Below are 72089 nucleotides of genomic sequence, written 5' to 3'. Positions count from 1 at the left end.
CAACACATCAATAGGAACAAGGAAAAGAACCATGTGATCATCTCAATAGATCCAGAAAAATCATTTGACAAGATCCAATACCCCTTTATGATAAAAGTCTGGAGAAGCTAGGAATCCATGGAACATTGCTGAATACAATAAAGGCTGTATATGACAAAATTACATCTAGCCTTATACTTAATGGTGAAAAGTTAAAACCATTTCCTCTAAAATCAAGAATGAGACAATGATGCCCATTCTCCCCACTCCTCTTCAATATAATATTGTAATTCCTAGCCAGAGTAATAAGGCAACAAGCAAACAAAAAGGAGATCCAAATAGGGAATGAAGAAGTAAAACTCTCCCTCTTTGCCTATGACATGATTCTATATTTAAAGAAACCCATACTCTCCTCTCCTAAGTTACTTGAACTGATTCAAAACTTTGGCAAAGTAGCAGAGTATCAAATTAACCCCCCAAAATCAGTAGCTTTTCTATATGCCAACAAAAAGAAGAGAGAGGATGAAATCAGGAAAGCAACTCCATTTGCAATAGTCTAAAAAAACCCATTGTAACAATGAGATGTACAAGACGCTATGTTGAAAATGAAATTTACAACTTTGGCAGAGCAGGGGTGGTGGGAGGGTAGTTGGGGAGGTTGGGAAGGAAGGGATGGTAGGGGAAAAACAAAGAAGGAGGCAACAATGCTCGATAACAAATTGTACTCTTTACCTTACTCATGCAAATGTAACTCCTCCATATAGTATTTTTACAATAAAAAAGTGTGAAAAATAAGACCACTAAGAAATAAATATGTGAAATTGTCCACAAAAAAGAAAGAAATGAACGTAACCAAAGAGGTGAATGCCCTCTATAATGAAAACTTTAAAAACCTGAAAAAGAAAATTAAACCAGACTTAAGGAAGTAGAAAAATGTCCCATGCTCCCAGATTGGGAGAAGTAACATCGTGAAAATGGCAATACTGCCAAAAGCTATCTACAAATGCAATGCAATACCCATGAAAATCCCAGAAAAATCCTGTAAAGAAATGAAAGAAGCAATTCAAAAATTCATGTGCAATACTAGAAGATACCCTGATAGTGAAAACAATCCTTAGCAGGAAAAACAGTGCTCGAGGAATATCAATACCAAACTTCAAACTTTACACACACACACATGCACGCACACGCGCGCACGCACACACACACACACACACACGAACAGCTTGATACTGGCACAGGAATAGGCCTGAGGAGCAATGGAATAGAACTGAAGACCCAGAAATGAACCCACAGACTTATAGCCACCTAATCTTTGATAAGGGAGTCAAAAACACAGGCTGGAAGAAAGACAGCCTTTTCAACAAATGGTGCTGGCAGAATTGGCTATACACATGTGGAAAATGAAATTGGGTCCTTATTTATCACCCTGCATCAAAATCAGCTCCAAATGGATCAAAGACTTCAAGGTAAGATCAGATACCCTGCAAATATTAAAGGAAGGGATAGGAGAAACTACAGGCCTTCATGGCACAGGTCGAAATAAAGATCCAGAAACAAAACAAATCAAAGAAATACTGGATAAATGGGATTACATTAAACTGCAGTCTCTGCATGGCAAAGGACATAGTTAGGGAGTAAATAGAAAGCCCACAGATTGGGAGAAGATCTTTCCTAGCTATACAATAAATAAGGGTCTCAAACCTAGAATATACTTAGAGCTCAAAAAATTACACCCCCCCAAACAAATCCTCAAAGAAACAATAACCCCATTAATAAGTGGGCTAAAGACGTGAAGACAGAGTTCTCTGAAGAAGAAATAAGAATGGCCAATATAAACCCATGAAGAAAGGCCCAACATCTCTGGCCATAAAAGAAATGCATATCAAAACAATATTGAGATTCCAGCTCACCTCAGTTAGAAAGGCCATTATCAAGATAATTAACAATAACAAGCTGATAAGTATGTGACCAAAAGGAATGCTACTACACTGTTGGTGGGAATATAAACTTGTTCAGCCACTCTGGAAAATAGTATGGAGGTTTCTCAAAAGACATAACATAGAGCTCCCCTGTGACCCAGCAATCACAATCCTGGGCATTTACCCAAATGACCACAATCAAGACCATACTAAAACTACCAGGACATCTATGTTCATTGCAGCATTATTTACCGTAGCTAAGATATGGAACCAACCCAGATGCCCCTCAGTAGATGAATGGAACAAGAAAATGTGGTATGTATACAAAATAGAATTTTATGCTGCCATCAGAAAGAATGGCATTGCCCCATTTCATAAGGAAATGGAAAGACTTGGAAAAAATTATATTAAGCAGAGCAAAACACATCCAAAGAAACACACAGGCTGCATGGTTTTCCTCACTTATAATAACTAGAATATCTATGATATTCTTAGCAGAGAATCCCAACAGCTCAATAGCCAAATAGCATATGACCATGTAAAATGGAGCTTCTCAAAATGAACTTCAAAGCTGGGAGTTGGTGGTTTATACCAGTAATTCTGGCTACTCAGAAAGCTGAGATCTGAGGATTGTGGTTCAAAGCCAGCCCAGGCAGGAAACTCTATGAGACTCTTATCTCCAGTAAACTATTCAGACAAGCCAGAAGTGGTGATGTGGCTTAAATGGTAGAGCATCTGCCTTGAGTAAAAGAAGCCCAGGGACACTGCTCAGGCCCAGAGTTCAAACCCCAGGACTGGCAAAATAAAAAAACAAAAACAAAAACAAACTCCAATGTTGTTTTGATTTGAATTTCTTTTATAGCTACAGATGTTGACATTTCTTCATGTGTCTATTTGCCATTCTTATTTCTTCTTCAGATAAGTTTCTCTTTAAGTCTTTAGCCCACTTTTTAAAGGGGATATTGTTTCTTTGAGGGTTTTTTGGGGGGCATTTAATTTTTTGAGTTCTAAATATATTTTAGATATGAGGCCCTTGTTTGTTGTATGGCTTGTGAAGATCTTCTCCCATTCCATGGGCTTTCTATTGATCTTGCTAGCTATGTCCTTTGCCATGCAAAGCTCTGCAGTTTAATGCAATCCTATTTGTCCAACCTTTCTTTGATTTGTTTTGTTTCTGGGTCTTTATTAAGAAAATTTCACTCTGTGCCAAGGAGCCCTAGAGTTTCTCCTATTCCTTCCAGTAATGTTTTCAGGGTGGCTGCTTTTACTTTGAAGTCTTTGAGATTCTGCTTCATCCCAGTTAGAATGGCTATAATCAAGAAATTTATTAACAACATGCTGGAGGGGATGGGGCCAAAAGGGAATGCTACTGCACTGGTAGTGGGAGTATAAACTTGTTCAACCACTCTGAAAAGAAATATGGAGGTTCCTCAAAAGACTACACATAAAGCTTCCCTATGACGCAGCAATCTCACTTCTGGGCATTTACTCAAATGATCACAAACAAGGCCATCCTAAAGCTACCAGCACAACTATGTTTATTGTAGCATAATTTACCATAGCTAAGATATGGAACCAACCTAGATGCCCCTCAGTAGATGAATGGATTAAGAAAATATGACACACACACACACACACACACACACACACACACACACACACACACACACACTGGAATTCTATGCTTTCATCAGAAAGAATGGCACTGCCTCATTTGTAAGGAAATGGAAAGACCTGGGGAAAAAACATATTAAGTGAAGTAAACCAGACCCAAAGAAACATGGGTCCTATGGTTTTCCTTATTTGCAATGATTAGTATATGTTTAGGATAATCTTAGCAGACCAGCAGAATAGCTCAATAGCTATGTATACATATGACCATATAAGATGATGCTAAGCGAAGTGAACTCGAAGACATGGACACAAGAGGTTTTTCTTTGTTGTTGTTGCTTTGTTGTTGGCCATAGGGCCTGGTTGCTGTCCCTGTGCTCCTCAGCTCAAGGCAAGCACTGTTTTTTTTTTTTTTAACGTACTATGTGATTTTTTGTTTCCTTTGTATGTTCTTCTCCCTATGGTATATCCACTGTTGTCACTGTATTTGAATTTGGTACCCTGGTGTTGTATATACATTTATTGGAATTAGGGAAGGGAAGGTGAATAACAGAATGATGAGACAAGGGACAAGGGAGGAACCAATGCAACAGTAATTTACACAAGACAATATGTTGGAAACAATCTGTGCACCTTGGGAGTAGGGGTGGAGGAGGGAAAGTTGGAGAAAAATGAGGGAGGGGTAACAAGTTTGACAAGAAATGTACTTATTACCTTACTTACGTGATTGTAACCCCTCAGTACATTACTTTGACAATAAAAAAAACCCCATCAAACTCCAAGAAATGGAAACAAGAGTTTTTTTTATTGTATTGTTTAGTTATTTCTTTTTCCTTTCTTCCTTCTCCTCTGATTTATGCTCTGTGGTCACAGTTTTTGATTTCTAAACCCTTTGTCTTATATATAAGTTTACCTGACTTAGAGAAAGAAAGGAGAATCACAGAAACAACTAACAGTGAACCAATGCAATATTGATACTCATTAGACATAATGTTGGAAATGAACTTTGCAACTTGCGGTGGGGGAAGTGAGAGAGGTGGGTAAAACGGTTCAAAAAGAAATTTATTCATTACCTTTATTCAGGGGTACCCCTTTGTACATCACCTTTACAATAAAATAAAGATTCTCTCCTGTCTCTGTGTCTCTCTGTCTCTTTGTCTTTCTATCTCTGTGCCTCTGTGTCTCTGTGTCTCTGTCTCCATCCCTCTCTCTGTGTATGTCTCTCCATTCTCCTGTAGAAGGAATGCTGTAAAGAATATGAACCAACAATTATAAGAAGAATTTCAAATTGTAGAAGTTTGGAAAAGGGCAACCTCTAGTTCTGTCTGTGAACAGACATAAGTCCTATTGTCACTCCTAAGCTATGTATGTATGAATGGACCAAAGGCATATCACAAAATGTCTGAGAAGCAAACTCTTTTGAAACTACTTCCTGAGGGCCAAATTCACTCTTGCTTGAAGCACATGTTTACACAGTGTGGGTCACAAAAGTTTTAAAAACTGAATTGATATTGGTTAAAGAAGGTACACTAAAACTTTTCAGTTTGACTTAAATAGAATATTTTTAAAAGAAAAACAAGTAAATACTACTACTACTACTACTACTACTACTATTCAGACATTAATAGTGAATAACTAAGTACTCTTGTGCCTCAGGTTAAGAGTAAGTAAAAATAATTAGTACATTTCTTCTGGTACCTTACTTATGTAACTGTAACTCCTCTGTACATCACCTTTATAATAACAAAATAAATTTAAAAAGTAAGGAAAGGATGCTGTGCCTCATAACTTTTATTCACATAATTTGGAAAGCCCAAGCCAGTGCAATAAAGCAAGAAAATTAAAAGCATAGTAGGTTGGAAAAGAAGAAACAGAACATGACATTTTCATGTCATGAATATGATATAATTATCTACAAAGGGCTGAGATCAGTCAAAGAGAAAGTCAGGATTGGCGTGAGCAGGCTGAGAACACTCAAAGAGAACTACAGGAACTGTGTGAATGTGAAGAAGCTAATCAAAGAGTAATACAGGAATTGAGAGAGTGGGATGAGAATACAGAAAAATCACTAAAGGCATTCATGGAATCCATAAACAGAGAGCTGAAAGAAGTCAGGGAGACCACAAAGGGAATGCTGAATGGAACCCAACAGAAGGAATGGGAGTCCAAGGAAACTATAACCAATCAACTAAGTGATATGAGAATAAACACTAAACACCAAATTAAGGAAGTAAAGAAGTTCATACAAGATCTAAAACAAAACTCCAACAAAGAATTTAAAGCCATCAAAGCCGAACAACTAGAAGGAAAAGAAATAAAAACAAAGTAGAAAGTCTTGATAGTAGGTTAGACCATGCAGAAGATCAAATTTCAGGGATTCAAGACAGCCTAGATATTATAGAAAAAGAACATACAACCATCCAAGACAAGTCCAAGAAATATGATAGATCTATCCAACACTTGGAAGACACCATCAGAAGGCCTAATAAGGATAATGGGTGTAGAGGAGCACCTAGAAACAGAAGTTAATGGTCTAGGAAATTTGTTTAACAGGATCCAAGCAGAGAACTTCCCAAACATGCAAAAAGATAGGCCTATTCAGATACAAGAAGCTTTTAGAACTCCAAATAGACCAGATCAGATTAGGACATCCCACCGTCACATTATAATCCATACAGGATCAATTCAGACCAAGGAAAAGATCCTTAAAGCTGTCAAGGAGAAAAGATCAATCACCTATAAAGGGAAACCAATTAGAATCACCTCAGATTTCTCAGCAGAGACAATCAAAGCAAGAAGAGCCTGGAATGATGTATGCCATGCCCTAAAGACAAACAACAATCAACCAAGAATTCTGTACCCAGCTAAACTCTCCTTCATAACTGAAGGTCAAAATAAAACCTTCCATAGCAAAGAAAAATTGAAACAATATATCTCCACCAAACCAGCCCTACAAAAGATTCTTAAAGATGTCCTGCACATAGAAAACCAACAAGACCACAATAAAGGCCAAGAAACTGCACCCAAACTGAGAGTCCAAGAACCATAGGAAGAACCCAGTTGCCACAGCCCCAAAGAAGGTGGATAAAATGGCAGGAACTCCCAAATACCTCTCAGATCTATCTCTCAACATTAACAGACTGAACTCTCCAATTAAGCGACATAGACTGTCTAGTTGGATTAAAAAGCAAGATCCTTCTATCTGCTGCCTTCAGGAGTCACATCTTGCCCATAAAAACAAACACATTTTCAATGTGAAAGCCTGGAACAAAATCTACCAAGCAAATGGCCCCCATAAACAGGCGGGAGTTGCAATCCTAATATCAGATAAAATAGACTTCAAATTAAAATTAGTGAGAAGAGCTAAAGAAGGTCACTACATACTATTTAAGGGCTCTCTCTTTCAGGAGGACATTACAATTCTAAATATCTATTCGCCAAACAATGGAGCACCCAAATTTATCCAAGAAACACTACTTTCCCTCAAATCCCACATAGATCAAAAGACATTAATTGTTGGGGACTTTAACAAACCACTTTCCCCACTAAATAGATCAACTCAGCAAAAACTCAACAGAGAAACCACAGATCTAAACAACTGCATACATCAACTAGATTTAACAGACATCTACCGAATATTTCACCCAGCAGCATCAGAATACACATTTTTCTCAGCAGCACATGGAATGTTTTCCAAAATAGACTACATTTTAGGCCACAAAGCAAACTTGTCCAAATTCAGAAACATTGAAGTTATACCTTGCATTTTCTCTGACCACAAGGGAATAAAATTTGAACTCAACACCAAAAGCCACCAAAGAAAATCCTATAACACATGGAGGCTGAACAACACACTGCTGAATCACTAGTGGGGCATGGAAGAGATTAGAAAGGAAATTCAAATGTTCATGCTATTTAACAAAAATGAACACACAAATTACCAGATCCTCTGGGACACAGCAAAGGCAGCACTCAGAGGCAAGTTTATAGCTCTGAGTTCCTACATCAACAAATTGGAGAGATCTGAAACCAACAATTTAATGAGACATCTGAGCCTCCTTGAAAAAGAGCAGCAAGATAAACCCCAATCCAGTAGACGGAAAGAAATAATTAAAATTAAATCAGAATTAAATGAATTAGAATCCAAAAAAAAACCATAGAAAGAATCAACAAAACAAAGAGTTGGTTCTTTGAAAAAATTAACAAAATTGACAGACCTTTAGCAAATCTTATCAGAAAAAGAAGAGAACACATCCAAATAAATAAACTCAGAGATGAGAATGGAAACATCACCACAGAAGCAACCAAGATTCAGAACATTATAAGGGAATATTTCTCAAAACTTTATGCTAATAAGTTAGAGAACTTGGCAGAAATGGACCTTTTCCTAGCAAATATTGACATGCTGAAACCAAACCAAGATGAGTTAAACCATCTTAACAGGCACATATCAAGCATTAAAATAGAAACAGCAATAAGAGACTCCCATCTAAGAAAAGCCCAGGACCAGATGGCTTAACAGAGGAATTCTACAAGGACTTCAAAGCAGAGCTCACACCAATACTCCTCCAACTCTTCAATGAAATTAATAGAGAAAGTTCACTACCAAACACATTCTATGAAGCCATCATAACCCTCATCCACAAACCAGGCAGGGACTCATCAAAGAAAGAGAACTATAGACCCATTTCTTTGATGAACATTGATGCAAAACTTCTCAACAAAATTTTGGACAATTGACTTCAACAATTCATCCAAAAAATCATACAACACGATCAAACAGGATTCATTTCAGGGATGCAAAGCTTTTTCAATATACCCAAATCAATTCATATAATTCATCACATCAACAGGAGCAAGGATAAAAATCACATGGTTATCTCAATAGATGCAGAAAAAGCATTTGACAAGATCCAACACTCCTTTATGATGAAGCTTTTGGAAAAATTAGGAATCTATGGAACATTCCTCAATACAATAAAGGCTGTATATGACAAACCTACAGCCAGCATTATACTTAATGGTGAAAAACTAACGCTATTTCCTCTTAACTCAGGAACAAGACAAGGATGTCCACTCTCTCCACTTCTCTTCAATCTAGTATTAGAATGCCTAGCTACAGCAATAAGACAAGATGCAAACATAAAGGGGATCCAAATAGGGAAAGAAGAAGTAAAACTCTCCCTCTTTGCAGATGACATGATCTTGTATTTATAGAATTCCATAGACTCCACTCTCAAATTACTCAAGCTGATTTGAAACTTTGGCAAAGTAGCAGGTTATAAAATTAACCCCCAAAAATCAATGGCTTTTCTGTATGTCAACAATGAGAAAAGTGTGGCTGAAATTAGGAAAGCAACTCCATTTGTAATAGCCCCACAAAAAATAAAATACCTAGGAATTAACTTAACCAAAGAAGTGAAGGACCTCTATGATGAAAACTTTAAAAACTTGAAAAAGGAAATCAAAACAGAATTTAGAAAGTGGCAAAAACTCCCATGCTCCTGGATTGGAAGGATCAAAATCATGAAAATGGCAATACTTCCCAAGGCTATCTAAAATTCAATGTGATACCTATCAATATTCGGACCTCTTTCTTTAAGGAAATAGAAGAGGCAATCCAAAAATTCATATGGAACAATAAAAGACCCCGAATAGCAAAAACGATCCTCAACAGAAAGAACAGTGCTGGAAGAATATTAATACCAAATTTCAAACTCTACTAGAAAGCCATAGTAAACAAAACAGCTTGGTACTGGCACAAGAACAGACCTCAGGACCAATGGAATAGAATTGAAAACCCAGAAATGAACCTACAGACCTATAGCCATCTAATCTTTGATAAGGGAGCTAAAAACATAGAATGGAAGAAAGATAGCCTCTTCAGTAAATGGTGCTGGCAAAATTGGTTAACTACTTGTAGAAAAGTAAAGCTAGATCCTTATATATCATCCTACACCAGAAGCAACTCCAAATGGATCAAAGACCTCCGGGTCAAAGCAGGCACTCTGAAAACATTACAGGATGGAACAGGAGAAACCCTAGGTCTCCTTGGCACAGGCCCAAATTTTCTTAATAAAGACCCAGAAACACAACAAATCAAAGAAAGGTTGGACAAGTGGGATTGCATGAAATTGAAGAGCTTCTGGATGGCAAAGGACATAGCTAGCAAGATTAATAGAAAGCCCACGGATTGGGAGAAGATCTTCACTAGCCATACAACAGACAAGGGTCTCATATCTAAAGTATACCTGGAACTCAAAAAATTAAATGCCCCAACAACAAATCTTCAAAGAAACAACTGCCCAATAAATAAGTGGGCTAAAGACTTAAAGAGAAACTTTTCTGAAGAGGAAAGAAGGATGGCCAATAGACACATGAAGAAATGCTGAGCCTCTTTAGCCATATATGAAATGCAAATCAAAACAACATTGAGATACCACCTCACTCCAGTTAGAATGGCAAAAATCAAGAACTCTAATAATAACAGATGCTGGAGGGGATGTGGACAGAATGGAACCTTACTGCATTGTTGGTGGGAGTGTAAACTTGTTCAACCATTTTGGAAAGTAGTATGGAGGTTCCTCAAAAGACTCCACATAGATATCCCCTATGATCCAGCAATCCCACTTTTGGGCATTTACCCAAATGTTCACAAATAAGACTATACTAAAGCTACCAGCACGACTATGTTTATTGCAGCCTTATTTACCATAGTTAAGATATGGAACCAACCCAGATGACCCTCAGTATATAAATGGATTAAGAAAATGTGGTATATATACACAATGGAATTCCATCAGGAAGAATGCCATTGCCCCATTTGTTAGGAAATGGAAAGATTTGGAAAAAATTATTATAAGTGAAGTAAGCCAGGCCCAAAGGAACATAGGTCCCATGGTTTCCCTTATTTGCAATATCTAGTATATGTCTGAGTCAAGCAGAAAAGATCAGATAAGTTGATGTTAGCGTTATGAACCCTAAGATATGTATTCAAATGTTTTTTTTCTTTCATGCGATTGTTTCTAACACATTTATAAGATTATTTCTTTGTTTCTTTGTATGTCCCTCCCCCATGGTATAACCCCTGCTTTCACTGTATTTGATGTTGTTATAATTTGTGGAGGGGAAGGGAAAAAACAAATCGTTTAAATAGGGATACAGGTAGACCCATTGCAACAACGAGATGTACAAGTCGTTATGTCAAAAACGAAGTTTACAGCTTTGTGGGGGGAAGGTTGGGTGGGGGGGTTGGGGGAGGATGAGATGGGAAGGGGAAACAAAGGAGTAGGCTACAATGCTTGATAAAAATGTAGTCATTATATTGCCCATGTAATTGTAACCCTTCTGGACAGTATTTTCACAAAAAAAAATTTTAAAAATTATCTACAAAGTAAAACTGTAATAATGACTAAACTATCCAAGTACCAATGACTCATACCTGTAACCATAGCTACTCAGGAGACTAGGATTTGAGGATCCTGATTTGATTGAAGATCCCTTGCAGGAAACTCCATGAGGCTTATCTATAATTATCCCATAGAAAGCTGGAAATGGAACTTTGGCTCAGGAAGTAGAGCAATAGTCTTGAGAAGAAAAACAACAACAAAGGAATAGCCCCCAGGCCTTGAGTTTAAGCCCTATTTCCAGCACAAAACAAGACAACTTCTAGCGCTAATAATTGAGTTTAGCAGACCAAAATTATAAAGATATTGCAGAATAACAATAAATTTTAATTCTGTATAGTAGACTAAAACTTAACATTGAAAAATCAGTATTATTTATAAGACCAAAGAAGAAAGTACTTATGAATAAATCTAACATTTTTATATTGAAATTACAAAGCCCAATAAATGGAAACAAATAAAAAAATTATAGATGAATGAGAAGATATGAAATAAGGTGCTCATGTATTAAAAGAAACTATCACTTAGCTTGTCAATTCTCCCAAATGATCTACACAGATTCAGTGTAATTTCAACCTAAATATCAGGATTTCTTATTCATATATACAAAGGTAAGTCTAAAATTTATTCAGAGATCTAAAGGTATTATAGCAGTCAAAATAATTGTAATAAACAACTACTAAGTTGAAAGACTCCCTCTGACTTATTTGTAGACTTACTCTAAAGCACAGTGTTTGAAACAATGTGGTTTGGTGAAAAGCACACACACACATACACACACACATACACACACACACACACACAATCTATCTATCTATCTATCTATCTATCTATCTATCTATCTTTCTAAATAGAACAGAATAAAGAATGCAGGAATATATCACAGAAATATGGGTGACTGATTTTTTTTCTCTAATATTGGGACTTGAATCCAGAATCCCACACTCTCAGCTTGTTTGCTCACAGCTTGCAGTTTACTGCTTGAGCCATGTCTCCAGCTAGCTTTCTCTTGGTTAATTGAAGATGTAATTATGAGATCCTTTCTGCCTTATCTAGTTTTAAACTGAGATTCTCTGGATCTCAGCCTCATGAGCAGCTAGTATTACAAATGTGAGCCATCTTGCACCTCTCTTGGATAATTGATTTTTACAAAATGTTTTATTGGAGAGATAGGTTTTCCAGCAAAGTGTACCAAAGCCATTGGAACTCAGTATGCATAAAAATAAACCTGGGGCTGTGACAAAGCCTCGTGATCTAGAGCTTCATGCCATTTGTGGGAAAAGGAATGGAACTTGAAGATCATCAGAGTAAGAAAAGTAAGCCAGCTTCAGAAATATAAATGGTGTTTTGTCCTAGATGTGTAATCTAGATTTTTTTTTAAACACGTGGAATGAGAAAGGAGACTTTGAGTAAAGAAAGAAGATCGAGTAGAAGGAGTAGATATATAGAGAGAACACTGGAGGGCTGATATGATAAAAAGATCATATACATGAATGAAAATGCCATGAAACCCATTATTTTGTATAAACACATCATAACTTAAACAAAACCCTAAACCTGGGATTATACAAAGACCTGGTGTTTAAAAGAAATTAGTTCAAAATGGGTCATAGACTTAAGTGCAAAATGGAAAGCTATGTAAGTGTTTGAAAAATGGATGGGGACCTTGAGACAGGCAGTATTCCTGTAGACCTGTACTAGGTATGACTGTACGACAAGAGACACATATGATAGCCTGGCCACTGTCCAGATGAAGGTCCTTGGCTCTGTGAAACTGTGTTCTTTCCCCTCAGTAGTACAAGCACACCAGAAGATGTAAAGGAATCACGTATCTGACAAAGTTTGGGTATCCAGAAAACATAAAAGACTTTCAAAGCACCAACATGATTTCAACAGACATTTCCACCCGGAAAGTAAGTGGTAAGCACATACAAATAATCTCTTTTTAAAATTTTATTTTATTGTGAAGATACTATACAGAGGGGTTACAGCTACATGAGTAAAGTAACGAGTAGATTTCTTTTTGTACATTGTTACCCCCTCCTTCGTTTTTCTTCTACTATCCCTTCCCTCTCCCACCTCCCCCACTCCTCCCCCTCAGAAGTTGTGAAGTTCATTTCCAACTTAGTGTCTGTATCATTGTTGCAATAGGTCATCCTGTGTCCTTGTTTCAGCATTTTGTACTTCCCCTTCCCTCCCCAAATTAGACAAATGTATATACAAGATGCAGAGTACCAAAATTAAATACAGTGACAACAGGGGATATACCATGGGGGAAGAATATACAAAAGATACAAAAAATAACCACATAGTACATTAAAAACAACAACAACAAAAAGTCTTGTGTCCATATCTTGGGGTTTATTTCTCTTAGAATCATCTTATATGGTCATATGTACATAGCTTTTGAGCTTTTTTGCTCATCTGATGCAATCATCCTAGACATATACTAATTATTGCAAATAAGAGAAACCATGAGACCTATTTTTTGGGGGGTCTGGTTTACTTCATTTAATATGATTTTTTTCCCAAGTCTTTCCATTTCCATACAGATGAGGCAGTGTCATTCTTTCTGATGGAAGCATAGAATTCATGTGTGTGTGTGTGTGTGTGTGTGTGTGTGTGTGTGTGTGTGTGTGTGTGTGTGTGTGTGTGTGTATCACATTTTCTTGTTCCATTCGTCTACTGAGGGGCGTCTAGGTTGTTTCCATATCTTAGCTATGGTGAATAATGCTGCGATAAACATAGTTGTGCTAGTAGCTTTAGTATAGCTTGTTTGTGATCATTTAGGTAATCCCCAAAGTAGTATTGCTGGGTCATAGGAGAGCTTTACATGTAGTCTTTTGAGGACCTCCATATTGCTTTCCAGAGTGATTGAACAAGTTTACACTCACACTAACAGTGCAGTAGCATTTCCTTTTGGCCCCATCCCCTCCAGCATCTGTTATTAGATTTCTTGATTTTAGTCATTGTAACTGGAGTGAGGTGGAATCTCAATGTTGTTTTAATTTCCATTTCTTTTATGGCCAGAGAAGTTGAGCATTTCTTCGTGTGTCTATTGGCCATTCTTATTTCCTCTTCAGAGAAGTCTCTCTATAAGTCTTTAGCCCACTTATTTATTGGGCAGTTGTTTCTTTGAGGAAATGTTTTTTGGGGATTTCATTTTTAATTTCATTTAATCCCCAGTAAGATGGAAATTGAATATTATGACATTCCACAATAATAAGAAGTAACAGCATAAAATATTGTGATACACAGACAACTGGAACACACGTATTGCTGGTGGGGACCCAAAATAGTAGAGGCACTTCAGAAAACCATTTTTTAAAATACACACTTATCATGATTTACTGAATTTAGTCTTAGGAATTTAAAGAGAAGTTTTAAAAAATTCACATAAAACTTATAAGCCAGGCACTGATGGGTCATGCCTGAAATCCTAGGCTCAAAGCCAGACTGGGCAGAAAAGGCACAAGACTCTATCTCCAACAAACAGCCCAAGAGAAGATGCGGCTCAAGTTGTAGAGCACCAGGTTTGAGCAAAATTTCCAAGTGGACGAATTTTACAAATTTGGTGGGGGGTGTGCAGGAGTGGTGGGAGGGATGGGAAGGGGAAACAAAGGAGGAGGCTACAATGCTTGATAAGAAATGTACTCATTGTAACCCCTCTGTACAGTATTTTCACAATAAAAAAAGTGAAAAAAAATCCAAGTGAGAGCATGGGTTCAAGTCCCAGCACACACACAAAAAGTTTTTTTTTTTTTTTTTTTTAAAAAACTTTGTTATACTCACTCCTCCAAACTGGAAACAATCTGTCTTTCAACTGATCATACTTAAGCAAAGGGGAATACTTCAAAATTTATAGTATTTGCAAAGGAAAATGACAGAGATAGGCAAGAGCTATTGGAGAGAGAATCTCACCATATGGGAGAACAAGGACATCTCTCTCTCTATGTGTATATATATGTATATATATATATATATTTAAATTTGCTAATGATTAAACTATTTCATTCTCTTAGATACACTCAGTTATACATCAGTTATGACCTCATAAAGTTGCACACCAGAGTAAACTTCTACACAGAACAAGATATACATTAACCTGAAGAGATGATTTGAAAGACATCCATGAGATAGAATAGCCAAATTCAATATGTAATCTCTGATCTGCTTGTTATTAGAACAAACCTGCCTGAGAAAGATATGTTTGAGATTTCTAGGAAGACTTTAATAAATACAGAGTGCACGTTGGATGATAGCAAAGAATTACGTTTGCTTTTGTAGGGGATAGGTGATATGAGCATTGTGGTCAAATTGTAAAAGACTGTGTGAGTTGAAGTTTCCTTCTGTATTATAGCACCCAGCCATTCCCTGCAGTTTTATTTGTGGTATTTCTAAAAAATTTGAAATATTAAAAAAATAAAAACAGCAAAACTGGTGTAAGTGTCCAAAGTGTGGCTCCACAATTTATATACATGTCTAAATTCTATTGAGACTCATACCCTTTTTTTGTACTTTTTTTTATTGTGAAAATACTGTACAGAGGGGTTACAGTTACATGAGCAAGGGAATGAGTACATTTCTTATCAAGCATTGTTGCCTCCCCTTTCGTTTTTTCCCCTACCATCCCTTACCTCCCACCTCCACAGCTACTCCTCCCCCCACCCCAGCCCAAGTTGTAAAGTTCATTTTCAACATAGTGTCTTGTACATCTCATTGTTGCAATGGGTCCAACTGTATCCCTATTTAAACAATTTGTTTCTTCCCTTCCTCACCACAAATTATATTACTTGATTATAGCCATTCTAACTGGGGTGAGGTGGAATCTCAATGTTGTTTTGATTTGCATTTCTTTTATGGCTAGAGAAGTTGAACATTTCTTCATATGTCTATTGGCCATTCTTATTTCCTCTTCAGAGAAGTTTCTCTTTAAGTCTGTAGCCCACTTATTTATTGGGCAGTTGTTTCTTTGAGGATTTGTTTTTGGGGATTTAATTTTTTGAGTTCCAACTATATTTTAGATATGAGACCCTTGTCCATTGTATTGCTAGTGAAGATCTTCTCCCAATCCGTGGGCTTTCTATTGGTCTTGCTATCTATATCCTTTGCCATGCAGAAGCTCTGCAGTTTCATGCAATCCAATTTGTCCAATCTTTCTTTGATTTGTTTTGTTTCTGGGTCTGTATTAAGAAAATCTTGACCTGTGCCAAAGAGCCCTAGAGTTTCTCCTATTCCTTCCTGTAATGTTTTCAGGGTATCTGCTTTGACTTCAAGGTCTTTGATCCATTTGGAGTTGATTCTAGTGCAGGGTGATATATAATGATCTAGCTTTAGTTTTCTACAAGTGATTAACCAATTTTGCCAGCACCATTTATTGAAGAGGCTATCTTTCTTCCATTCTATTTTTTTAGCTCCCTTATCGAATATTAGGTGGCTATAGCTCTGTGGGTTCATTTCTGGGCTTTAGTTCTATTCCATTGGAGAGGCATACACTTTATTACTGTCCTTTTCATTTTCCATGTACATGCTCTCCTGCTTGTGACCATCTACTTCCATGTCTAAAATACCAACAAATAAACAATTGACACTAATCACTGACATTATTCAGGAGAAGGGATGGCACTGTAAATTGATTTAATATATTGCTTTTGCCATTACAAAACAACTTTTTCTTAGCAAATGCCATTGAACGAAAGTTTTTTATAAACAATAAAAAGTGGCTAGGAATTTCAGGCACTCCCTTCTTAAAACAAGCTAAAAAACATGTCTATATTTACTCTCTGTTTTTCATATCTCAATTAAAGATAATCACTTCAAAATTATTTCAGTGGTATGAGTGTCAATAGCTCATGGCTGTAATTTTAGCTACTCAGAAGGGTAAGATGTGATCATTCTATTGTGATGCTAACTCAAGGAAAGTTAAGCATACTTTTATCTCCAATTAACCACCAAAAAGCCATAAATGGAGCTATGGCTCAAGTGGGAATACCAACCTTGAGTAAGCCTGAGTAAGCCCCAGTACTGGTGCGCGTGAATGCACACACACACACACACACACACACACACACACACACACACACACACAAATTTTTAGTGGAGTCAAATATACAGTAGATATTTTGGAAATGGTAGAAGGCATTAAGCTAATTCCTCTAAGGATGGATTATGTAGATGTGGAGAGAGGCTATCTCTGCTGACTCTAATTGGGCTCACCCCAACCAAAGGCACCTGGCTAAATCAGAGGATTTCATAGACTCTTAGGGTACCCTTAGCTCACAGTGCTGCTAGGAGAATGATGCTTCTGCACATGCTTCAAGCTAAACCCCCAAAGCTCCTACCAGCAGTCAACAGAGAAGCCACCCATACCCATAGCAAAGCAACCATATGCACACACCTTCCAAGTGGCATTAAGAAGAACTGTGACTGAGGAAAAACTACAGCAACCCAAGCACCAAGTCATCTCTCATGCATTTTCTCTATGAAAGAAGGGAGATTTTCATGTGTGTGTAGGTGTGCATTATAACATGTGCTTTGTGTTTATACATGTGTGAACATCATTCATACATACATATATAGTTCAACTCTATACAATGTAGATCAATTAAAAAACAGCCAACATAGCTGGATACCTGTGACTCACACCTACTGAGGAGGCTGAGATCTGAAGATGACAGTTTAAAGCCAACCTGGGCATGAAAGTCTATGAGGCTCTTTTCTCCAATTAATCAACAGAAAAGCCTGAAGTATAGGTTTGGCTCAAGTGAAGTGGTAGAGATCTAGCTTTGCTCAGAAATTAAGGGACAGTGCCCAGGCCCAGAGTTCAAGCTCCAGGACCAGCAACAAAAATCCAAACAAAAATAAAAAACAGCCAATACTTATTGAACATCTGCTGTGAGCTAAGCACTATTCTACCACTCTGTAGCATCAATTTATTTAATCCTCACACAAACTACAAGGCATAGTAATATAGTCCTGCCTATTTTACAGATGAGAACACTGAGGAAGAGGCAGATAAAGCAACTGAACTATTCAACATAAATGATAATTCGTGCAGAATTTGACTGATCCTACAGACACTCTTGTTCCAAGCTTCCATTCTGATACACTGCTCTACAGATTCAATGTGTATTTCAGTTTAGAAGCCATTGTCTTTATCTTTCACCTACCTTCAAGCAAGATGGAGAGCATGAGAGAAATCTAAGAAACACAGGAAGCAGTAGTCCGACTGAAAGGTGCTGGACACTGAGCTGAAAGCCTGAACAGTAGGGTTCCAACACCAAGGCCAAGCACATAGTAGGACAAAGAATCAGCTATAAACAGACCTGGGCCTTGAACTGACTTTCTGCAGAGGCAAGTCCTTTCATGGGCCTCCTTTTGAAATGAACACAGCTATAGACACTGAAGACAAATTCATGAAAAGGACAGAGAAATATTCAGTATAATTATGGTTTTGTCTGTTCTTCCTACACAGAGGACTTTTCTATACCCTAAATCTTGGAGGTTAGGGTTATTATTGTACCCTCTCTGATCTTGCAGTTGAGGAAATTAAGCTTCATAATGTATTGGCAATTGTCATAAAAAAGTGAGAATCACAGCTCTTCCTAACTCCAGAGCACATGCTCTTAAAAGGTATTTATACTGTTTCAAGCTATATCAGACTACAGTTTATGTTTGCAGCATATTCAGTTGCTGTGTGTGATAAAATATGAACTTACTTGGAACATATCTAAATTGTTAGATTCTAGTCACTGACTACCTTAGAGACCTATACTTTATATGCAAGCATAGCTACATGAGGTCATGCTATTAAATATAGATGCTATTAGCTTGAAGAAGTTTAAATGAAGACAGGTGCTGGTGGGAACTCAGGTGCATTGGTAACTCACAACTGTAATCCTAGTTACTCAGGAGACTGAAATCTGAAGATTGCAGTTCAAAGACAGCCTGGGCAGAAAAGTCTGTGAGACTCTTTTCTCCAATTAAATACCAGAAATCTGGATGTGGAGCTGTGGCTCAAGTGGTAAAGCAATAGCATTGAGCACAAAGGCTCAGGGACACTGCTTAGGTCAAGTTCAAGTCCTAGGATCAGTACAAAAAGAAAGAAAAGAAAAAAAGAGAATTTCTAAAGTGTAAATAAAATAGGCAATTCTTATTTGAAATATCCAGCTCTTGTTTCCTCTTTCAAAGGACTTGGTATGCACTATTTCCTTACCCTCCACCCCCACCCACCTCTAATTGAAATCTCCCTGAACATATTAAAATGTTATACAGTTTAAAAATTAGATTTGTATGCATTTTTCCTTAAAATTATGTTCAAGGAGTTACCTCTGTAACAGACAATTGCTCTACAGCAGACTATGTCAGCAGGGAAGGCTTTTTGGCAATTAACAGGTAGCTTTAAAATTGACGATTCAATAGCATGCCTAACTATTATTTTTGAAAGAGCTTTGGACAGTGTAACAAGCAGTTTCAGGGGGTAATTGTTGCTATTGTTATTTTTAGAAACATGGCAGAGTCTAAGTACCAATTTGTTCGTCTGTCCACATATTTGCCTAATTCTTACAAATGATGAAATTCATCCATCCTCACTGGCATTGTCCACTGTCAGCATGTGGGAATTTCAGTGAGGGGAGGAGGAAAAGTGAACACTTGCCCAGGACAGAGGCCTCACTGGATGCATTGTGATGACTACCTCTCTCCACACTCATTCATTTATGCATTTCTTTGAATGAAAGCATGAATACATCAAAAGGCTCTATACCATTCTGATCAGAGGACCCAATTCTAAATCCATGTATAGAGTCCCTTACTTTTCACATCTTTCCCCGCAAATATCAGAACCTTTCAGAGCACATCTCTGAGGATTTTCAGAGAGTCTTCATTTAAACTTTTAATCCAATAGCTAAGTAGAAGGTTAATGCCAAGAAACCCAAGATAGTATTTCCTTTTCTCTTGTGTGAAGGTCCTGGGGCTTGAACTCAGGGTCTGGGCACTGTCCCTAAACTTCTTTTTCTCAAAGGTAGAGCTTTACCACTCCGTTCACACCCCCATTTCCTGCTTTTTGGGATTAATTAGAGATGAGTCTCATGGATGTTTCTGCTCAGGCTGGCTTTGAAACATGATCTTCAGATCTCAGCCTCTTGAGTAACCAAGATTTGCAGATAGGAACCACTGGTGCCCAGCTCAAGGGCAGTATTTTCTTTTAGTGAGCCTCTTTTTTCTCTAAATGGTTGGATTGACAATGTTACTGGTCTTTGTTCCATTAAAGATAAAGAAAGGATTAGGAAGCAGTGATAAAATACAATAAAGTGTCTTGGGCCAAAAATCAGATTGCTTCTGAGTATAAACTAAAAGTGCTGGAGATGAGAGCTGTCTATCTATCTATCTATCTATCTATCTATCTATCTATCTATCTATCTATCTATCTATCTATCTATCTATCTATCTATCTACCAATTATCAATCCATCTATCTTTCTATTATCTATCTACCTGTCCTCTATCTACTTATTCATTCACAAATTGATCTGGAAAAGGTTATTTTTGGGTGACTAAATAATCATGGTAACTTGCTGTGCTCTTTGATTAAACTTTAGACAGTAGAAATGACTACAGAATTGAGCATATGGTCTGTGTGGGTTCCAAAAACAGGGATGTTACTTGATTATGAACTGGAGGAAGAGGAATCTAGTAGTAAGCATCAAAACACAAACAGTAGCAGGTGAAGGATATTAGCAAAGCCTGCCTGAATTTGAATGCGATATCGTTGGGAGATGAAACTTGAGCACTAGCACAAAGCCTTCCTTATTCTTTCTGGCATCTCCATTTGGGTCACTTTAGGACCATGCCAACTTTTCTCAATGAAGCTTTTTAGGATCACACAAAATTTTCAGCTCAAACAAGGGAATAAACATTGATTGTTTATCATTTTTCAAGGTCATCCATGGAAGGTATTTGGGTTATTCTTTCAGTTGTAGTTAGTACTGAGTGTCCAAACTATTTCATAAAATTGGCCTAGAACCAATTTGACTAGTACCATGAGTTGAGTTATAGAAAAATAAGATTTTGAAGAATCTCTACATTATCAGTAGTATATTGAATGTATATATAACCTATGTATTTTAATGACACATTTTCTCAGATTCAGACAAGGAGAAATGTTATTGTCATGTTTAAAGATTGACATGTTATCTTAAAAGACATCAAAACAATTCACTCTCTGCTCTTTTAGTCTGGAGTCCATTAAATTCTCTTTCTAATGTTTTCTAGAAGGCTTTGTTTGACTCTGTGTTTGTATATAAGTGTGGTGTGATCTCACATATTATTAGTCTTATTGACAATACCAAGCTCCAGGAAAAGTGATCACTCATCAAAAACCTAATACAGCAGCTTAACTGAAGCTGTTGTACAAAATATGCAAGGAAAGTAGTCAGAGTACAGACAAGCCTGTGCCTGTTCTATTAATGGGTGACATTTTAAACAATAGAGCTGTCAGACCCTACTGTGCATAAAGGGGCTTAATCATGGCGGGAATTAGTGCACAGGACAGGTGATTATGTGCTGGAAATACGCCAGGGCCAGGACCAGCTGCAAAGTTTCACATTATTTGTATTTTCAGTAATTGCAGCTTTGGAAAAAAAATTATTTGGGATCAGAGAACCCAGGGCTAGGGTAGAAGTAAATAAAATGCTCATACAACTCATCTATTTCCACAATAGAGGTCTTTATAAATGGGAAAAGTTCAACCCACATTATAAATTTAAGACCATTCCCTTCCTCTCCAATTCAACACAGCAGTATAATCATGTCTTCTTTTCTCAAAGTCCAATTATAATGTCCTTTTTTGCAGATGGAATAAATCTTGAACCATCTACTTTCTAATTTAAGATGAGAATTCCTTCTAAAATTATTTGAGCTACAGCATCTAAAGCCATAGAGAAAAACAAGGGACTCCATTGAATAAGGCATTTTTTCCATGCTGAACATGATAAATACTTGATTGCTTTCGGTTGGAATTTACAAAAAGATAATTATTTAATTCTGGGACAATTTAGGGAAAGTAGATTAGTTGGTAGCAGTCATTTGGAGAATTCCAGTCAAAGAAAGCAAACCATGAAAGTTAAAAAAATTTAAGGACAAATAACAAAGCTTTATAGTCAGAAATAAAAATTCAGGACTACAGTTCCAGCAAGTGTTCTGTAGAAAAGAAGTAGCATGTAAAATCCAGCTATGCCTTGGTGTTAGTCTTTCCTATTATTTATTCTTCTTTGGACATCACACCTCAAGTCTTTCTACTCTCTCTCCCTCTCTGTCTCTCTCTCCCTCTCTCCCTCTCTCCCTCTCTCTCTCTGTCTCTGTCTCTCTCTCTGTGTCTGTCTGTCTGTCTGTCTGTCTGTCTCTGTCTCTGTCTCTCTCTGTCTCTGTCTCTCTCTCTATCTCTCTCTCTATCTCTCTGTGTGCCCATACTGGGGCTTGAAATGTATGCTGTCCTTTAGCCTTTTCACTTAAGGCTGGCACTTCACCTCTTGAACCACACTTCTACTTAGGACCTCATTGCTCAGGCAGGCTTTGAAGTGTGATCCTTAGATCTCAGCCTCGTGAGCAGCTAACATTATAAGTGTAAGCCACTAGCCCTCTGCTTCTTTCTACTTTTTAATACCCATATACTATAAAATGTGATTTTGGCAGCGTACCTTCTCTCTCATGTCTTGTATGTTGCTTTGTAAGCTTTTACTATGCAATTATTTAAAACCTTAAGACATGTTGCAAGAGTTACAAACTCCCTTATTCCTTTACGTAGATTGACTACTTGTTTATATTTGATCACATTTGATTTATCACTCTCTCATAGAATGTTTTCAGATACATTTTTTGAGCCTTTTGAATAGTGGGCCCTTTATATTCTTTAAAACTTCATAGTGTTATTCCTAAAAATGAAGACATAATTTGACATAACTACAATACAATTTGCAAAACTGGGAATTTAATATTAATTCCTACTATTCACCTTGTCAGAGTCAAACCTGTTAATTATCTCAACCTAGATTTTTCCAGATAGCCTGGTTTTCTTATGCAGCATTACAAAATACAATTTGTTGTCATTTTCTATTTTAACCCAAAACAGTTACTTAGCTTTTTTGTCTTTATAGACATATTTGAAGGAAAATATTTGTTTTATGGTCTATGCCTTACTTTAATTTGGCTACTTCTTCCTGATTAGAGTCTAGTTATAGATTTTGGCTGGAATACAATTGAAATGACATCATGGCCTTCTCAGCAAACCAGAGCCTAATTTTGGGAGCTTAAAACTATGCCACCTTACCAGGCCAAAGGAATTTTGCAGATGTGATTGACAGTTCACACTCTGAGAAGTGGAGATTATTTTAGATTGTCCAGATGGACTCAAGAAAGAGGAGTCTTTAAATTCTAAGCTTTGATGGGACAGTGAAGGAAGAATTAGAGAGATGTGATGTAGGCTAGCTTATATGGAGAACAAGGGTGCCATGAGCCAAGGAATGCTGGAGGCTTCCTAAAAAGAAAGACATTTCTCTTACAAAGGAACACAGCTCTACTGACTTTTGATTTTACTCTGGTGATACCTGTGTCTGACTTCTATTTCACTGATCTATGAGATAATTCACTGGGTCTTTGTAGGCCACAGAGTTTGTGGTGATCTATTACAGCAGCAATAGAAAACTAATCCATTCTCACACTGTAATAATGTACATATGGATGGATTCAGTTCAAACATTTTCAAAAATGACTCTACAATTAGCTAAACACAGAACAGAGCAGAACATCTCTCACTGAATCAGCTTTATTTTCGTATCAACGCAGTTGGAACAGGTACTTTCATACTTCTGCTTCTGCCATCTGTGATGCCTAAAATCATTAGGAAAAAAAAAGCAGCTTCGTGTGAAACGAAAGCAGTTCTAAGGGCTTTCATTGGGTTATGGTTGCCAGGGAAACCATCTTAGTCTGTGATCAATGTGTTTAGTATGTCTCTGTTGCTTACCTCCTGAAGATACCAGCACAGAGTGGGGCCATGGAAAACACTAGGGAGAGAAACAGAGAGCCTTGAATAGTAACTACAATAAAAGAAAATGAGGTAACTTTCTCCTATGAAGCTGCAAAAAAATGAGTGACTGATTTTTTTATGCAAATTAAATAGACTGGGATTTAATTTTTAATAGCAAGTTGGCAGGGTTAGTAAGGAAGGCCCTTGGAATTGTTTGCAAGTCTATGAAAGGAAGAGTGCTTCTCCCTAGCAGCTTTCAATGCTTTTCTTCTTAAAAATTCCCCCTCTCCCTCACTATCTTCCCTTTCTTTCTTCTCCCTTTCTCTCCTTTTCTTTTCCTCTTCCTCTCTTTCCCTCTGCTCCCAGGATTTCTTTTTTCCAGAATTGTCTTTTAAATGATAATATGTAAACAAATTAAACAGACTCAGTTTCTAAAGACCCAGGTCAATGCAGAGTATTCAATTCTTTCATTGACACATAGAAGCATATCAGACTTTTTACTTAAAGGAGAAAATAGAGCCCGAGAGACTGAGTGGCTGACTACTGTTTGGAACTAGAGGAAATGAAAGAAATTCTTAGGGAGGAGATAGAACACAAGGGAACTCTTCTGTGCTCTGTGTTTTGAGGCCCTTGGGGTAATTCTTAAAGAACACAGAGTTGACTGGACCCTTTGATCACAGCCAGACTCTCCCAGGTTAGTAGACAGTGGTAGGAAAAGAGAGTGTGGTAGAGTCAGATAATGGCTCTCACTGTGCTGACATTTTCCAACCGTTGAGGGCAGTTGGGGAGGCAGATTTTTGTTCTAGGGTCATGCAAGTTCTTCTAAGTCTCTGAGCCTGAGGGTTTTACCATTTGCTCATCAGTGCTCATCAATTGTATTTAGACAATTTTGAAATACATTTTCATAGGAATCACTACACTTTAAATCATATTGGTCAGAGAGAAGCGGGCAAAATAATGATAATAATAGCAACAATAATAAAATCAAAATAAAGAAGAACATAAAAATGATTTTAAAATCATTCTACACAAAGTGAAGAATTTGAAGTGATAAACTGGATAAATGCATGCAATATTATTTGTGCTTATCTAACTCAGTAAAAATTACATTCCCATTACTTTTCTTTTAGTTCAATAAAATTCTTGAGATGTGTTGTTATAAGAAAGGTCTTAACAATTAAATCCAATCTTTTAATCTGTGAGGGATTTGGGGCAGGATAGGAAGCAAAGTAGAAAACATATACTTTATTAGAACAGAATGACATTAGTCTCAGAAGAGTGGTGAGGATTACCATTACATCTACGCTGAGAAGGGCTTTTCCTGAAGTTTTAGGGGCTTGAAGTATCAAGTTCCTCTCCAAAACTGGCCTGAAGGGAGTGATTGATACTGTAAAAGAATTATGTTGCTTCAAGAATCACTCTGCCCATTGGATTGACCCATGACCACCTAAGCAAAACTTACAGGGAATAGGGTATGGGATTTAGAAATACCATGACAGGAGTGTAGTAATGAGTGGGGTACAACGAGAGGAACTTAAGGCAACTCTTCATTAAAGTATTCCACGTTGACCTGACAAGTCAGGTACAGGAAGACATGAGAATCCACATTAGAGACAATCCCCAACTCAGGATGTATATTCCTGTACATCTTAATAGAGATAAACATGTGTTAGTATTAGAAAAATATAACCAGTAAAGCCATGTCTTCAAATTATTATGTGTCCAAAAGATTGCTTTGCCTTTTGTGAGCACCATAAGGATATTATTTAGAAATATCTGATATTCACAGCACAGCTCATTGTGAGCTGCTTAAGGCTATGATTTCCCACTAAGTCTCCTAAAGAGGAGCCAGGGCATAGGTTTGGAGATACCCAGCTTGCAGTGTGCAAGGAAACAGACAATGTGAATATGAAAACAGGCCTCTCAACATGAATGCTCTGAATCAAGGGACCTCCATTTAGATTCCCAGGACAGTTCCCCAACCCTCTTGTCTAACTACTGTCATTGTTATGCAAAGTGGGAGTTATCAATCTAATTTCTCCTTCAAAAGATAACAGTTAATAAGTGCAAAGGATTGAATTCATGTCAAATGGTAACCCCCTTGTAGAGCCTCTTGAAGATCAGAGAGGACAAAAAAAGACTAAATTTAGATTTATACAGTCCTAAAATGATCCAAAAAGGGTATCAGATATGCTTAAAAGGAGATAGGCCAGAAACAGGATTTCTGGACCATTTAAAATAAAAGAAATAAAAATGACTTAAAAGATATTTCTTAAAAGATCAATAGTTATATAAATCCTACTTGAGCACCACCTAGTTTTCTCCAGAAGCTTTGATTTCTGAATTAAAATATCAGATATTTCTAAATAATATCCTTATGGTGCTCACAAAAGGCAAAGCAATCTTTTGGACACATAATAATTTGAAGACATGGCTTTACTGGTTATATTTTTCTAATACTAACACATGTTTATCTCTATTAAGAAGTACAGGAATACACATCCTGAGTTGGGGATTGTCTCTAATGTGGATTCTTTGGCTATATGATCCTAAACTCACTCCATTTTCACTGGCTTTAGTGGCTGTTTCCTCAATTGTCTGCAAGGACAATAAGTTCCTTTAATGATGCCCCTCATGGATGATTGGTTGTTCTCTAGGGTTTTTTTTCTTGCAATTAAGCTTGTAAGTATGTCTGTCTAGCAGCTTAAAGTATGACCTTTACCTCTGTGTGCAGAGCTGGCTAGATTAAACGGAAAGCTTTACTATTATTATTTTTTAAACAGTTTTAGATTTACAGAAAGATGATAGCATCCCCATGTACCTAATGTTGTATTTTCTTTATTATTATTTATTAAAATGGAACATTATTGAATACACTTAAATAATTAAATAACACAATTAAATAACCAATATTGGTACCTTACTCTTATGGCTATATTTCATTCAGAGTTCTTTCAATTTTACCTCATGTATCATGTCCTAAGATCCCATATTCTATTTAAGTCTTCTTGGGCTCCTCTTTGTTGTGACAATTTCTTAAGACTTCTTTTGATTTTGATTACTACCTTGACAGTTTTGAAGAGTACTGCTCAGGTATTTTGCAAAATACTCTGCAACTGGAATTTTTTCTCATGTGTTTTTCATGGCCTGACTGAGGTGATGTGTTCAGGGAAGGAAGATCCCAGAGTTTAATTTTTTCCTCACATCTTTTCCCAGGTACAAGTCCAGGCACTGTTGACCTTGGCTGTGACCTCTTGCTCAGGTTGCGTTCATCAGTCTTCAGTCTAGGAAGTTATTCTTCTCTTCCTTTTTTCTCAAACCTTCCCTTTCCTGCGTTCTAGAAGCCAGATACGGTGTTCAGCTACAATCAAGGAGAGTTATGCCCTACATTCGGGGGAGCAGAGCATTTTCAGGACTCATTGTGAATTCTGCTCTAGAGAGCTGCCTCTTTTCCTTCACTTACTCATTTACTTAATCTTTCGTATCAGTATGGAGTCATGATTTGGATGATAATCCAGTGTTTACTTAGATAACATCTACTGGCTTTGGCCATTGGGAGCTGGTTAGTTTCTAATCTTCCTTTGACATACACTATTCTTGTGGGATTCTTCTGAGTACTTTTTGTTTGTTTGTTGCAGCACTATCACTTCAACATCTTCTGGGTTACTCCTATAGTTTTTCTATCACAAACCTAGTCAACATTTCTTCTAGCATTCTGGTTTCCTTTTACTGGAAAATATTAGGTACCGAAATCTGGGTAGTAGGTAAAATCCTGGCTGCTGAAGTATCATTTCTTGTAGACATAGCTGACAGAGAAAGACAATATAATCATATATACTAAACTACTATACATAGAGCTCCATAACTATTTATTGATGTTACCATATGTATCTATATTGAACTAAGCATATACTTAGAAAAATCTACTCCCTTTTCCCTCAGAATCTCAGATCTTTCCTTCAAAACACTAGTTTTCTTGGATCATTATATATGATTGGTTCTGTTTCTCTGGAAGACCCTGACTAGTACAGATGCATTGATACATTTAGGCTTAAGTTTGGGATTCTTGTATCTCCTCGAATAACTGAGCTCTATTTAATTACATAACGCTTTTTTGCTGTTAAGTTTGCCTTTTCAGATATCTACTTTGTCTGAAATTAATACAAATACTTCAAATTTGATGCCCCTCAATGGATGAATGGATCAAGAAAATGTAGTATATGCACAATGGAATTTTATTCATCCATTAGAATAATCTTGTATCATTTGTTAACAAATGGAAAGACCAGGGAAAAATTATGTTGAGTGAACTAAATCAGGCTCAAAGAGACAAAGGATGCATTTTTTATATATGGAAGTTAGATTTAGTTTATAAACTTACATAAATATATTGGGTATGCAAGTGCATATGAATGTATTAATTGAAATACACAAGTTAAAGGGAGAACTCAATTCAATTTCTTAGAAAGTCAAAATCAAAGTTCAGCAAAATGAAACACCAAGAAGCTATACTCAGTAGGGGTGGAGTGGGTTGGGGGTTCAACAGACAAGGAGTCAACAGATGAAGAGAAGTGGGGGGAATGCCGTCAAGAATCCAATGTTTATCCTACAAAATTAAGAAGAGTGAGAGAAAGGGTGGTTAGGGGAGGTAAGGCATGACATTGATCAAGCTAAATGACAATCCTTTTGTACAACTAAAGGCAATAAAAAAGAAAAAAAATATTACAATGTAATTTTTTTCTCCAGCCTTTTAAAACTTAATTTTCTGTAGAAAACATATAATGGGGTCTTGTTTTAATCCACTATGAGAATTTCTGTGTTTTAATTATTACATGTAAGCCATTCATATTTCAAATGATTATCGAGTCTTTTAAGACAATTGCTATAATCTTACCCTTGTCTCTCTATAGGTAAGATGTTTGTTTTTTAGCTTCTTTCACTTCAAATTTTGTTGTTGTTCTGGTTTCTTGCAGTATGTACGTAGGTCTAGGTATGCATATTTAGGTATTTATCCTGCTGAATGTTTTCTGTATTTGACATATTTGTGATTTGTTCTTTGTAATTAGACTTAGAAAAATTCCCTTATCATTCCAAATATTTCCACAGCTCCATTTTCTCTTTGTACTAATTTTAGTATTCATATTGAGTATGTCATACCTTAATTGCTATCCCATAGTACTTAAATGTCTTTTGTTTTATTCTTCTTTTTTCTAATGTCTTCTTGAGCTAGGAGGTTTCTATTTACTTATTTTCAAGTTCATCGATTCTTTCTTTGGCCACGTCTAGCCCATGTTTTTGATCTATAGTATTTTGATCTATACTATTTCATTTTCATTCCTCCCTAGAGTTCCATATTTTTCTGTTTGCATAATTATGCTAATTATTTTTCTTATTGCTGTGACAAAATACCTGACAAAACAACCTAAAGGAGGAACAACTAATTCTGATAGTGGTTTCACTCCATTATGGTGGAGATAGTGTGGTAGCCAGAAAGCAAAAGCAAACTGCCTTCACTAGCAGCTTCCTCTTGTTTCATTTTTATGCTGAGCCTCTGCCTTGGGATGATGCTTGTATGCAGGGTTTCCTCTAGTCAATCATTTCTAATAATGCCCTTCCAAACATACCCTGAGGTGTGCTTAGCTGATCAGACATCTCTCAGTCCAATCTAGCTGGCCATCAAAATTAATCATCACAATAACCATATATCTTATATGTCATCTTCTCATTTCATGTTGTCTACTTCTTTATCATATTAACTACAGTTATATTAGATTCATTTTCTGATAGTTCCAAAATTTATGTCATATTTGACATAAAACTTCTAGGTTTTATGGGATAGTAATCAAGGTATAACATACTCAAGAGGAATACTAGAATTAGTACAAAGAGAAAATGGAAAATATTTGGAATGATAAGGGATTTTTTTTCTAAGTCTAATTACAAAGAACAAATCACAAATATGTCAATATGGTAGTGAAGTTATCAGACTGTATTTTCACTAACATTTTAACATGTCTTGTAATTTTTGCTTGAAAGCTTGACAAGATGTATTAAGAAATGGGAACTAGTAAAAAGGGCTTTTGTGTGAAGGCTTATTTGAAGGGTTATCTAGCTAGGGTTTTTGTTGTATTTAATGCTTACCAGATTCATAAGTGCATTTTTTGTCTCCCTCATTGTCTGAGCTTTCCTACATCCTCCTTTTCAGCTAGAGTCTGCTCTTTGCAGCCCTCTGTGATAATCCACCAATGTTATCCTGTAGCTCTGCAATTTCCTAAAAGTATGGGGGGGGGAAGGATACTTTGTAATCTTATGATTGAATCTCAGACTTTTGTGGGTCCATAGGATGACAATAAAGATATATTTTTTTAAATGCTCTGTATAAATAGCCATGAAGGAAAAACAAATCAGATTACAATGATATTCTGCTTTACTCAAATAAGAATGGCTATTATAAAAAATCAAAAATAAATAACAAATGCAAGTGAGGATGTGGAGAAAAAGGAAACCTTATACACCGTTGTTGGGAATGTAAATTAGCACAACCACTCTAGAAAATAGAATATAAGTTCCTCAGAAAGCTAAAATTCAATGTCTGTACATCTCAATTATTCCTCTCATGGGTCTATATCTGGAAGAAATGGAGTTAGTGCACAAAAGGGATATGCCTATGTTTATTGTGGCACTATTCACTATAGCTAAAATATGGAATCATCCTAGGGACTGATTAACAGACAAATGAATAAAGAAAATTTGAGGACTGGGAAGGTGGCTAAGTGGTAGAGTGTTTGCCTTGTACGCGTGAGGTCTTGGGTTTAATTCCTCATCACCACATAAGCAGAAAAAGCCAGAAATGGTGTTGTGGCTCAAGTGTTAGAGTGCTAGCCTTGAGCTGAAGAGTTGAGGGACAGCAACCAGGCCCAGAGTTAAGGCCCCATGACAGACAAAAAAAGAAAAAAAAGAAAATTTGATATATATACATAGAGAGGAGTATTCAGCATAAAGAGGATTAAATTCTTGTCATTGGCAGGAAAATGGAGGACATCATTTTAAGCGAAGTAAGTCAGACACAGAAGTACAAATATTTCCCAATCTCTTTCGCATGCAGAAATCAGAAAAAAAAAAAAAAGATGACCTGAAAGCAGAAGAGACATTAATAGGGATTGGAAACAGTACCAGAGAAGAATTGGCGTGGGCTTGAGAGTAGAAGAAGAGAGGGTAGATATGATGAATAAATGTTGTATGCCAGTATGGAACTACTTCAATGAACCTCCTTAACTTGTGTAGATAATATGTGTTAACAATTAAAAGAGCAAAAACAAATAACAAACAAGAAAGTCAGAAGCAAATACTTCTCTTTCTTGGGGTAAGGACAAGAACAATGGATCTTATCTTTTAGCTTTATTCCACACAGAGTTGAAACCAAACCAGAAGCGGCTTCCTATCTCTTTTGTTAGATTTAATCATTAGGTGAAGGCTATACTTACAAAATGGAAGCTAAAAAGAAAAAGAAAAAATTCCATATAGTAATTATCAGCAATAATTTTAGTAATATTCTTGGAGGCAAGAACTAAGCCATTTTCCTATTATTTCTATCTTCTTTATTGAACCAAGTTATACAGTGAAACAACAAGGTACTGTTAAACATTTCCTTTTTCTTACATTACAATCTGTGCCTTTGATTTCAGGCTGGATTTAGAGCAGTGACATTCTACTGGTGTTTTTGTCCTTGTATTCATAGATTTTTATAAGAGACAGAGGAGAGGTGAAAGCCTGTCTTCCCTCACCATTCTTTCCTCCATTATCTAATCCTTTCTCAGTGTCAAGAACAAATGTTTCTAGTTGGAGGTGGCCCAGATTTAGTCCCAGCCTCAATTCAGAAAGGGCTGTCCTCAATGGGCCTCTGACAATCTCCTGCACAGCAGCTTTGCCTTTGTGTTGCTCTTGTACATTTTCCTCTTCAATTTGGATGAGAAGTTGTGCAGTGAGAACTCATTAAAGATAGCATGTTCAGCTTGGAGAGCAAAGACCATTTACCTCCATCATATAATGAAATTTTCTCTGTGAGATGAAATTTCCTCTTTTTCACAGAATCCTCAATTTTTCATAAATTAAAAAAATCGAAAGAAACAGTTTAGCTCAGGAACAAGTCTCCATGTGATGATGGCTTTCCTTTCTATAATACAGTGTAACTTAATGTTTCACCCATTTCCTATGTCAACAACATCATCTAGCATTTTCCTTCTCTTAGTGTGGCCTGGCTCAGCTCTTGGAGACAGATTGAACATATCTAATCCTATTCTGAATTGCTCCAAAACCTGAAACTTTGGAGTGCTTACATGATCCTACATGCAGAAAAAAATAATCTATATTTGATCTCTAACCTTGAGTCTAAAGGCAGGCTCACTAAAACTATTGTGTTGTGTGGAAAAGATGTGTGTGACACATAAATGAATCTTCAGCTTAAACTTATGAGCTAACCCTAATCGGTGTTATTATGTATATAGGCAAATATCTTCATGCTGAAAAAAAATGCCTGAAATCTCAAATACTTTTGATGGGAGGCTTTGTCTTTGTTTCTGACCAAAAAGTGAAGTTCAAAGGTCTGAGAGAAAGTTAATTTTGTATCCATAGTGCTAAGGAACTTTATTCTAAAGGATTTCTCATTAGAAATTCTTTAGAAAACACATTTCTATGAGGAAAGGACTTTAGCTTTAAATTAAGTCAATTCCCATTAACTTTCAAAAGCTGACAAAACATTGGAAAATGGAAGATAATGTCAATTTCACATTTTCAAATGTTAACTCTTCAAAGGTTTATTATTTTCAAATGTTAGAGGTGTTAGACTATAAGAAAACTCATTATCCAAAGACTTAAATAAGATAAATGGTGATTTGAGAGAGAGAGAGAGAAAGAGTAAGAAAAAAAGTTGAAATCTGAGAATTACAGCTCAAAGCCAACCTGAGAAGACAAATCTGAGAGACTCTTATCTCTAACCAGTAAAAAGCTGGAAGTGGAGTTGTGGCTCAAGTGGTAGAACTCTCTCCTTGAGTGAGAAGACCATGTGAGAGCCTCAGGGCCTAAATTTGAACCTCACTCCTGACACAAAAAAGGAAGAAGAAAAGAAGAATGACAATACATTGGAATTATTCATCAGGAACGTTTCAAAGATGAGTGCATCATCGTTATAAACCAAAAGTACACTGGAGGGAAATATGGAGACTATAATTATGAGCAAAAGGCTCATGGCTTGCATAAGTCCTTTCTCCCAGTAATTTAAATTTCCACTCCCATCACATACATCTTCCCAGTGGTTTTTTTGTGTGTGTGTGCAGTATATGAACAGGTCCTCCTTCTGCTTGAGATAGTAGAAGTGAAAATTTTCTCTCCATAGATTCACTTATCAATTTGGATTTTGGCTCTCACAATTAAATTTGTTACGGTTCTGAATTTTCTAATCACTGGTTTGCAGGCAGCACGGCTATACGATAGTTTCCAGAAGTCCTTGAAAAAGTAAATGAGTTTTCAGTAAGCCAAATCCATTCCATTTGAAAGAGTGACCTCTAAATTATGATTATGTCTCCCTTACATTTTTGGTTCTAAGAAATTGTTTTTCCTTGCTTAGCAAAGTAATTTTCTTCTGGCTCTAAATATTTTTTACTTTTTAAAATTTTATTGGTTTTGAAGTCACAAATGCTGTTTACTAGACCTTAATTCCAATTCACATACAGAATTAATTTAAAAACACAGACCAAAAAATCCATACATGTTAATATTGATCATATTTTTTCTACTAGTGTTTCTAAGAGTTTGGCTATTATTTATTGGACTATTCAGTTGCTTGTGGCCACAGTATATTGAGGAATTTGCTCAGCACAGGGAGTTGCTTGGTATAAATTATCCCATCTTAACATATCCTGTGGAGGGGAAAAATCATAACGATCCTCAATTTAGGTAAGGGAGCCTAATGGAAGTTAACTGAGGTGGTTATCAGAGTCCTACAGCAGATAACCAAGACATATCTAGTTTAACTTTTTCAATGTTGTATAACTTTAAATAGAGAAATATAATTCAAGAAAAGACAAAATTCAGGACCTTTCATGTCACACAGTATATAGTTATGTCATTTGACCTTGACCTTGTTATTTGGGAAACATGTAGAAGGTAATATAGCTATATATGACAGTGAAAATTCAACATCCACTTTTGTATTTATAATCTATATAGCATGTTTTCTTCTTTGTGGTCTGTTAAATTCCAGGTATGGATTGAGTCAGAAAATAATAATAAACACAGTAATATCTTACTATCTACTCGACACTGTAAATATCTGTCCCAATTGGATTGTCCAGTTTAATTCTCCCAATGATGCCCTGGACAGAAAGCTTTATTATCTTCATTTGCAGATAAGGAAACGGAGGCTTTAGATGGTAACTTGACCACTTTCTTATACCAATATTGACAGCACTAGTCCTGGGGCATTTAATTAGAATAAGAAAAGTGAACCATTCAGGTGCTGGTAGTTCACACCTACAACCCTAGCTTCTTATGAGGCTGAGATCTGAGGTTTAAAAATCATGGTTCAAAGCCAGCCCAGTCAGGAAAATCTGTGAGACTCTTATCTCTAACCACCAAAAAGCCTGGAATGGAGCTGTGACTCAAGTTGTAGAATGCTAGTCTTGGGTTATAAAGCTTGTGACAGTACTCGGGCCCTGATTTCAAGCCCCTAGGACTGGCACCAAAAAGAAAGAAAGAATGAGAGAAAGAAAGGAAGGAAGAAAGAGAAAGAGAGAGAGAGAAAGAAAGAGAAAAAGAAAAAGGAAAGAAAACTTCTACTAAGATCATTCAGAATGTGGCTTTGATTCTTTTTCCTTGCAGCCAGGCACAGCTAATTCATACTGAACTAAAAAATATCCTCAATGGAGAACAAGGTGACTCAACATTTTGAGTAGAAACAATGGTTCCAGTTTAGTATGCAGATGTTTTCTACAGCTGGCAGGTTCTATAAAATGATAAGGTACCTTGCCTATATAATGGTGACCTTGGCACTGGATATCACAGTGGTGAAACTTCTTTTTTGATGGATACTAGATGCAGACTCCATGAACCAAAGGCTGAAGTTGGAGCAAAACAGTAAAGACAGTAGTATCTAAATGAACAGTATTAGAGAAATAGAGTATTGTTTTAATCTCATAACTATAGAAGGATGGGGGTGGAAGGGAAGCAAAGGTTTAGATGAAGCCATGACCTGGGAGAACTCCAGCCCATCACAAGACATCTTCCAAGTCCAGTTTAGAAAATATCACTTCTGTCTTTAATACTGTTAGCTTTTCTCTCCTGCTCTTTCCCATGTATTCTACTCAGAAACATTTAATTGATCACAGAGAGACTAAACAAAAATACAAATTGTTCTATATCTAATAGTTTCATCAGAATCCATCATATTTTCCTAGAATTGTGATTGCTAGTATGCAACTAGAAACCACCTTGCTATACATTTTCTTTTGTGTTTGTTGGTACCTGAATCTTGGGGACTAGTGAGTTTATATCATGCTATGGGTACAAAAAAATAGTTGGCTGAATTGTCTGTTTCCTGTAGATCTGTTCACATTGTAAAGTCTTTCAAGCAAGATTTAACTCGTGCCACAATGTACAGGATATTTTTTCCAGTGTACCTTTGATCATTATGCATTATGATGAATCTACTTGGACCAAATGTAAATGAGGCAATTATGACATATTGCAAAGAAAATAGTTTAGTAAGGGTAAGATTCTAAGTTCCTAAAGGGCAAGAAATATATCCAGACTCTGGCATATTTTGGCCTGATAAAATTTCACTGCATATGTGAGTGAAGAAGACTTCAGTTTCAAAGAACTGACCATACCACTCAGAGGAACCATCCTGAAACCGTTGTGTTTGCCAGAAAAGACAAGGAGGAAACAGAAGCTTGGGCTGGGGTCACTCCTCAGCAGTCACATTTTTAGTATATCAAAGAACCAAAATGTGCACTTCTCTGAGCTCCAGGATATGATTTGTTCTAGGAAAGGGACATCACAGTCGCGTCTTTTCCAGAGATGGTTTATGACCCTGGTCAGAGATGCCAGAAGTATAAGATGATGGTACCTATAGAAAGTAGATGAGGGAGAAGGAAGCATACAGAATTTGACCAACAAATGCAGAGACCAAAGACAGTACATGTATGTGTGTATGTTTGTGTATGTGTGAGTGTATGTACAGGCACATACACGCTCTCATGCTGGAGGCCTTCAGGGTCATATGAGCAGAAATGAAAAGAAATATGTAGTGCTTAAAGTTAATGATTTAGTGAACTCAAATAATTTGGGTTCCTGCAAGTTGGTATCGAGACAGGAACAAATGCAACCCAACCCATAGCTCTCAGTATCCATCCACATAGAACTGATATATTCAGTCCTAAGAGCTAAGCCACCTAGCACCCACAGAATATACTTTTTAATTTAATTTTTAATTACATCATATTAATAGGAAAAGAGTGTTTCGTTGTGATAAAAGATGTGTACAGTGTACTTTGAATAAGTTCACCCCCTTGCTTATATTCTCATCTTCCCTTTTCCTCATTTCCAGTGTTGAGTGAATTTCATTATGCATACTTCAATCCTCTTCTAAACAATACTCTTAGGAAGAGAAGACCAAGGAATGGTATTGGCTCCTAAACTCCCGGGTTACTGCCATTAACCAGAAGACTGACATTTTCTCCCTTCACACAACCCTTTTTTAAAATAATAAACTGGCCAATCAACCAGTTGGCACAAAACTCTTAAGAATCCATCATCTAGTAACCTATAGAATGGACCCCAGTTCTCTGATTATCATAAGTGCTTTAAGGAAACAATATACATGGGCCTTTGAGAGTTTCCTATTTCTTAAGAGCTCCTTGCAGAATGTTACTCTGTAAGCCCAAGGGTTCCCCTAGCACTGTATATTGTATACACATGTTCAATGATGTAGAAACTGAGATCTGCTCTATTAATATCTCTTCCCCTTGGGTAAATTGGTCTATGAGCCAGAGGACCTGGCACCAGACCTCCAGTTTAGATCTCTTGATCAAGTATCTCTTCATTTTGGTGGTTATTAAAAATTATGAAGTCTGACTTTTTCAAGTAAAACATTACAATGTGTAGAACAAAAGCGAATACCCCCTAATCCCTGTATAATTCCACTAAGTGAACTGTGACACTATATTGATCCATCTCTCTCCAATATTTTTATTTCTCCCAGTCTCCTTGTGTTTCTTTGCAGGCAGATGCATGCCTTAGGGATCTGGTTTTGCTTTTGCTTTTACAAAATGAGGTGATACAATATCCCAGAGCTTGTTTTGTGTTTTTTTTTTTCACTTAATAGTCAGTCAAAGTCAAATATAGAACTTTGGGTATGTAGTTAAAGATCCAATTAATTTTTTTCAAATAACTAACATTTAAGCACTGAGATGTACCACCACCACACATTCAGTCACACTCCTGGTAGTAGGAACAGAAGTTGTGTTTTATAAGCATTTTTTGTCACTGAAAACAATACTAAAAACAATTCTTTGCACATGTGCTCCTAAGAACTAGGGTATTTGATTTTGTGTACAAAGCCCACAAATTAGAATCAGTAGGTCAAGGAGTATAAAATTATGATGATAATATTTTAATGGATATTGACAAACTTATGATAATTTGATTCCAATAAGCATTTTATTAAGATATCTTTTTCTATATATTATCAAGCCCAGCAGTATTCTTGGCTGAGTAATTGAATTCATCTTGTCAGAATATTTGAATCACAAAAGGAGCTATTTATTTTGGGGATTATTTCAAAGTGAATTCTGTGATTAATATCAAAAGTATTTTCAACCAAGTCACCCACTATCTCTTTATCTGTTTGATTTTGTGTGTGTGTGCCTGTAACAGGGCAGAACTTAAGAGATCTGGCCTGGTGGTCTCATTGGGGGTACTTGTTCAGGGCTGAGCCATTCCTCTACTCTGGTATTTTCCTGATTAGTTGGAACCACAGTCTCCAGGACTTTTCTGCACAGATGGGCTGGGAATGGTGATCCTCCAGGACTATTGGTGTGAACCATTGACACTCAGGTCACCCCACTATCTTGAAAAGATAGTTGTCTACAGCATATAAGCAAATCCTAACCTTAGGGTCACTTGAAATGCTAAGTTCATTCATTTTAGACTTTGTCCAATACATCTCTGTATTTCAGAAAGTACAAAAAAGATGTTTTGGTTTGATAAAGACTATCTCATCTTGATCTTGGGGAGAAGGAACAAGTGAGAACATTTGGAATATAAATATTAATGTGGGTGAGCTAATTACTATACAATACCTTTAGCCAATAAATTATATTTCTCCATGGTGAAATAACAGGAATTGTGAACTGTAAAATGGTTTGGGCCAATTCTAGAGGTGGACCATGACACCTAACTGAAGTCCCAATGGGAATTGTGCCTAGGAAATAACTAGAACATGGATAGTAAAGAACATTTACATGCTCAACCATGATAAGCACAAAGGCTGTTGTGAGGGAAGATTACATAGCGAAAAGAGACTCAGTGATGCAATCCTGCATGGAATGTAAATGACTGTGGGTGAAGACAAAGGATCCTTTTGTGCATCCTGTGCAGGTGGACATAAAGACAGGATAAATGCATTCTCAGTGCTCACTGGAGAGTCCCCATAACGGCTCATCTTGATTTGCTTCTTTTCTAACAAAATCTTTTTGTCTTCTTCATAGTACTGGTTTGTTTAGTTTGACCTGCTATAGTCTCCAGATAAATATGATTCTAATATGATTCTAATGATAGCTTCTTCATATCTATAATACTCTAAACTGCCCCTCCCATACAGCTTAAATTGTTCTATAAAAATGCTGAGAGAGTAGTTGAACATTTTTCAAGAACAATGAAATGTAAATGCTCTTGTTTTGTGAGAAGTCTGCTGCAGTATACTCGATGAAATACAATGATCCCTCATCGACTGGGGATAGGTGAAAATTCCAGCAGTAGCAGCATTAGATAGTTGTCCCTCGCTATGTCGTGGCTCACTTACTGCCACTTCGCAGATACTCACCTATCGGAAGGTGTCTGAAACGTACCTCTCGAGATAGGAGAAGGATCACTATTTACTTAATTTTTTAAAGAAAAACTTGTGATACAGAGAAGCCGCAATAAGTGAACCATGATGTAGCTGTTTATTTGCAAGACTAGTAAATATTGGTATTCGAAACATTGTGGAAACAATATTTAAAAGAATTTTAGAATATTTTAGAAACATTTCTAGACAGTAGTCTAAAGAAGATAATTGCTCATCTTTTAACCATATCTCACAAGTAAACTTATACGTAATTGTTGGTGTTTATAAAAATTGCTCTAACTTAATTATTCATATACAGTAAGAATGTTCATTTTTCAACTCCAAGATATGGACATGAGAGGTTTTTCTTTGTTGCTGTTGTTTTTAATATACTATGTGATTTCTTTCTTCTTTTGTGATTTTTTACCCCTTATGGTATATCCCCTGGTGTCACTGTATTTGGTTTTGATACCCTGGATATTGTATATACATTTATCTGAATTAGGGAAGGGAAAGGGAACAACAAATTGGTGAGACAAAGGACAAAGGTGGAACAATGCAAGACTCACAAGACACTATCTTGGAAATGATCTGTAAAACTTGGGGGGTGGGGTTTAAAGAGGGAGAAAACTGAGGGAACGGGTAACAAGTTTGACAAAAGAATGTACTCACCACCTTACTTATATAACTGTAACCCCTCTGTACATCACCTTGACAATAAAATTAAAATAAAAAATAAATTGAATATCTTACCAAGGGGGGAAAAATGTATGTTTTCTTCTTGTTAGAGACACACCACATAAATTACACTGGAGATACTTAATTGCCTGATTATGACTCTTTTTTTTTTTTTTTTGTTGGTCGTGGGGCTTGAACTCTGGGCCTGGGCGCTGTCCCTCAGCTCTTCAGCTCAAGGCGAGCGCTCTACCACTTGAGCTACAGCGCCACTTCCGGTTTTCTGGTGGTTTATTGGAGATAGGAGTCTCATGGTCTTTCCTGCCCGGGCTGGCTTTGAACCGCGATCCTCAGATCTCAGCCTCCTGAGTAGGGCGTGAGCCACCAGCGCCCGGCGATTATGACCCTTTTTATGAGTTACTTGAAATATAAATATTATTTATAGGAAGAAACATACAGTTGTCCTGTATGGTACATGAGAAGTTCATTTGCTAAAGTTTCAAAGGTTTAATCAGCATTATAACTTTTTCTGTGAAGGTTTATAATCAGCAACTAAAGGAAACTGCCATATCTTTATTGCAAATGTGAGTTTCAGAGACCAATCAGAGTCAATAGAATAAAACACTGGTCAATATGACAAGTACTGTCTATTGTCCTTACCCAGGTGTGTTTTCTAGGTCATATATTCACTGCATTCAATCTCATCCTTGCTGAAAAGGGAACTGGCCATAAAGCTGTTTTATAGCATCATTTTCAGCGATTACTATCATACTATCATTTAAAACTTATTTAAAAGTCATGCATTGATGGCTCACACCTGTAATCCTAGATACTCAGGAAGCAGGTTGACACTTCTAGGACTGAGATTTAAAGCTAGCTCAGGGAGCAAACCTTGTGAGACTTTAACCAGTAAAACATCTGACTGGAGGCATAGCTCAAATGCTAGCACCAGCTTGGGGCAAGAGCACCAAGGGAATGAATGTGAGGTCCTGAGTTCAAGCTCCTGTGATGGTACTCTCCTACATCCTCTCCACAATCTTAAATAAGAAACATTTCAGTGGTAATAAGATCTCAAAATTGAGTTATTACATTATCACATTCATTCATTACCTGACTATGAGAGCTTCGAATTTCATTGTCCTTCTAAACAATGTCTGTTCTTTAAGAAAAAATTGCCCCTTGGTATAACTATCAACAACTTTAATCGATTGAAGAAGGGCAAATAAACTTATGTAGGGCTTGGGAAAACAACATATGCTTCTATCTACACCAAGGTGGCTTCTTTTTCTGAGCAATTCTACTTTCTTCCCCTCCTATGCACAGGTGTACAAAACCAGCATGCCACATTCCATCTCAAATCTGCTCATAAATAACTAAGCTGACAACAAAGGCAACAACTAGCCATACCAGTAGCATTCACATTCCAAACATGGTTCTTTAAATTTCCAGTATATACCCTAATTTTAAGTGGCACTGAAATTACTAGGCTTTTTCTTACTGGGCACCTAGTGCCTATCCAGATACAGGGCTTGAGGAAAAGAACAGAGTGGCCACTGTGGAAAGTGTTTTCTCCAGGCCCCTTTGCAGTTTTAATAAATGCTCTTGAGCAGGTAATAGGTAATTGTACACACTCCTCTAATTAATAAACTCAGAATTTTCAGATCCATGTATAAATAAAGATTGCAATAGGAACTTGACTCTTTTTATGGGTAATTTACCACAAATACTAAGAATCAATTATGTACTAGATACTATTTTCCATTTGAAAAATGGGAAACTTGGCCATCCTTCTTTCCTCTTCAGAGAAGTTTCTCTTTAAGTCTTTAGCCCACTTATTTATTGAGCAGTTGTTTCTTTGAAGATTTGTTTTTTGGGGGATTTAATTTTTTGAATTTCAGGTATATTTTAGATATGAGAATCTTATCCATTGTATGGCTATGAAGATCTTCTCCCAATCTGTGGGCTTTCTATTGATCTTGCTAGCTATGTCCTTTGCCATACAGAAGCTCTGCAATTTCATGCAATCCCATTTGTCCAACCTTTCTTTGATTTGTTGTGTTTCTGGGTCTCTATTAAGAAAAATTCGGCCTGTGCCAAGGAGACCTAGGGTTTCTTCTATTCCATCCTGTAATGTTTTCAGAGTGTCTGCTTTGACTCTGAGGTCTTTGATCCATTTGGAGTTGATTCTGGTGCAGGGTATATATAAAGATCTAGCTTTAGTTTCTACATGTAGTTAACCAATTTTGCCAGCACCATTTACTGAAGAGGCTGTCTTTCTTCCATTCTAATTTTTAAGCTCCCTTATCGAAGATTAGATGGCTATAGGTCTGTAGGTTCATTTCTGGGTTTTCAATTCTATTCCATTGGTCCTGGGGTCTGTTCCTGTGCCAGTACCAAGCTGTTTTGATTACTATGGCTTTGTAGTAGAATTTGATATTTGGTATTGATATTCCTCCAGCACTGTTCTTTCTGTTGAGGATCGTTTTTTGCTCTTTGGGGTCTTTTATTGTTCCATATGAATTTTTGGATTGCCTCTTCTATTTCCTTGAAGAATGAGGTTGGAATATTGATAGGTATTGCATTGAATTTGTGGATAGCCTTGGGAAGTATTGCCATTTTCACGATGTTGATTGTTCCAATCCAGGAGCATGGGAGTTTTTTGCCACTTTCTAAGTTCTGTTTTGATTTCCTTTTTCAGGTTTTTAAAGTTTTCATCATAGAGGTCCTGGCCAATAAACACATGAAGAAATGCTCAGCCTCTCTAGCCATGCAAATCAAAACAACATTGAGATACCACCTCACTCCAGTTAGAATGGCTATAATCAAGAACTCTAATAACAACAGATGCTGGAGGGGATGTGGACAGAAGGGAACCTTACTGCATTGTTGGTGGGAGTGTAAACTTGTTCAACCACTTTGGAAAGCAGTATGGAGGTTCCTCAAAAGACCCCTCATAGAGCTCCCCTATGACCCAGCAGTCCCACTTTTGGGCATTTACCCAGATGATCACAAACAAGACCATACTAAAGCTACCAGAACAACTATGTTTATTGCAGCATTATTTACCATAGCTAAGATATGGAACCAACCCAGATGCCCCTCAGTAGATGAATGGATCAAGAAAATGTGGTATATATACACAATGGAATTCTATACCCCCATCAGAAAGAATGACATTGTCCCATTTGTTAGGAAATGGGAAGACTTGGAAAAAATTCTATTAAGTGAAGTAAGCCAGGCCCAAAGAAACATAGCTCCCCTGGTTTCCCTTATTTACAATAACTAGTATATGTCTGAGTCAAGCAGAAAAGGTTAGATAAGTTGATGTTAGGGTAATGAACCCCAAGGTAAATATTTAAATGTTTTTTTTCTTTCATGCAATTGTTTCTAACATATTTATAAGATGATTTCTATGTTGTGTTCGCTTCGGCAACACATATACTAAAATTGGAACGATACAGAGAAGATTAGCATGGCCCCTGCGCAAGGATGACACGCAAATTCGTGAAGCGTTCCATATTTTTAACTTGTGTTGCATGATTATGACTTTTTTTCTTCTTTTAAGGCCTGCTGGGAACAGGACTTCTAAAAGGCAAAATGTCTGGAAGGCTATGGTGCAAGGCCATTTTTGCTGGCTATAAGCGGGGTCTCCGGAACCAAAGGGAGCACACGGCTCTCCTTAAAATTGAAGGCGTTTATGCCCGAGGTGATACCGATTTCTACTTGGGCAAGAGATGTGCTTATGTATACAAAGCAAAAAACAACACAGTGACTCCTGGCGGCAAACCTAACAAAACCAGAGTAATCTGGGGAAAGGTAACGCGTGCCCATGGAAACAGTGGCATGGTTCATGCCAAATTCCGAAGCAACCTTCCTGCTAAGGCCATTGGACACAGAATCCGTGTGATGCTGTACCCCTCCAGAATTTAAACTAATGAAAATTAAATAAAGTAAATCTGTGCTCTTGTAAAAAAAAAAAAAAAAAAAGATGATTTCTATGTTGCTTTGTATGTACCTCCCCCACGATATAACCCGTGCTTTCACTGTATTTAATGTTGGTATAATTTGTGGAGGGAAAGGGCAAAAACAAATCGTTTAACTAGGGATACAAGTGGACCTATTGCAACAATGAGACGTACAAGTCATTATATGGAAAAACGAACTTTACAACTTTGGTGGGGGTGGGGAAGGCTCGGGTGGGGGGAGGTGGGAGGTGTATGGAAAGGGATGGGAAGGTGAAACAAAGAGGAGGCTACAATGCTTGATAAGAAATGCACTCATTATCTTGCCCATGTAATTGTAACTCCTCTGTATGGTATTCTCACAATAAAAAGAAAAGAAAAAGGGGAAACGTATTTTCTTTCATTATCTCTATCTCTTATCATCTCTCCATATGCATTTTTCTCTTTTGTGTGTGTGTATGTATGCATGTGTGGACATGCATGTGTGTGTGTATGTGTGTGTGTGTGTGTGTGTGTGTGTGTGTGTGATGTGTGTGTGTGTGTGTGCGCGATGGTACTAGGGCTTGCACTCAGGACCCTGGGACCATCCCTCAGCTTTTTTGCTTAAGGCTAGTGCTCTACCACTTGAGCCACAGATCCACTTCTGGTTCTACTGGGGGTTAATTGGAGATATGAGATTCATGGACTTTCCTACCTAGGCTGGCTTTGAACCTGGATCCTCAGATCTCAGCCTCTGAGTAGCTAGGATTACAGGCATGAACTACCAGTGCTAAGCTTCTCTATTCCTTTTGGTGGTACTCAGGTTTGTTCTCATAACTTTTTGTTTACTAGCACTCTACCATTTGAACCATACTCCTTTATGCCTTAGTTTGATTTTCAGATAGGGCCTTACACTTTTTCCCAGGTCAGCCTTGGCCTATAATACTCCAATGTCTATCTCCTGAGTAGCTGGTATCACAGCTTGTTTTTTCATAGGATCTCTTTAATCTTCTATCTGCCTCGTCAGGAACTGTAATCCTCTTATCACTTCCTCTGGATTAGTTGTCTATTTGGTATTTTCTATCTTTTTTATTAAGTCCTAGACTCTATCATTCACTTAAGGAATAGCTTTGGGGAAATAATTTAACTTTTTAATGTTTCCATTTTAATATTTATATAATATGGATGCTAACAGAAGGATAAATAAGCAATATATCAAAAAAACATAAAATAAGTGGGCTTATATGTTTTTCCAGGATATTATCTACTTTATGATTGTTTGGTGGGATAAGTAGCTTACTTTTTACTCCTCTATCTCAGTGATGAGTAAAATGCTCTTATTTGTTTGTTATGGGAAATTTGTAGGAAAAGGCAATTTTAAATATCATAATACTAAAACACAATACACTTGACACTTGGACTCTTAATGCTTGAACATTTTGAGCACTGAAGACAGGACTGGGATATGGAAGAGCACACACTGCTGAGAAAGCATACACTGAACTATCAGTTGGCTATTGTAGACTACAATTCTGCAAAATTCCTGACATAACACCAGAATATTCAGATTCTCTGACCTTCACTATAAAAGATTTAGGGGGTAAGTGCTGGCTTTTCTATTTAGTAAGACTTTTAAGGAAAAAAGTCCCTAATGTAAACATATTCTTAGGATGATATGGAACAACACTATTTAGTTAGAAAATAACTTTTCTTTTGAAGAAATCCAGACCAGATCTAGTACACAAATGGAAAGCAGAAATTAGTTACAATCTTGAAGAGATGATCTTTTATTTTAATTATTTCTTTAGCTCTTTTCTTCTGAAAAGGTGTGCTATATAGAAAAATTTGGAAATAAAATGTGAATTCCTAAGAGCTTTAAAACTATCCTGAAGGATGAGGAAAAAGATGGAAAAAAATGTAACATACCCACATTTAGTTCTAGAGGGAAATGAAGGGAAAGTTTGCTACATTGTGATTGGATTTCCTCCAGATTATATCGAGTAACCCTTGCCTTTGCAAAATGTTTGTGAGTCATTAATCATAACTGAAGAACTGCATCTTACCTGAAAACCAAAAGATAGTTCTTTGGCTATGGCCCAAATAAATTCTGAATGGTACAGGGCATATAGTTTTGACTTGCCACTATTCTTATTATTGATCTGCCACTGAATATAGCCCTAAACAAACAAATACAGTTTACCCAAATGGTGAGCTTTAGTTCACCCTAGAATGTGTTTCCACTGGCTTTAGGAACATATTCATTCTCTCCTCAGATGTTACCAATGGACCTCTGGGGATTTAGAGGCATTTAAAGTGGCTGAAGGTCTTTTAAAAACGTTCTAGCACCAAGAGCCTGAGTGTTAAGAGCCACTGCAGCATCACACATTAAGGACATCACATTCCTACCTTCCAAGGCCCCTTCTGAAGCAAGTCTAGTGCTTTCTGGCAGCCTGGTACTTTCTGAAGACTTATGCTTGCCCACCATGCTGTTTAGAGAAGCTCCCCTGGAAATTGTTTATTCAGGTCTGGAGTAAAGACAGCTACTAGGCCATAGGAATTTGGCTGCTTCTTATAAGGGACCCGTACTGGATAAAGCTGGTTTGGGGTTCATCCCCCTGTTAGCAAGTGTTGTGTGCTGTACCCAGCAAATCACATTTTTCTATACCTTATTTTAAAAAAGCCCTGTTCTTTAATCTTCCTCTCAAATCTTTATCCCAAGTAGTGCCTACACATTTAAAACCAGAAAGAAAAGAGATTTCATGGGACATAGTGGTCAGAGAAATTGCCTCTAGTTTTTGAGAGTATGTCTTCATTATTTTACCATTATTTACATTATTTACATTCCATGGCTTTTTTCTTTCTCTGATCACTTTAGGTAATCAGAGAAATTATCTCTAGTTCTGAGAGCATGTCCCTGTTATATTACCACATCTAGAGCATTCCATGGCTAATTTCACAATTATAAAATCATACTTTCAATCTTGTTAATTATCTATGTTTATTTACTTTTATTTATTTACTTATTTTTGAGACAAACTCTCACCGTGCTGCTCAGAGATTGCCCAGTGCAGAGATTACAGGCATGCACCACTATTGCTGGCATACAATCATCCCAGCTAGTAATTCATCTGGAAGGTTTGATAAGCTTTTTGTACGTAAGCAAATGACATATAAAATCAGAAGTAGGAAAAATATGCCCCTGTAGTTTTTTCCTTGATGTTTACTCTCTATCTTATTTTTCATCCAATTTGTCATAAAGCTGCTCCATGAATGTCTTTTCATATCCCAAATTGAATTTCCCTAAAGATCCATTGTGGAGGTAGTAGTGAGAAAAAAATTTAGTATTGTAAATTTATACTTAACTATTATCTTTCTCAAGAACCTTGGAAGTTAGCATCCACACAGAACTCTGTGGGTTTTCTGACTGTTTGAAGTATACTGCAAGCAGTGGAGAATTTGAACAGTTCTTTTGAAAAATAAGGAGATGTGTGGGACTGCCTTGCCACGGTGATTTATGAGGCATCATGTCTGTTAGAATCAGAAAATACCTAGCTGGGCAGTTTGAAAAGTGATTAAATGTTCTTACTGCAGAGTTATGGAATGTCTTGTCTGCACTCAGCATATTGCTTCAGAATGCAATGTGCGGGACAGTGAAATAGATTTCTTCTATTTATCTCAGACAGACAGATGTGATTTCCTGCTCTTTTCTGGTTGGCAGTCTACTTTATGTCAGGCCAGGCCTCAGCCTTGGAGGTTTCACAGTGTTTCCTGGATCTGAGGATGGAACCATCATTTGTTTCATGTCTCAAACAAATGTCAGCTCACCCCCAGCAAACGGAGCATCATATATGCTTTTTGCCCAATAGTATTTAAATGGGCCTTAAAATTTTCAGCTGCATGGCTGACAGGGGTCAGGATACAAATTCTGGCTTCAACTCTGTTTTTTCTCTTAAATGAAAAACATCAACTTAGCTAAACTACACTGCATGCTCAGAATATGTTGCTTTTGCTGCTGAGTAGTAAAATTAAAAGAAAATCCTTTAGTCACTACAAGTCTGTTCAGATTACTGGTGTGGTGGCGGTGGTGGTGGTAGTTGTGTGTGTGTGTGTGTGTGTGTGTGTGTGTGTATGATGTTCTGTCTATGTTATAGAGCTGGGGAAAGCAGAAGAGAAAAAAATTGTTTGTAACTCCTAGAAGTCTGTTCTGTGATCTCTCTCGCACAAGCATGGGAGGTCTTGACAAGATAGTTTATTATAGTTGGTTTTATTATGAGATCAAGGGTAGCATCTAAAACCTCTCCTACATCATTGGCCAGGCATTTAGCCACTTGATTCTGGGAAGATGAACTGTGGTGACTTGCTTTAGTTATGGCTTTTTGGTTATTCAAAAGCTGATGACTAGTTGGGGGCTGGTGGCTTACGCCTGTAATCCTAGCTACTCAGGAGGCTGAAATCAGAGGATTGCAGTTTGAAACCAGCCAGGGCAGGAAAGTCTGTGAGATTCTTATCCCCAATTAATCACAAAAAAGCCTGAAGTGGAGCTGTAGATCAAGTGGTAGAGTGTTAGCCTGGAGCAAAAACTGGAGTTCAGGAATAGTGCCCAGGCCGGAGGCCCAGCAAAAAAAAAAAAAAAAAAAAAAAAAAAAAAAAAGACTAGTTACAGTGCGAAGATCTCAGTAAATACAATTTCACAATGTAAAAAAAACAAGAAAACTCAACCTATCCTATCATGGAATGCAGATTGCAAATTTCCTAATATTAGAAATGGTGGGGTGAGTGAGTAGCAAGGTGTGTGTACAACAGAGTTCAAGAAACCCTTTATCATTTACATCACAAAGCTGTTAAGGCCTGTACTTAAGATCTATTATGTTTTATGAGGAGTTAGTAACTATAATTCATTGTTTGGGAGACAACAGAAGGCAATAAAGTCTTCTGAAATATTAAATGCCCTTACTTCAGTGCTAGACAGTATAATTGAGTAGATGAGATGTGAAGCTCTGGGAAATTATTCCCTTTGCTTCACTGAACGCAGGCTCTGCAGCCTTAGTGACTTCCACCTATGGAAATCATTCCTTCAGAATATCAGAGGTATCATTTAGTCTTTCTTACTGAGGATAGTATGCTTGAATTCTGAAAGGTTCCTACTCAAAGTTCCCAAGGTAAAGCTCTGAAAAGTACTAAGTCTCAATTATGCACAGCCAGGGGTCCCTTTAACAGCAGGGGCCCAGTCTGAGAAGTTGTGAGGTAAGTTTGTATGCAGGTACCCAAACCAAGACATGTGGGTCAATCACTAGATGTGGTTTTTGATGACACAGACAGGAGATGGTTGAGGCTGCTGTTGACCTCACATGTAAGTGTTTTACAGTAAGTTTTCTGTTTGTTTGTGTTGATGCTGGAGGGCCTGAACTCAGGGCCTTGCAGTTTTACTTGTTTTATTCACTCTACCACTTGTCTACCACTTGACATGGTTCCACTTTCAGCTTTTGCCTGGTTAATTGGAGATAATAGTCACATGGACTTTTCTGCTGCCACAGGCTTCAAACCATGATCCTTAGATCTCAGCCTCTTGAGAAGTTAGGATTATAGGTGTGAGTCTCCAGCACCTGACTAAGCTTTTTTTTTTTTTTTTTTTTTTTTTAGTAGAAAGAGCACATTTTAAAATAACATTGTGCAATATAGAGGAAACATAAACCAATAACATAATCGCTTATTGTTAGGATCAGGTGTAATGTTCAACGTTTACTTATCTGTGGGAAGCTTTTATGTGCCTGGCTACAATGTAGCTTTGTTTATAACAGCATTGCTACAAATGTGTTGTGTTACAGTTTAACAGAGGCAGGCTACAGCATCAAGAGGTGAGAGGAAAATTTTCCCTCCATTATAATCTTCTAGGAACACTGTCCTATGTGCAGTCAACCATTGACTTTAAAGTTATTAATGGGTGCAGGATGACATGTGTGACATTTCAAAACCTAGACAAAGGAAGTGTTGCGCTTCATTATCCAAATGTTGCCCTATGGCCTGTGTGCACAGATTGAGAGAGATCCTACGTGCAACTTCAATGTATCGGGAATGCAGCATTTACTCCATAATTATTTTTAACTGAATATAATTATAATAATTTTTGATAATGATCTTTATTTTCAGCTGAACACCAATAGCTGCCATATAGTAATCTGCTCTGTACCAAATATTGGCAGTCATTTGTTAATAGGCTCTGTGGAAAGAGGTTCAAATAGGGTGTTTAATTCTGACAGAATGCCATGAATTAGGCATTACTCTTTCCATTAAGTACAGAACAGAAGGTAAGTAGTTTACTTATGGCCACAATAAGCACAGTGTCACAATGTTCAAACACACACCAACCTGCTCTCATTGATAGTTCCCACCCAGGAGACTCTGGCAGAAAGTATTAAGTACTGTTTTCAAAATTGACCAGAATGGCTCCAACTATATAGTGAATCATGAGCTCAGAGGGTGTTTTGGAACCAAGGTGATGGCCATATCTCTTTCCACTTACTTCTATCTCTTCTCTTATCTGGTGCTGAAAAGATGTGAGATGAGAATATAACTAGACAAAAGAATTTTTCCAGATTTATGCTCCTGGCATTATAATATAAAAGTCACTATAATTTTTATAGCAATGCAATGTAATGCCAGAAATTAATTTGAACAGTTAAATTACATTCCTTGGCTTCAAAGTGTATATATCTTAAAATGATTTCATGTAAGTATACTCATTGTTAATATTACCAATTACTTCCTAAATATTGTGTGTATATATAGTACATATACATTTAAGTCAAAATAAAGGAGACATATTTTTAAGGTTATTGAAATTATAAATTCATATATATATATATATTAGTAACTATTTAAAGACTGTATTTTCTTTTCCCATAGAAGAAAAAACTCATCTTTAAAAAGTAGATGAATTAATAGTAAAGGAGTCATTTTGGAAACCTGGATCCAGAATGCTTAGGTTCAAGTCTCCATTCTGTTTCTTGGTAACACCACATGCAACTTGTGGGGCCTCACTTTTCTCATATTTAAAATAGGATCATGCCAACATCTACGTCATAATATGGTTGTGAGGATTGTTTTAGCACAGGTAACCAGCTCAGAAAGTATGCTATAAGATGAAAAAGTGTTTAAACCATTTACTTTTGGATATTTGCAAAATGCTCAAGTGTCAGTAAAATTCAAACATTTGGAAATTTCCTAAGACTTATTGACAATCCATCTGCTAAAATCTGACACTGATACATCTGTAGCATCACAGACTTCTTTATTTCTACTGAAAAGTGGTAACCAAATACAACCACAGTCCATGGTTAGTATTCATAGACATGTAATGTAGAAGATGGAGACAAATATTTAGGAAAGTTTAAAATAACCATAGACCTGAATTACCCTGCAGGATTTTTATTATTAAAACATGAGTCTACATGAATTATTGAATTGATATCAATAGTTTAGAAAAATGTGAGTTTTTCTTGATTTTTTTTTGTATATATTTGACTTGACATGCAGAATACAATCTTGCTTAAGAAATGTGACGATAATGAATAGGAGACACATATTCACTGACTAATTTAGACCATGAATAAAAGTCAGAAGATAATGAAAGTGAAATTGTGAAAGTGCCTGATTTAACAATATAAAAGTGTCTCTAAATCCCAGTTTAATTTTTCTGTTGAATAGAATATTCAGCTGCAATAAAAAAAGGACATTTTTTAGTCTTTGCTTTTGTATACAGACTTTATATGTCTTTTGCACTGGAAATCACCACTCAATTAAATAACTATTGCCAAAGCAAGTGTATGCTTGTCTTAAAATTAACACATTTCAAGATTTAAAATAGAGAAGCATATAAAGTAATACAATAATATATAAATACATATAATTAAATATAAAACAACTTCTTACATTTTATCAACAAATTGGCTAGGAAAAAACTTTCTATGAAGTTTTTCATAAATAGCAAACTTCATTTTCTTCACAAGATAGACCATTATGTCTAATTAGGGAAACCTTAAAAATAGAGAGGCATTTTAAATATCTCAATATTGTTTGTGAGAATCACGTTGTATTTTTCAGGATTCAGAATGGTGGAAAATATTTCAACAGAGTTGTTTTTGTATCCACATATTAGATGAGGAGAAATTATCATAACAATGAAATACATAGATTTATTTCTATTTCTACTTTAATAAATAATGATAAATGAGTAAGTAAATGGCAGAAATCACGTCTGGGCTTAGTTCTCTGTGCTCTAGCCCCATCCAGATTCATAAATATTGTAGGATGAAGAGAGGAAAGATTTCCCTTTCTCAGCTTTCCCAGATGCTCACAGGTACCTGGGCCACATAGTCTACCGCCTCATGGCTGCAGTGAGGCTTCCTTTGCAAAACCTCTCTCCTACTCACCTCCTCTCAATTCAGCTCTAATTTTGATTCCAGTTAAGTCACATTTCCGAGTGCACTGAATTAAGATTTCTGGAATGGTTTCTGCAATGACCTCCTCTTTTTCATTTACATGCCTTCCACTCATTTCTACCAATTATCTTGTTTAAACTAAAATGTGTATTGAATTTCTTTTATTGAGTCCTAAGATGCTTTGCAGTAAACCACATCTGTTTTCACCAGTCTACTTCAGCTATTATTCTTGACTTTGTGTGTGTTTGTGCATGTGTGAATGCACACGTGTGTGTGTGTGTGTGTGTGTGTGTGTGTGCATGTTTGTTACTACTAGGGCTCAGGGCCTGAGCATTGTGTGTGTGTGTGTGTGTGTGTGTGTGTGTGTGTGTTTGTTACTACTGGGGCTCAGGGCCTGAGCACCGTCCTATAGTTTTTTGCTCAAGGTTGGCACTCTACCATTTGAATAACAATCACCACTTATGGCTTTCTTGTGGTTAACTGGAGATAGGAGTCTCACAAACTAGCCTGCCTAAGTAGGCTTAAACTATGATCCTCAGATCTCAGCCTCCTCAGCAGCTAGGGTTATAGTCATGGACCACCAGTGCCCAGCTCTTGGCTTCTTATCTAGTCTACCAAGCACCAGCATAAATGTTTATTCCCAGGGCAGAACTTTCTGGTCAGTATCATCTCTTAATCCAGACTAGATGTTTCCCTGCAGTATAATCTCTGCTTTACAGCGGGTTCATGTTGGTTCTCTTCTGAGATAAGAAATCTACAGCAAATATCCTGTATCACTTTCTAGACCTTCTAAACTTTAGTCACGTAACTAAAATCCTGGAATTTCCTATTCTACACTACTTTCAGGACCTGCACAGTGGTAAGGACCACTGGGCCTGAGATACCAAGAAGCATATACACAAAGACCTTTGCGCATGGAATGAGGTTAGAGGAGAGGAAGGTATAAGTAGGCAGGCACTAGGGCTCTTCAATAGGGGTAAATCTCACTGCAGAACTCCAAGGAACACAATGATTTTAGGTTTTAACTGGCTCTTTAAGTTAACGAAGGAAGACATTTCAACACAGTAGGCTAGAGTTAATTTTATTGAGTAATGTATTACCTTGAGTTGGATCCTCTAACAATTTAAACTTATAGCGTCAGTTCTCCTGCATTCTGGGTTGTGTTTCCATTGTTGGTTTTATGTCAATGAGTCCCTGCATCTTATAATTTCTTTCCTTTCTCTGCTTTCCTCCATCACAGGATCTCAAATAATACTCTCCTTCTGCCTTCCTACTGTTCTTCCCTCCTACCGTTCTTCCCCTGCTTCCCCTCTCCTCTCCCACTCCCCACCCCTCAATCTTCCTCATCCTGGAAACAGTCTGTGATATAGCTTCATTCCTTGGCCTGTCTGCAGCCAAAAATACACTGTTTCATATAATCTTGGAACCCATGTTTTGATGAAAAGCATCATTTTTTTCTGCCAGTTCCTTCCAGGCTTCTCATGATTTCCATCCTACCTTTTTCATTCCTTGGACAATTACACTAAATTGCTGGTTGTCAGAAAATTAAACTCAATGGTATTATATTTCCTAATGTAGGAAATGCCAACTTTGCTGGTATGGATAATAACTGTGATAATGTGACTAAAGTCACAATAAAGTTAGATGCACTATGACTGTATAAATAATTCATTTTGTTTTAGAAAAAACAAAGCTTCTCACTCTTTTCCCCTTTTACAATTTAAATTTTCCATTTCCATTTCCATTTATTTGCCACCAGCTACTAGTTTAAGATGGGTGGAATATTTTTCTAGTTAAAGGGATTGAGTTTTGTTGAATGAGCTTTGTTTCTTTTACTGAGATGATTCTGTGACTTTAAACTTTTATTGTGGTAAAATGACAATTATACAGATTGCATAATTCAACATTGCATTCCTGGGTATATCTCAATTGGCCGTGTTATATTCTCATTTTAAAATGCAATATAGGTGTTCAATTTGTAGTATTTGTTAAGGATTTTTATATTTATTAGAAACAAATGGCCTTTGCTATCAGGATTATAATTATTATCCTGATAGAATAATCGTGATAGCAAAATTGCTATTCTAGACTTATAGAAAGAGATGAGAAATGTTTCTTTCTTTCTTTTTCTGAAAGAATCTGTGAAGAATTTATGTTAATTCTGCAAGGCAGTTGTATCTGTAGTTGAATATAGGGTGCTGAAATTAAATTTGATATTAATGTGTTTTGGGGCAGATTCTTTGCATTTGTCAGTGGAGGTTATTGAGCTCACAATGTATCCCTGGCTGGACTTGAACTCATGATCTTCCTATTTCCACTTTCCAAGTGTTACCATTACAGATTTGGGCTATCAGCTCATGAGCAATTTCTATGGGTAAATATTTTTTTCCTTATATGTGGGCCACACTTTCCTATTTTTTAACAATCTTATTTTGAAACAATGCATGTTCAATAATAAAATATGGCAACTCTGAAAATTAGGTCCTTTTCCTTTTCTTTGATTTTGGTGATTTGTTTTTGTTGTTATTATTGTTTCTTTCTTTAGTGACTTTTCTGAACTAATTCTGTAAAGTCTTTACATAACTTGCTTGGTTGGCTTATTCACTAGCTAATGAAGAAATAGAGATTTTCATGACTATCTGAATCTAGTTGTTCTCCCTTGTATTTGTGTGGATGTCAACCTTCAGTCTCAGCAAGGCTGTTTCAACTCTGCCTTAGCTTTCATGTTGTATTCTGTAGAGCCTCAAGATCAAAGCAAGATGAAAACATAGAGCCATCTCTGGTCTATTCAGGATATGCACAGTGCATACCCTGGCAGAAAGTCTTCTAGATTCCCAGAGATACATTGCAAATGTAACAAAGCATCCAATGAAACTCTCATACCCCAATTTTTCCTACTGTTTTGTCCAGGCCTTTGTTTGCTCCAACTTTTGTTTACTACTTGGGCAGCCACAATATTCTATTGCCTCTGATTGTTTTCAATTAATGTCCATGAGGAAAAAGTTGTTTGTACTAGAGGAGTTCTGGGTCAGGTCCAAAACTGATAAATTTGGAAATGAGGTATCTCAGGGAAATAATGACCGAATAATGATAGTTCCTTGGAGGTAGAGCTTGTACAACTCTAGTAGCCACCTTTTACCTCCTGCTACATGTAGCAGGGTTTCTGCTTTTCCTCAAAGATTATTGGCTAATACTTCTCAATACTGCTTGAATAATCAGAATAAAATGAATGGCACCAGCTAGTCCACATGCTATGAAGCTCACTACTCTTGATGAGATTTAGATAATTTACATGAATGCCCCAGGTTGCTGTATGCTGTTTGAATGCTTTTATGAATGAATTTGCCTTTTCTGTCGATGTCTGCCACTATGATTGTGATAGAAACACTTAGAAAAACACAAACTAGTTTTTTAAGTGAATGTATGAGAAAAATCGCTCCCAAGCCTTCCTTGATTCTTTCTAGTTCACCTAGAGACTCCTTTAAAATGCCTCTTATAAAAAGTTTTTAGCCCTTTTTGGAAGGTCTTCTTTCCTTCACTTAATTTCTAAGGCATAAGAAGCCAAGGACACAGGAATACCTCAGGATACAACTCCTCTCCCCCCAGTTTTACCCTCCCCCCATTACTCATTCACCTCTAGCCCTATTTTGCAGCTGCCTCCTTTGAGCCACTGCTCTTTAAGTTTCTTGCCTGGGCTCCTGGCATTTCCCATACAGAGGCAAGGAATACTTTGAGACTGTGAGTTCTAAAAGTCTGCTGGTTCCTACCTGTGCCTACAGTTTCTAAGCTTTATTTTACTCCCCATCTTCCTTAGTTATATTGGTTGTTTTTCAAGGGCAAAGTTCTACACACTGGAGTATACAGAGCTGGGATAAGGTGCACAGGAAGAGAAGGAGAGGAACAAAGGGAGTGAACCCCACTTCTCAGCCTTGGATCAGAATTACTGGGCTATTATCTACGTTATCTAATTAAATTTCCTTGTAAGAAATCTTAACAAAGCTGTCTGTTATAAGAAGGGGAAAAAGTTGGAAAATTAATAGTCCTAGGAAACAACTCCATTGCTGGCACAGATGAAGTTAAAAGAAAGCAAAGTGTAATATAATTGAAGGAACCCCACCAGTAGAGTATTTCTATTTCGTGACTGGTCAAAAAGTGTGGCATTCCTAGAGAAAAATCAAGACTTTGACAGACAAGGAAACTAGAGCCCTGAGAAGGAATTATCCAGGGCCACATAATGATTTAGCTGCAACCCAAAGATTAATCGACAGTGTGCTATTGGAGATAGTTATTCTGAGTATCTTCAGAGCATAACACATTTCTTATCCATGGTAGTCCATTTCAACTGATTAATAACACAGCATTATAGACTGAGTAATACAGAAAGGAATTTTTTTCTGGCTCACTGTGTTGGTTCACACCATATCTGTTGATAGCTTTCATGTCAGCAGAGTCCCAAGATGGTACAAAGTGTCACAAGGAGTATGTCTGTGTTGTTCTTTATTAGAAAACCACTAACATACAGTCAGTGAATGCTTCCTTCCCTGTGGAATTTATTTTATCCTCATCACCTCCAAGGAGCCTTACCTCTAAATTTTACCCTACATTAAATTCTGTCTGTCTCTCTGTTTCTGTGTCTCTGGCTCTCTGTGTCTCTCTGTCTCTGTGTCTGTCTGTGTCTGTCTGTCTGTCTGTCTCTCTGTCTGTCTGTCTGTCTGTCTCTCTCTCTCTCTCTCGTACTTCGGTTTACTCAGGTCCCTGGGCTTAGTATGCAGATGCTCCAACTATCCTCAGTCCTCTGTTTGGTGATAGAATGTTACTTTCTGCATTGCTCCCTACTGGACCTCAATCCTCCTATTTTATGTTTCCCATTGTAGCTGATGGGCACATGCCATTGCACCCAGCTTCTCCTATTAAGATAAAATCTCTTCACGGGTTCCCAAATGGGCTTGGAACCTCAAACTCCTGATTTTAACACTTCACGTACCTGGGATGACAATTGAAAACTTTTTGCTAGGGCTGGCCTTGAACTTTAGTATTCTTGATCTTTGCCTCTCAAATAGCTAGGATAGCATGTATGAGGCCACTGAGCCTGGCTAAATTACCTTCTGTGTATATCTCGCAATGGGTATTAAATTCCAACACAAGTTCAGAAGGGGTCAAGCCATATTTAAACCACAGGACACAGAAATAAATATTTCTCTGTCTGCCAGCCCAAGGCCCTTTCTTTTTTAGATTACCATTGTTGTGCTCTGCTCTTCCTTGTTCTCCATGGACCATACTTCTCTTTTGTCCTCCTATAGGTTTTACTTCCAAGAGGATTTACTACCATCTTTTAAACTTCTAAGCTTTAGAAGGTGGCAGTAAATCCTCTTGCAAGTATTTGTTTTAGTCAGTAATGCCTAGACTGCCTATTTTGGTGTATCCTAGTTCAGATCTTTAAGATCAGTATCTATGGATTAACAACCCTCTAGCCACCCTAATCAATTTATAATTGCTGGTCCAGAAAACTTCAATCAAGAGGGTTGTGTTATCTGTTAAATCATGGTCTTCCAGGTTGGTGCTTTCCCCAGGTTGTGAAAAACTTCAGAGTAAATTAAATAAAGATGACAAGGCAGTTGTGACTAGAGCAGTCATTCTTTGACAAAGGTCTCAGAGACCAGTACTTAGAAGGCATAGAGTTGCACAAATATATCAATGAATAATTTACAGCACTATTCACCATAGTCACGGTACGGAATCAGCCCAGCTGCACCTCAGTGGATGAATGGATCAAGAAAATGTGGTATATATATTCAATGAAATCTTACTCATCCATTAGAAAAAAATGATATTGTACCATTTGTAAAGAAATGGAAAGACTTGGAAAAAATTATGTCAAGTAAGTCAGGCCCACAGATACAAAGGATACATGTGTTCCTCTAGATATAGAAGCTCAATTTAGCTCATAAACTTATAAGTAAATACATTGGGTTGTATGCAAGTATGTACACATGTATTAACTGAAATATGGTACATTGGGTTGTATGCAAGTATGTACACATGTATTAACTGAAATATGGTAGTTTCAAGGAAGAACTCATCTAATGTAATTTCAACAAAATAAACACAAGGAAGAGAGTACTTGAAAGGGGTGGGGTGTGGTCAAGGGGAAAGGGATAGTTTAAGAGGAAAAGAGGAGAATGGAGTCAAGAATCCAATGTATACCTTATAAAATGAAGAAGAGTAAGGGAAGAGCTAAGTAGAGGAGGGATGGGTAAGACTATTGAAAGTACTAAAATTGGTCAAGGCACATTGTATTCATAAACTGCTTTGTTAAATGGCAATGCCTTTGTACAACTACTTAATGATCATAAAACAAATAAGTTAAAAAATAATTTGGTATAATTGAATTATCATTTGGCCTTGGACTGTTGAAATAAAGACCACCCACATTTGGGACAGCAATCTTCTTACTCAGAGTTTACCAGTATAAATGTTGATCTCATCTAAACCATGTTTCAAGCTGGCATATAGAACTGACCATCACACCTACTTTCTATGATTACCTATAATACTGCTCATGTCTTACAGTGTAAGTGAGTAGGTGGTCTCTCTTAATGACTCATTTTGATTCACTTCTCATTAGCTATTTTTTACCTAAGATTTCCAAACTTTTACATTCGTTGCATTGCCAAGAGGATGGAGAGGGCTAATAAAAATGAGCTCCATTGGTGCTTTACCTGTGTCCTACTTATAGAGTGTCCTTGATGAAAGGCCCTTTAGGGTTTCTGGTCATTCACACTTTGGTCAGAGGAGAGACTTTATTATTTCAGCATGATTCAGTACATTTTGTGGGTTGGAAATACCTAATGACTCACTAACTTTTATAAACAAGTTCAGTAATAAACAGATTTCTAGCCAAAGCGAGCATGTGGTGAGATTCCACACTCAGAAATGCTGTCCATCCTTCCCCCTCCCCCGCCCCCCCCCTCATCCCGTGAGAATGTCAGGACAACCTTCTCATCGTCAGTAATGCCACAGCTATAGAAACACATAATGCCACCAGACCAAAAACATAGATATATAGAAGAAGCAAACAGATTCATAGCAGTAAGTTATTAAAAGTATATGCTCTATTATATGAATGTTACTATTGTCACTGAAGAGATAATTAGTTACAGACTTGGAAGCTTTATTGCCTAGGGGAATAAAACAAATCCTTCCTGAGACTATGCCTTTGTAAATACATTGGTCTCAGAGGTGAAACTATTACTATCAGGATGCAAATAGTATGTCCTGTAAGCCTAGGAAGCAAACACTCATTTTTGACATAAAAACCAGAGGGAAGTATGTATCATGCGGTTGTTGGATAATATTCAATCAAGGTACATTTCTCTTTTCACTCTTCAAGATAATCTGAGGGTCATGTTTTTACATGTAAATATTTCCATCACTAATTTTGTTTTGGAAATAGAGTTCTTCAAGATATTATCTGGGTCACAGAATTTCTGGGCAGAGCTGAGCTTCATTTGTCCCACCATGTTGAAGGGGTTCAGTGTATTTTAAACTGTACTAAGAGAGAGAGGATGTGGAATTCATTTTGGAGGATTTTTGGATACTTTATCTTATGTGATGGAATGTACTATAGAACTAGAATTTTACTATCATGTTGCATTAGGTTGTTTAGAGGTACAAATGGTAGCATAAAATAAAACTTGATAAAACTCTGATTCTCTTTGTACAGTCAAGCCATATAGGTTCCATGTAAACAGATGAGTGGGTAACAATTCACAAATGACAAAGCCGGAAACATCATTAACCAAGAGAAACGAAACAGCTGGATAGCAAGGTATATTGTTTTTTTTTTTAAATCTTTGTTTTGAATATTTCTTTTAACTTAGACCTTAACTTTAATATTGCCTCAAAATTGCATTTATGTGATGTTCATATGATGTATGATGGAGAAGAAACTTAAGAAATACAAGTAGCTTAAAAAACTTCATGTTGAAGTTGTTAGAAGTGCATCAGTGTAGTGGAATTCACAATTTTTATTCCTTAGGTGATTTGAGACTTTAAAAATAAGTAAGCTATTGTTTAGAGTTTTGAGAGAGTTGACCTTCGTCTATTACTAGATACATCTAAGGGTACAGGCATACTGTTAATGGGAATTATTTCTCCTCAACTCCAATTATGGGAATATTAAGCCATCGGTTCTTGGTTCAGTTCAATAGTAGGTGTGAAACTTGTGAGACTTTGTGCTATGTGTAAACTATGCTAGTAAGATGCAGTCCTCTTTCTCATGGAATTCCTGGCTGATGTTAGAGGAAGATCCATTATGAATATCTACGTAGCCAAGTTCTGCCTAGATGGAAAACCTTGTCACCATCCATTTACAATGCAATGGGTCCAAAGGTACTTCTCAACCTTCATCCTCAGTCTCTCCTCAGCCCACCCACTTTGGCTCTCTGTATGATCCCAGATTGAAAGTGTCAAGGTCACAGGGTCACATAGTTAACTTCTTAGGACCAAGCAATGTAGTGATCACTCTCTCCTAATACATTTTTGAACTTTCAGAACTCAGTGCCCTCCCAGAGGCCACCTCAGTGTTCCTGGATGGCTTAAACATGAAACTAAAGAAATGCTTAGGGATCAGAGCTCAGTCCCCAGACCTCTTCTTTATGCCAATTCTATGAAGATCCTGGACCATTTCTATGGATTTAGACAGCATCTATGTTCTGCTATTTATAAAAAGTTGCATTTGCAGCCCAAACCACTCCTCTTAATGCTACACCTACCACTTTAATAGGCATCTGGAACCTAACAAGGTAAACAAGGTATATAAAACTCCTTCACTGCTTCTCCAATTGTCTCTGTTTCCACAAATAATAACTTTATGCTTCAGTTTGTAATCGTCCATATTTTCTGTTCTGTTTCCATAAATAACTTTATGCTTCAGTTTATAATTCTCCATATTTCCTATTCCTGCTATTCCTCTCTGTCACAACATCCAGTCTGTGAGCAATTCTACCTAGGGCTGACCCCTTGCTACATCTGCCTCTGTCTCCAGATCTAGGGTCCACCATTATCACTGGCTTGATCTTTTTTTTGGGGGGGGGGGTCCGGTCGCGGGGCCTGAACTCTGGGCCTGGGCACTGTCCCTCAACTCTTCAGCTCAAGGCTAGTGCTCTACCAGTTGAGCCACAGCGCCACTTCCGGCTTTTTTCTTTTTGCTTATGTGGTGCTGAGGAATTGAACCCAGGGCCTCATGCATGCAAGGCAAGAGCTCTACCACTGAGCCACCTTCCCAGCCCCTGGCTTGATCTTTTTTATTGTTACTGTAAAAGTGATGTACAGAGGGGTTATAGTTGTCTAAGGCAGGTAATGAGAACATTGCTTTTTTAACAGTGTACCTCTTCCCTCGCTTTCTCTTAGTTTTTACCTCCTATCCCCCTTCCCACCAAGAAGCACAATTCATTTTCAACATAGTATCTACTGAACATCATGGCTGCATTTGTTCACCCTTTTCCACCATTTCTGTATTCCCTCCCTTATCTTCCTCCCAAAGAGATAAACTTTCAAACAAGAAGAAAGGTATAGAAAACAAAAACAGCAACAAAGGTAAAAAACTCTCCTTTCCATTTCTTGGAAATCATCTCGATGAATATCATTTTATATGATTATATGCACATTGAGCCTTTGTGGACCTCCCTAAGACTATCCTCCTTTGGTCTCATTGTGTGAATGTCTAGAGTCTTAATATGATTTATCATGTCCCAGAGTATTTTTTTTTATCTTTTACTATCCAATGTGTTTACTTCAGTGGCCTGATCTGCTTTACTGCAGTCTTGTCTTGGTTTCTGTTCTCCCCACCCTAGTCTACACTCAGTTCTTTCTATAACAACTGCATGGACTTAGTATTAAATACAAATCTGTGTTTGGCATGTCTATGATGACAACTTTGCAGGGACTTCTCATGCTGAGAAGAGAATGATGGGTTTGCTGCATGACAAATGACAAACACTGTACCTCAAGATCTGGCTTTGATCTTTCCTTGCTCTTTTTCTTTTTCTGTTTTTCAGTGCTGACAATCAAATCCAGAGTCTTTTCTATGCTCTCAGTGAGCTATACCCGCAGTGTAACTTTCCTCTATCTGACTTCATATTAAAGTCAGCTTCACTTGCTTCATATTAGCTTTATCAGCATTTATTATTTGTTTCCCTGTACTTGGGTTTAAATTCAGTGCTTTACACGTGCTTGGCTTGCTTGCTCAGCTGACGAACTACCATTTGAGCCATGTCTCTGCCTTGGCTTTTTATTGGTTATTTTAGAGATGGAGTTGCAGCAACTTTTCTGCCCAGTTTGACACTGAGTAGCATTTCTCTCTCCAACTCAGCTTCCTAAGTAGCTAGGATTACAGGCATGAACCACCAGCACCAGGTTTCCATAAGAACTTTTACTACTACTTTTACTTTAAGATTCTTCCTTTCACAATTTTCCCTTAGCTTGAGAGGCGTCTGCTGAGGCAAACCTCAGGTGGCTTCCTGCCTTATCACAGTCAGGAAATATTCTGTGTTCAAATGCCATGTCCTCAAAGAAGTCTTTCCTGTCTACTCACCTCCCTTCTTTGGAGACATCCTCCACTGCATGCTGTGCTCTGTTTCTCTTCAGAGCATTTATCTTTGTGGCCCTGACATTACACATTTACTTCCTATTCTCCAGATCTATCCACAGAATGTAATCCTCATTAGGTTAAAGCTATCAATTTCACTCCTATATCCTGGGGCCTAGAAAAGGAAGTACTTTCTGAATGAAAAACTAAAATTGCTTATAAAACATCATTTTTTTGCAATTATTATATGGCAACATAAACTTCTGAATACTTAAATATCAATGGGGCAAGAAATGATACCGTTCCTCATACGTTGGAGATTTGAATAATGATTTAATTATGTTCTATTAAAAATCCATTATGTCTTTACATTTTGCTTTGATTTTGGCTTGTCCATAAAGGGGTCCATTTCTTTATAATGTCTGCAGCCCTGAGGAACTGTCATCATATTGTTAGGAAGGAAGAATGAAGGGTGATTAGAGGTTAACTGAACATAAACCTCATGGGAAATGGTTGTCCTTTGGGGGTGTTTGGGCTGTCATCAGAGAAATGAATTTTGCTAATTATCTCAATTGATGTGATCACTCAGGCCGGCAGTCTGTTACTTCTGCAAAAGGCCTGATTTCTCTCATATATCCCTTTAGGGAATAAAGAATCTCCCAGAACTACTAAATCTCATCAAGTTCTAATTATTGCAGTTGATCCTCTTCACAAAAGGCCTTAACAGATCATACTTTGTCCTGCCACGCTCAGAAATTCTTAATTTTCTTCATTTCTGATAGGGACAACCCTGAATTGAATAAGAAAACCCAAACTCTATTGTTTCAATACTAATAAAATGCAATAAACACATACTGAATTATAATTAGGAAAATGTGACATGTTTTGATAAGAGAAAACAAACCTTTGTAGAAAAGCATGTGCTGGTTATGCAAATTAAAGCAATTATTCTCAGGCTGAGGATGGAGATCCATGGTAAATGCTTGCTTACATGCCTAAGGTCTTGGGTTTGACCCCAGTGCCACATAAAAATATTATTTTCTTACACTCATAGTTCAGTTAAAGTAACCACATATGCATTTAATTATCTCATATTCCTATTCTCTACATAGTCTGTTGATTTTTTTGTCCTATAAGATCTTTTACCCTCTTCTAGTTCTGATGGGAAAACGATCTCACTCTTTTCTAAGTTTATGGCATCACTGAGACAGCACACATAACTCCAACAGGAAATGAACTCCAGTTCCGATTTTATCCCAACAGGAAAGATGTGTTTATAATTTCCCAGGAGGAAATAAGATCTCTTTTGCTGTTTAGCTTGACAAGATGATGGTATGTCTTTTCCCTTGCTATTAACTTAATATCAAAATAATGGCAACTTGAAGTTAAATAAACAGGCACATAGTTCTCATGTCAATCAAGATAGAAGCTAAGTTCACCTCTACCGTCAGTTGCATGGAATGTGAAGTTACTGCTGGAAATACTTGAAATTACCTTTTCTCATTGTCCAAATCAAAGAGGAAAAAGAAAGTCAGGCTATAAAATTTTTTGGGTACCACAGTTTTGTGTGTGTGTGTGTGTGTGTGTGAGAGAGAGAGAGAGAGAGAGAGAGAGAGAGAGAGAGAGAGAGAGAGAGTGATTTTTAAATATTTATTTATATTTTATTGTAAAGGTGATGTACAGAGGGGTAACAGTCACATAAGTAAGAGAACGAGTACAATTCTTGTTGAACACTGTTATCCCCTCCCCCGTTTTCTCCCATTTTTCCCTCCCCTGCGACCGACTCCTCTTCCCCTCCAAGTTGTAAAGCTCATTTCCAACATGGTGTCTTGTGAGTATTGGTGCTGCTTTGGCTCACCCTTTGTCCTTTGTCTCATCTTTTTTTTAGAGTACTGTTTGCAGTTATGCCTTTTTTCTCTTGTTTTCCCCCCTTTGGTTTACTCCCTGTTATCACTGTTCCTGATGTGGGTGCCCTTTATCTTGTATATAAGTTTATCTGATTTGGGGAAGGAAGGGAAGCCACAGAAATGCTTCCACAGTTTGAATGCAGGGCTTTGGGCTTCATCCTCTGGACATCAGCCTATGGAGTAGCTAGGATTTCAGGCAGGTGTTCTGCTACTTGAGTCATGCCTCCAGCCCTTTGTTTGGCTGCTTATTTTGGAGACAGAGTTTCACTAACTTTTCTCCCTGGCTGGTTTCAAACTTCAATCCTCTATATATTAGCCTCCTGAGTAGCTAGGATAACAGGCATGAGACTAGGCTAGACTGTACTATTTTCCTTTTGCAACCTAAAACAGACTTTACAATGGAAGGAGCCTGATTTACTAATGACACCTCTTTCAGTGAGGGATGTTGCTAAGTGCCTCCCTAAGTGAGCCATTTCAGATGCTTCTTCTAGGATACGTCTCTCAAAACAAGGTACTAAGCACTGACCCTTCCTGGGCAGGGGGATTACAGGAGGAAGGTGGGGTTACAGAATGATGAGAGAAATAGAATTGGTGTCCAGTGTTGACCTGGGTTCCTCTCAGAGCAGCCATGGCTTCTTCAACTGAAAACTAGCTTCATCCTAAGGAGGTGGCCATATTATTATGGTGTGAGATACATGTGGTGAAGTAGGAAAGAGGAGGCACTATTTAGATATTTGCATTATACTTAGATGCTTATTCAGTGGATACAGAAAGAAGTAGTTGACAAATACATGCTGCTAAGCCAAACCATGAAGAGAGTTAAATGATGTCAACTATTTGTCTTTATACAAGTTTCTTTATCTCTATATATCATCTATCTATTGATCTACCTACCTATCAATTTATCTATCCTTTATCAGTTATCATCTATTTATTATCTATCTATATTATCATGTATGTCTGTTTATCATCGATCATCTACCTATCTCCACACATTTACCTATCTAAGTGAGTATGTAGTCATAAGATTAACTTATTACTGAATTAATCTTGGGAAATAAACCAGAAAAAATATCTCCATCTTGGGCTTACATTTCTTAAATACACAAATTTTTGACTTATCAGATAATGACTTTGTGACTTACAATATAGACAAACTTTTTTTTTAGCTTTCACACTGAAAATAACTTTGGAAGAGAACATTGAGATTCCACTGTTCTCTATGTCCACATTCTTCTCCTCTCCTGCTTCTATTGTGTTCTTGCATAAGACCCTTTCTATACCCTCGAACTTAGCAACTTGTCAGGGAACCTGATGAAGAAGAGATGTCCAAAAGTTTGCTCAGTTTTCCTAGCTTGCTACAGCCCTGAGCTATAGAGGAATGAACCATATAATCCAGAAATGAAGGATAAAATTCAGATTTACTAATACATAGTAGCATCCATGCTAAGATTTTTTTTGGAAAGTATGCTTACTAACATAAAAATTTCCCAGAAAAATATTGGTTAAATAATGTGTCTAAAACCACTTGGATCTCTTCCAACCACCTACATGGCACTGAGGTGTAGCTCAGCTAGTAGAGTGCATGCTCAGTGTGCTCAAGTGCCTAGTTTCAGAAAACAAAAAGAAAAACAAAATAAAGTAACAAAATTGCTTATGAGATTAACAAAATGAATTGTAAGAGTCATTATAATCATAACTTTCAGTAGGTTCCATATGTATAGCATATGTCTAGAACTAGAGTCAGCTAGATACAAATGATGGCTGTATTTACTACCACATTAACTTATATTTTTATGTAATTGTAGATTAAATTTCTCTATTACTTATTAATCACTTATCCATTTGATCTTCTGGGTACTAATATCTGGGTAGAGTTGGGATAGAAGAGGGGGAGAGTAATGAAAGGGGTGACATTGATCAAAATGCATTGTACTTATAAAGTAACATGTTTACTTGAAACCCTTTGTACAACTACTTAATTTAAAATAAAGATTTTTTTAAACAAATTTTAAAGTTTCTGATCAAAATGCTTCTAAGTCTTCCTGCTAATGTATGGAATCCTATACACTTCATCAAGTAGAAGACAGAAAATTAAATTAAACACTTCAAATGCTGCTGGATTTTCAAATCTAAAGAAAGAAATCTCTGTGAAATTGATACTGCCACGTAGTTCCAACAAACAAAACCAGCACTGTAAGTTCTAACCCAAATCAGCTGATTAGCAATCCCTTGAGTTTCCACAAGAAGGAATGCAGAAGATCTTGGCTTTGTTCTGCTAGGGGCAAAGTCACCGAAGCCACCAGCATTCAAAGCTAGTGTACATACATTAGTTAGAATAACTGAAATAAGAAATGCATTTGGTTCTGGTACATTCATTTGTCATGGCAAAATTCCTATAGCTGGAAATAAACTACTTTTGTGTTTTATAACTAAGCTTTCTCTATCTATATGTTTTTTTTTATCAGAAATATGTTTTTTACCATAAATGTGTGAAAATAAAACTCAGAATGTTAAAAAAAAAAGGAGCAATTCATTTGAGATGATTTTTTCCAGAAAACTGCAATATTATTGCTAATAATTCAGGAATGCAGACTAAAATTCAGATACACAGGAGTGTCCAAGCTACGGTTATTTACACAGATTGTTTGATGACTAAAGTGAAATTTTTCCCAATAAGTAATGTTTTCAGCTTAAAACAAATGGTCTTCTACACAGTTTCTTCTACACAATTGTTTTTTGCTTTGACTCTTTCGAACTTATTTTTACAAAGGAATGGTGTAGAAACAACAATCTACCTACTATCGCTATTAGAAAATATGGTGAGAGATACTATGTTTCTAGATTACTATTTAACTATAACTACCTCTTAGGGTTAATGAAGAAAAGTTGTCTTGATTTGTATTCATCTATCTCCTTAGTATAACTTATCATAGCTGATTTCAAACTGCTAACCTCCTGATGGTAGACTGTGGAATTGGAGAGAGGTATGTAGTAGCCATCTCTATAATAGTATTTCTACTTCCTGGATGCAAAAAAATAAAGGCAAAGAACTTTCCCAGCACAAAGTACACCAAAACACAATAAAGCCACTAAAAACTATTGAATTTTAGTGCTTACATCTTTTTCTATAGTATCATAATGTAATGCAGTGCTATATAATAATAATATGTATTTTAACAATATTATACTTACCAACAAGTTCAAAAAATTCTGAAAATAAAATTAATTCCGGTGAATTAATGTGACACAGCTCCAGCATGTTATGATGAGACTTTCCAAACCAATTAACATTTTTCCTTGGGGAAATAATGGTTTCTTTCTTTCTTTCATTCTTTCTTTCTTTCCTTTATTTTCTTTTTCATTTTTTTTCTTTTTTGTCAGTCATGGGGCTTGAATGCTGAGCCTAGACATTATCTCTGAGCTCTTTTGGTAGGCTAGAGATTTATCACTTTGAAACACAACTCTACTTCTGGTTTTAGGATGGCTAAGTGGAGATGAGAGTCTCATAGACTTTCCTGCCCAGGCTGGCTTTGAAGGGAGATCCTCAGTTCTTAGCCTCCCGAGTAGCTAGGATGACAGGCAGAAGACACCAGCACCCAGCAAAGATTGGTCTTCCATAAGCACCTATCATTGTGTTGATATCATTGCTTTGTAGACATATTATTTACTCAGCACCTACTTCACAGTGTGTTTGCTTGTACTGGGCTTTGAACATTAGAGTCTGGCACTTGGCTCCTTTGATGCTCTACCACTTAAATCACATTGGTTTTTCTTTTTGTTTGTTTTTGTTGCTGTTTTAAGGTAGTTATTTTGGAGTTGAAGTCTTCACTGATTTTTCTGCCCAAGCTGACTTGGAATTGTGATCCTTATATCTCATTCTTCTTGCTGGCTAAGATTATAGGCATAAGCCACTGTACTAGGCTACTTCACAGTCCTGAACATCTTTGGCAAATGAGACTCAATAAAGAAATACATGGCTTCTGTGAACAAGCATATTCTTATCCATTTACAATAATTGATGAGCACAGTCCCTCCTCCTGACTCACACCTGTTATATGAGAAGCATGTCTAACTAGGAGCTTTTCCATCTGGCTAATCTCATTAATAAACACTCACAATGCAGTCTCATGGGCTTCAACTAGTGCTTGCAACTTTCCTGGACTGTGGAAATGATGTAAAAACAAAAATCTGAAGAACCACCATCCTTACCTAATTACCCTCTCAGTGTGTGTGTGTGTGTGTGTGTGTGTGTGTGAATAGCTACAAAACAGATTTCCAAAGATTAAGTAGGGCATGTACCTTTGCATTTCCAAAGCTTCTTACCCTTCTTTGGAGAAACTTCCCAACACAAAGCATAGCACAATGTTTCTTAAGCCATATTTTAATGAACTATTTCATAGATGACTACAGCTGTTTCTCTTCGGCTCCTCTCCTTTCCCACTCTCCCTTATCTATTGCATCCTATTTTTTTTTTATCACAATTAAGAATAATATTATGTGGGTGATTACAGATGAGGCTCACCATTCATTCTGGTTTGGGGGATAGCTCCCATTTATGATTGTCCTACTGTCATTATGAGTTGTGTTTGTCTAATCTGCAAGTGATCTTAGTTTAGATGATAATTATATAATCCCCTTTCTCTAACACAGCAATGAGCTCTTCTTGTTACTACTAGACCTTCTTAGATATCTCCCCAGACTTCTAAATTCATCCCAATTTCAACGTAATTTGGAAGCAATAGACTTTCCAGAAAGCTGTTTGTATTAATGATACTTCAACATCTCAATTAAATTACTGAAGTCTTCTTCATTCTCCCTTTTCTTTTTTTTAGATTTTTAGATTTTTATTGTAAAAGTGATGTACAGAGAGGTTGCAGTTACATTAGTCAGGTCTCCCTTCTCTTACACATAAAATGAATTTCACCTGTCGATTTTTGAATCCAAGAATATATGCTTTTGTCACTAAACAACTATACCTCAGTCAGTACCAGGCCACAGGTTCCCAGATTATGCTCAAATAGGCAAAAACCAAATTGTACCAATTAAGTAAGTCATTTTCTGTCTCACTTATACAAATAGCTCACCACACTGCCAGAAGATGGGCGCATTGAGAATCCTCTTATATCTGGAATATTGCTGAATTCTGCAATGTATTTCTTGCTTCGATGAACTTTATTAAATTTCATTGGTCTGTTTTTCTCTTTAACTTTATGTGTCCATAAAGTCTCTGAACACTGGCGGCACATGGAGTCTACGATGCTTGACCATCTTGGCTTTTGCACCATTAGGTATTGCTGTACTCAAGGGCATAGTCTTCCTAATTTGTGTTTCATGCCCTTTTGCCTTCCTCCTTTTCTATGTTTGTGCATGTCTCATGTCCTTCTGCCTTCATACTCTTGGTCCGTCCTGTCATTACTTAGACATAGAGCATCTTCCTCCTTCTTAACTTTTCCACTCCACCTCACAAGGGCATGGTAAATAAAAAAATAAAAGTAATGATTATTGTGAGACCTTCCCACACTAAAATATCCTTTATAGCATCTGTTGTTGATTCAGTTTTAACTCCTAATTTTGCTGAAAGCATGTTTTTTTTATTGTTTCCACAGCAAGTCAACTGTGTCTTTGAGGAGCAAAGTATTTTTACTTTTACAAATAATGCACTTTGTCTTTCTAAAATGAAAACAAATTAAGAATATGATAACCAAGAGGGTAAATTTCCTCAAAATATCCTACTTTGCAGCAGCATTTCCTCAAAATATTTATTTCTCTAGTAGCTTCAGAATGTATAGTATTTTAAGAAGTCATCTTAGATTAAATATTCAAAGATAAAGCTCTTAATATTAGAAGACAAGACAAAACTACAGAAATTCTTTGTGTCTGATTTTTGTTGAGTCAGAAGTCTTAATAATAAAGAATTAGAACCAAACATGAATTATTTTTTAAACAAATGGAACACTAGCAGAAATTGCTTTGTGTACCTAATTCATGTGTTTTATAATTACTTAAGGAAATTATAGTTCACTTACAATTTGGAAGACAAATTTTGTTCTCTATGTTTTCCTCTGCAATTTCTTTTATAGAAACAGGAATTTTAACAACTCTAGAAGCATAAGCAGAAACCAGAACTTTGAAGGGGTCAACTGTAGTTCAGGATTCAGGAGATAAAATGTTTAAATGAGCCTTGAGCTTAGTATAACACATGTGCTTTGTCCATTTTTTTCCTGCTATAATACTTAAGAGCAAATATATCCAGCTGTGTAAATGAAAAACTCAAATTAAATGTGTTTAGAACTGCCACAAGGACCACCAAGATTCCAGTCACTAGTTCATTTTCTTTCTTCTATTACTGAATGTAAATAAGCAGTCTCCAAATCTCATGAGTACCTGAAGTCAAAACATCACTGAGTCAAGATAAAAACTAATGTATCCTCAAAATTATTCCCTGGCAAAGCTAAAATATACTAGAAAATGCTTGTATTTAAGTGGATCAACAGATATAAGTCAATTAATAGTGAATTATGTGTCTAATACCTTGTAGATATTCTGAGAAATATAGTGAGTTATCAAGAATAAAGCTAGATGTGGTGGCTCAGGCCTCTGCTCCTTGGAGACAGAGAGGAGGGCTCATGGTCTGAGGCCAATATAAAGTAAGACCCTACCTCAAAATTAATCAATGCACAAAAATGAGATATGGCTCTAGTGGTAGAGTACCTGTGGTAGTAAACACAAGGCTCTGAGTTTGATCTCAAGTAGATTAAAGAGACAGACAAAGAATAGATACCACTATACATTTTCATATACATTTATATCTACCGATATGTATGCTAAATATTATAACAGAGTTCCTTAAAAACTGACCTAAGAGTTCTCATGATTGTTTGCTAGCCAAATTACAAGGTTTGCTCATTAATTCCAGTTAATAAATATTTGGCTATAACAAAGGCAAAGAAGATTTAAGATATGTACTGTAGTCATTTAATGATGTCATTTTCATATGAAACAATTTTTGAGAGACTAGTTACACTTTTGTTTGAGCAAGACTGAATACAGAGCCCTACTTTAAATATGGATATCCTATCTTGACTTGATAGAGGTGAGGTTTATGTGAATATTGCTGTTTATCAGAATGTACTCTGGAACATCAGTGGTTCATTTTCAGCTCATATATATATATATATATATATATATATATATATATATATATATACTGAGTCAACCAAGGAAGAATCCCCCACCCCAGCTCCAGGCTTTTCCTCCCTACCAACATCCTCAGGCCACAGGTATGAGTTAGGAGGAGAAGGATGCTGATGTAGCTTTCCCATTCTCTCTGTACTTTTCTGAAAAGTCTAGTACCATTTGTGTAGCATTAGGGATGGTTCTTAGGGCTTTGTGCCCAAGCCCAGCTCATGATGGGCTGGTTGGCCACATTGTTGATTGTCATCCTTTGATGATGTCATCATCAAGATCTCAGTCTCTTTTAGGGTCAGGAGCACAATTCT

At 36.9% G+C, this 72089-nt stretch overlaps 1 protein-coding gene and 1 non-coding gene across 2 annotated transcripts; both read left to right on the top strand.

Annotated features, from left to right (window-relative positions):
* Window positions 1-43130: 43130 nt before the first annotated feature.
* Window positions 43131-43237, top strand: LOC122096535. Its single transcript, XR_006145330.1, has one exon. It is a non-coding gene; the product is annotated as a U6 spliceosomal RNA (small nuclear RNA).
* Window positions 43238-43256: 19 nt separating this feature from the next.
* On the top strand, window positions 43257-43674 carry LOC122095967 (60S ribosomal protein L35a-like). Its single transcript, XM_042666323.1, has one exon. It carries the CDS (start codon window positions 43311-43313, stop codon window positions 43641-43643), a length of 333 nt encoding a protein of 110 aa, XP_042522257.1. The 5' UTR covers window positions 43257-43310; the 3' UTR covers window positions 43644-43674.
* The last annotated feature ends 28415 nt before the right edge of the window (window positions 43675-72089 follow it).

The sequence above is a fragment of the Dipodomys spectabilis genome, unplaced genomic scaffold (genome assembly GCF_019054845.1).
Source record: "Dipodomys spectabilis isolate Male_0828 unplaced genomic scaffold, ASM1905484v1 ptg000015l, whole genome shotgun sequence".
In the NCBI taxonomy this organism is placed as follows: domain Eukaryota; kingdom Metazoa; phylum Chordata; class Mammalia; order Rodentia; family Heteromyidae; genus Dipodomys; species Dipodomys spectabilis.
The sequence above is the reverse complement of the archived record's forward strand: the minus strand, read 5'-3'. Positions and strand labels throughout refer to the sequence as shown.

Excerpts from the sequence above, each read along its gene's own strand:
- LOC122095967 (XM_042666323.1), top strand. The coding sequence starts at position 43,311 with ATGTCTGGAAGGCTATGGTGCAAGGCCATTTTTGCTGGCTATAAGCGG.